Raw genomic sequence first — 72,089 nt, forward strand, 5'->3', positions numbered from 1 at the left:
AAACAAAGCAATCTCACAAAACTGTGTAATTGTGCAAAAGAAATGGTGCTCTATTAGTTCTCATATTCCACCCTGATCCTGAAAGCTTAACCATTTTCATTTATGGCTCTTCTATTTCACGTGGTTTTTGTCAGATTTCAAATCACAGCTGACTTACTGCTGCCTGCATCAATAACAGCGATGATTTCTGTGGAACAGTGTTTCCCAGATCTTTTAAACCTCCCTGAAGTACATTTCATGAAACACTTTTCTGTGTTTATATAACTGATTGGATCATTAAAAAAGGGAGAGAGGATTAAAAAAGACATGAGAAAAAAAACCACTGTTTCTGCGTCTACAGTTGCGATGGTGCTTTAACCAGGAAGCACTCGAGAGCTGTATCAACTGGGCAATCTCCTCTCAACGCATCATAAAAAGTCTTTGGTTAATAATATTGCTTCTATTGGTTTCATGCATGTGAATAACACAGACCATCCGCGGACTGAGAAAGCCCCCAATAAACTAGACAAAAGTAATGAAATGTGTCTATATTAAGATACAGAAACCCAGAGAGGCTAGCACTCAGCTCCCCACTTGTTTTCATACAGTATGAAGTACAAATTAAACTGTACATCTATTTCTAGACATGGAATCCTCTGGATAGTGAGGATTATTAGCTTTGGAAGACATGTCTATATAAAAAATGGTAGTGTGAGAAGAACACTTTGCTGGTGGTGATTAAACTGGAGTACATGTACCCTGGTCCCTGGCAGGATTGCAGCTGTCCCACTGGAGACAATGCTGTCACATCTTCATGCTTCCTGCAACTTATACTAGCTGGGTTAAATCTACCATGGGACATGTTCACAGCCTGTGCCTCAAGCCTGCTTTTGTCAGCTGCAAATGGAGATGCTGTGATTGTAAAACAGGAGAAAACCTTACCAGAACAAATGCGTGTCTGCCCCCACCGTGGGCTGCCACTGCTGCCCCTTTGAAGCTCTCATGCAAGGGGTGGCCGCTACAAAGACAAAGTCGCTGGCCTTTCCTGAATATCAAGATTGTTTGTCAGATTAAATTTTGTTGGCTGAAAAAACCCAAACCAAACTCCAGGGAATAAGCTTTTGCTCTGCAGAAATTTGTCCTTTAACTGCCCTTTTTAAGTGGCAGATTTGGATTACTGCTTCTGTTAGAGGTAACACAGGACTGGAAAGGAGATTTCATGGTTAATTGAGTGCCATTCCCGGCTAATGCAAGCACTGTATTGCATGATCTCCTTCACTGCAGGACTGTATGTTAAAACCAGCTTTCTTGTCCCTCTTCTTCCCATCAAAAACCTAATCTAATTCTCAAGTCTGTATTTTTCAAGCCCAGATAATACAATTTAAAGCATGAATTCATTCTTTCTTGAGTGAACTCTTGATTTTAGCCTAAATAGTGTAGGGTGTAACAGTCACGCCCCTTTTAGCCTTCCTATCTCGAGTTTCTTCCAGACTTTTCACCAAAAATTGGTTCTTCATTCCTTTGATTATCCCTGTAATTCTTCCATGTACCTCTTTCATCTAAAATTTTATTTCTTCAAGTAGCAGGCGTCCTTCCCCACCTCTACAGAAGCAGCTCTTGTTTATGCGTGCTAGGATGGCATTTGATGTTTTCACAACACCCTCATGTTAGTGGCTCATAGACCTCCTACAATCAGCAAGCGGAGACAAGTCTTCCTCCTTCTTAGCCATTTCCAAGGGAGGAACATTCAGACTATAAGAAAATTTATTACTGTTAGTACCAAAGATTGTGATCCTTCAGTTTGTACTTTCAGATTTCTTTCCATTGTATTAAACTAATCTTCAGTGTTATCCATTTCTTTGTGTACTGTAGTGTAGCTGTCATCTGCAATGAAAACGCTTTCCATTTGTGAGTTATGTTACTTTTTCATCAGTGTTTTCCTAGTGTTTATTCCCTGATCACTAGTGACTTTTATGAAGTTATATGAAATGGGGTAAAAGCTGATTCTTGAGGAATCTCATTTGTAATCTCTTTTCAGCCATAAACCTTCTCTTTCAAAAAAGTACACTTTGTATCTGACCTCAGACAGCTTCTTATCCTCACAATTTCCCTGCTAATCCCCATCTCTTCCTGTTTTACTAATAATTCCCTGTGTGTTATCATATGCTTCATTGAAGTTAAGACAGATGAGATCAATCACATCCTTTGTCTAGAAGTAGGTTATCTCGTCAAAGAAATGTATGAGGTTAATCTGGTACAATCTACTTTTGTTAAACCCATGCTGTATTTTATGCCTTTTTCATTTGGCCTCCATGTCTTTAATTATCTTTTTCCTTAAAAGCTGTTCTGAAGCTTTGCATGCCACTGAAGTCAGAATGCAAGCACTGTGGTTACCCACATTCCTTCTTTCCTGCTGGCTAACCCCTTCCTAAATACAGGCACTATATTTTCTAGTCATCTGTCTTATGTTACTTCGTAGATTTATTACAAAGTATTGCTAGACAATCAAGAAATTGCAGTTTGCAGTAAGGTATTTCTGGTTTGAGCCTTACAAGCAAAAAAAAAAAAATTCCCACAGAGGTAAGACTTGCATACACAGAAGTGTAGTGAATAGAGGACCACAAGTAGGAGAGTTTTCATGACACCTTTGTCTGAGAAATGGGGGGGGGGGGGGGGATAGATGGTGGAAGTGGTCCCTGGAAAGTGATTTATACTGGTGCACTGCAGTTATGCCAGATCTCACTTTGTTGTTAACTGTCTAAGTAAGGGGAATTACCTGACTGCTCAACCAAGGATGAAGCTAAACCAAGGTAACCTTCCATCCATGACACTGTGGAGGATGCTCTTCAGCAAGTGATGTTGCTGGCCTGCTGACACTGTTAATTAAAAATTCAGAAGAATATTTAAACTAGAACCCAGAGAAGATCCTGCAGGTATGGAACTATGGGGACAACCCTCAGTGCATCTCCAAAACCACTGTCAACATTGCAAAAAATAGGGAAGGCAGATCAGGTTGGGCAAATATCAGCTGAGAGGAGAATGAGCGATGATATCTCCAAATGTGTGGATGATACAAGGGTTTTGGTTTTTTTGATTAGTCAAAAACTGTGCTTATGATGAGGGATTCGAAAAAGGGCTGCCTACAGTACTAAGCACGTGAAAAGGAGGTAGATAAATGTAGGGTGATGCAATGCAGTTAAGAGAGAAAAAAATCTAAATTGTGCTTATGCAGTGCTGAGCATTTAACTGGTAGTTACAACTGAGGCAAAAGAGTTTGGAGTTGTCCTTGACAGTCCTCTAAAATCACTGTGTGGATGTGCTGACAGCCAAAGCAGCAGCACAATGTTGGATATCATTAGGAATGTACTGAGAGCAAACCAGAACACGCTCTTTTGCTCTTCTTTAAAAACCTTGATTCACCTTTTGAGTAGTTCGTGTGATTCAGGTCTCCACAAATTACGAAGGACATAGTGGATATAGGAAAGGTACTAGGAAGGGCAACTGACTAAGAACGTGAAAAACTGCTTTATGGAGAGAAACTCAAAAGGCTGGGATTTCTCAGGCTGGATTGAGGGCTGAGGGGAATATGATGGTTGGTTGTGATATCACAAATTGATTAAGGTAATGCAAAACCAGGACTAGACCTAGGGGGTCTAGTCTGAGGTCTAGGTCTCTTGACTGCTAACCTAGACCAGACCTTTTCTAGTGCAAGACTTGAACAAGGAGTATGCATTAAAACTAGGACAAACTGGTTTAAAATAGATTAAAAGGACCTTTTTTTTACACCTCAGAGAATTAATTTCTGAATCTCTTGAAAAAAGGAGGCTGTGGAGGCAGATTGCATCAGTAGGCTTAGAAGAGAAATGCACAAAGTCATGGATATTTAATTAGGTCTATAAAATTACGCTAATGAATATAGTCAGGGATGTACCCCCTAAAGTTTTCAGTTCAAGAGTTGTGGAAGCTGCAGGAGTATGAGGAAAATAAACAGCTAAATAGCTGCTTCTCTTGCTGCTATTGGAGAGCACTGGGCTAGGAAGTCTGACACAGCAGCGCTTCCCCTATGCTCTTTGTGTTGCAGATGCCCCTGACAGCATGGGGTGTGGTGCTGTAAGCAGACCCCTGAATGGAAAATGCTGTGTCTCAAAAGGGTTCACAGTCATCTTCCAAGAGGATTCATCCCTGTCCTAGTGGGAACCCCTCCATATTGCCCAGTCCTCTACCAACATATCTTTCTTGACTTGTTCTTAACTAAGATCCTGTATTTGCCTCTTCCTAGAGATTAGAGCTACTCTTTTTCCAGTTTTCCAGCCTGCGTGGGCTATCCCTCTCACTAAGAAGAAAAATAAAACTAAATGTATCTGTACACACACACATACGTGCACACATAAGAAAGGCTAGAAGTGTGTTCATTTAAACTGAATATTTTTGAGTGACTTTGGTTATGTATGAAAGCAGTTATTTATTTGATTGAAATCCTCATTAACTTATAAGCCCTCCTTCTTACTAGTCCCTCACCTTTATAAACTCCATTAGCTTTGTGTGTTTTGGGTAGTGTGGAATGTTTGCAGGGACAGAGAAATTATAGGTTATTTTCCATTTCCTTTCAATTTGTTTTTACCTGAGGGAGAATCTACCATTATGTGGCCAAGTAAGAAAACATACAGATGTGCATGCAAGCTCTTTTCAAGATGCATTGTTTCTTGCTTTTGACTGACCTCACTACCAGCCTTTTCCAGTTAGTTCTTTACAAATATCTGCATATGAATGCAGAGAGCTGATGCAATGGCTGTTACGAGCTCACCAATAGGGGCCTCCAGAGATTTCAGCTTTGCACACTGAAGCATTATTTCTGAAGAGGGCAGTGCTGGGAGGGAACTGGACATCCTGATGCGATTAGATAGCAAGATTGTAGGGTTAGGGACCATATTTGTACTGTTCAAAAGTATTTGGCCTTAGCAGGAGGTGAAGCCTTTAAGGAAAAAGAAAACCAGACTGAACTGAACAAAGAGGGAGAAGGATACCTTTAAATCTGTAACTCAGAGTAAGTGTGAAAACAGAACAGGAATTCTGATAGTCCTAGACGGATAAGATTTGTTAATCTTATTTGTTAATTTGTTAAAGAAAATTGTAAATTTAAATAAAACATTAAACACCAGTTAAGACATTCCCAGTGGTAAAAAGCAGTGGAACACAAATGTACTAAATTGAGTAAGACAGTAAGGGACATTATACTACTCTCAGATGGAACAGCTCAACATCTGCTTTTTCAGGAAGAAGGTGGCCTTTAGTGGAACATCCTGCTGAGATGTGTGCTCCTGCCTAGATGGGAGCTTGTAGCAGTCACTCATCCCCATGCATGCTTCATTAGTAGCCTAACATGCTGAAAGATCAGAGGCAAGAGACAATGCACCCTTCTCTGTAAGACATATTTTAGTCTTTTTAAAGTCAATTATTTCATTAGCCTCAGAGTATGCAAAACTTATGAGGAGAATTGGAAAGAGGAGTGCTTCCAGCTCAGCTGGTGACTGAATCTGCCTTTGCCATCAAAAAACACACAACAAGGTGGCTCTGCTCTGTTTTGCAAGAGGTGACCTGGAACTGAGTGCTTCTCTGTCCTTTATTAGGTGCCCAGGCTAACACAGCCAGCAAAGTACCAAGCACTTCAAATTCAGAGAATTATATTCATAAAAGTATTTGTGGGCTACATAGAGTACCTCTCTTTAAATAAAACACCTATTAAGACACTTTCTTCACCCCTTTGTAGTTACAAAATGTCCGTAACATCTTTAATACAAAGTAAGCAGAACACCTTGTAATTTAAGATCAAAACTTATAGACGAATGAAATGAGTATTTTACAAAAACAACTCCAATCTACCCAGCTTCACTATACTGTTTGGCACCATTACTTCAGCGATGTGTTAAAATGATGAAAGGCTGATAAGATCGGAACATGGTGATTGATACGGAATTCAGTTTATCTGCCTTAGAAGATGTGATGAAGATTTGTATGTGTACAACTTCTGATTTATCTTTGAAATTAGAGGCTTTCCTATGCATATCAGGGTTACACAACAGACTGGTTTGCATGCATCATTCTTAATTTCATTATTGGTCCAGTTGTGTTCTACGTCTGTGTTGAATTAGACTGCAAAACGTGGTGTGACTGTAAGTCTGCAGTAAGATAGATGTGCTCCCTTTGCTTCTGGGAAACAGGCTTCCCATTTCCCTTCTATCACATTGTGAAATTAGTTAGTAGATCCCTGAGTATCCCCTATATATTGCTAAATAATATGGACTTCTAGTATGGATCTGTGCTCGCGTGGTTCCAGGTCAGTATGTCAGTATGTCTTTGATGTGGGGACTTGAAGATGATTAAAAAAAAGACGGGACTGATGTTGTTCTAGGGAATTTTTGTCCTTTTCTTTTGTACTAGGGGCAAGATGATTTTGTGATGGTAATGAAGCAGACAGGAATATGGATAGAGCTGTGTGCACCTCAAAGAAAGAGGTGAGCTGGAGAAAAGTGTTTAATAGTCTCCCAGTGGTCTGTAGTCTTGTGTGAAGCACAAGTGTTGCAGTGGCTTTTTTCAGTCCCTTTGCACCCCTTTCAAATTCTCTCTGCACTCCAACTGATGCACCTTTGAAGAATGAAATTCTAGTTCATAATATCCATACAACTCACGGAAAGCAGTATTTTGCAGGTTAGCACTGGGTCAGGGGAAGGGAAAGGGGATGCACCTAGTTCATAACAGTTTTCCCTGCTGAAGTCATAGGGCTCACTGCCATGGTACTCTCTCCCAGCAGGACAACTCAGTTAGATCTGCGCTGCAAAGCCTGCACCTAGTTCATAACAGTTTTCCCTGCTGAAGTCATAGGGCTCACTGCCATGGTACTCTCTCCCAGCAGGACAACTCAGTTAGATCTGCGCTGCAAAGCCTTGCTCAAACCCTCAGGATTTCAAGGTGGTTTTCCAAGATCTTACGACCTTGCATCTGCAGTTTAATCCATAGAATCAGTTGGCCCTTAATGATGAAATTTCTCTATATTCCAAGTATGGGAAAAGGTACATATGAAGATAGGTCTGCATCAGAGGACAGCACAGTGCAACAGGAACAGATCTGTAGAGTCAGACAGCTGCTCCTGGGTGCCCAAAGTCAGCATTACATGCCTGTTGGTGACATTAACCTCAGTTTGGCTCTAGGCTGCCTGTTGACCCAATGTGCATTCATAGCTAGACCATGCCAGATGCACCTCAGGGATGTATCTTTTGGTTTGGCCTCATCTATGGGGATCCAGTTTGCAACCTAGAGACTTCTGCAATGTGGACTCAAATGCAGGAAAGGGAAGTATTAGGAAAGTATCTTCAAACCAACTTTCAGCTAAAAACTTTCACCGAGGTCCACTTTGAGCAGAAAGCCCAATGCCCATCCCAATCTGCTTTTCTCTTAAGGCTATGCATGCTGTTTGAACTGTGTCCTACAGCCAGAACATTTCAGGAGAAGAAACAGGTAGTGGAGTAGAGGCAAAGAACCAATAATTAAATGATTGTCATAAATAAAACATAAGAATGAGCTACTATATTTAAACCTAGACTATTATTTTTCTTCCTGTTAGGAGTCTGGAATGAACTCTGCCAAAATATTAGGATTTCTGACTGACTTGTTACTCCCCCTCAGCCGTCTTTAAAATGGGTCGAAATGTAAATGCGGTATCTTGTACATGCAACAAAGTCTTCCTCCAGCAGCTGAATCACTGACAGAAGAATCTATTGCCTAGTTACTGCTAAAAGAAGATTATTCTGAACTTTCAGGGTAGAAATATATGCTTTCGGGCACTGAAGACCCTGACTTTGACTCTCAATGTTTATAACACTGCAAGAGGGGAAGTTGCAAAGTCAAATTTTCTGCTGTATAATCTGGTGACACTGTATGGATTGGCACCAGCTGAGGACAGGGGTCACAGGCTGGCATCATGTTTTGGCAGAAGTAGGGGTGTGGAGCTAACTGAGGAAATAAAGAAATTGGGGAGCAGCTGTTGTCACAGTTCATCTACCCGTGCTGCCATTTTGACTTGCACCTCTCTGAGGAACAAACCTTCAGTGATTACAAATTTTGATCAGCCAGGGAGCAAAGTCCTTGGCTACTCATTACACTTACCTTCTGGCATCTTTAAGGAGATAGTCCTGATCATGAGGCTATTGGTAGGGAGCAGAGGAAATACAGGGAGCTGGCTTTGGAGAGCTCAGTATGTTCAGTCATATGCTTCAGCATGGTAAACAAACTGCATAGCAGAAGCTTAATATTCAGTACCTGTCTGCCTCCCAAGCCAAGCACTTCAAGAATTTTAGGGTTTTGGAAAAATGCTTGCAGTTGCAACTTTTTGGAAAGCTGATCTTTGAAGACACTTCTTTGGTGGGTACCAGTTACCACAATGAATTACCTCTGAGTATCATCGAGGGTGTCATTTATACTTTATAGGCATTTATACTTTGCACTGTAGTGTTTACCCAATATTCTGAAGATCTAAATAGCCTTAAGCATATTCTGAAATTTGGGCTTCTGATTTTTAGCCATCGATAACCAAGATCTCTTTTCTTCTGTAACCCACAAGTGACAGGATTTCCTCCTTCCCCTCCTCTCTTTTGGGTCATCTTAGCACATTAGACAGAACCTCTGTCCCATGCAGTCCCTCTAGCACAGTTAGGTGACTTAACTCTCTGTAAAAGCTCTTTTTCAGCAGGCTGAAGATTGATGAGGTCACACCTTTGATTTAGTGAGGACTCTACAGTGCATCTGGGAAACTTGAGGCTAGTATCAATCCTACCTTGCCTTCAAAATTAATTGAAAAAGCACTTCACCAGTAGCTCGATGACTACCTTAGAACACACAGAATAAATTAAATGAGCCTAGTTTTCAGTCTGGATAGTCTCTGCCCATAGCTCCCATAAAATTTATGGACAGTAGTCTCAAAAAAAGGCAGTCTTCCTGAACCAACGTTCACCTGTCCCTCGAAATAATTTTAGCACATCTCTCTCTTGAAGTACACTTCAGTTTGGATGTTTGCTGACACACTGTTGACAGTCGTTCCATATGCAAAGGGCCGTTAACAGCTTTTGACAAAGTATTATTGGAGGGTATGTTAAAAAATTGCTCAGTGGCCAGAAAGCAGTCAGTTTACTTAAGTCTAAGTGAAACATAAACAGACAGTTAGAGACTTCTGGAGATGATAAATAGTCTGTTTGGCTCATTTTAAAAGATTCACTAAGCAGTGGCTTCTTCTCATAAATGGTAACTGCGCTAAAATCCAAAATGTCATCTGAATAAAATATTGTATATGGCCATCCTATTAGGTTAGCTATTGCCTGTAAGGAAGCCACATACCTCTAATGCTCAAGGAGCATTAGAAAATTCCTTTTTTTTTTTTTTAATAAATTATGTTGTATCATGCTCAAAGAAAAATAGTTTAGTGGTTAATATTCTGTCTGTCTAATTCTACAGACGAAATCTGAAGCGAGCATTGAAATGGTCCGCTGGAATTGTAAATAGCGTGCATGTGGGGAAAAGATGGAAAGTTTGTGATAAATGGTACTTCTAAAATATAAGAAAAATAATGTTCTGGGCATAATTGTATTCCATTAGAGTGGATAGGTGCCTGGCAGCAAAGCTGAACAAATGTATATGCACTGAAAAGATAGTATCTTGATGGAAAAGGCTATTGTCATTTAGCTCAATCTGTGTATGTACAGATTTTGCTGGTGAACACAATGGGAGATGCTCAAATTGAAACAAATTAAACTGGTTCACGAGGAATGCATTTAGAGGAGCTGGGAGCAAGATACTTGACTGTCTGGAAGGTACTGGTGCTCCCTTCAGCAAGAACAGCTGAACACATGTTCATAAGACAGCATTATATAAACACCGCTGAATAAAAAAATTATGCTTTGCTATTTTGATATCCACTGGAAAAACATTAAGACAGGGTTGAGAGTGGGGGGGGGGGATAAAGGGTTTTTGTTTTGTTTTGATTTTTTTTTTCAAGGTATTACTTTTCCCGTCTTCCAAAGCATTAGCTAAATCTGATAGTGTTCAACATGCCTAAAAAAGCCAAGCACATGTTGTTTAACATTTGGGTTTTTAAAAATGGAAGCAATCCTTAAAATAGCTAACATGACATGAAATGTCACTGACTGTGGCGTGGGGCTGGCTATTTCGTAACTTGAAACACATACACGGGCAAAGTTGTGACCATGTCTGTACAGGCAAAGTGGGAACCCAGCACTGGAGTAGATTCCTGTATGTGTGCTACATGTGTTACCGAGTTCACTGTAGGAGCAACACACTGTTCTGTGTGATAGGTTACAGGTCTTAGTTGCCACTTCATGTCCAGCCAATCTGTTGACAGCTTTAATGCTGTGATGAAATGCTGTAAAAAAAAGTGTAAGGACTTTACATTGCAGCCCCAAACAAAGGTCATGAGTGCTCAGGCAGGAAGCAAATTGCTAAATATGTTCCCCAACATGTGAGCACATGAAGTGTGAAGCCCTTGTGACTGCTGCACGTGACAAACTGAGGCTACATCTCTCGTAAACCAGGGTTTGCTGTGAGGACCAACACTGCGGGTGCAGCTGCAGGAGCAGTGATGGGCCAGTGATTCCTCTCGGGACAGTGCCAGGTCCTTCAGTCACCACTTTACTTTAAGAAGATGAGTACCAGTGCTCATTTCAATGCTTACAAGTTTAAAGCCAAGTATGTGCTTAATATTGTGTTTAATTAGGGGCTTAAAAGCACAGCTGTCTGCCTGCTTCTTATCTGTGCACACAGAGCATCTTTCTTAGCTGTTTAACTTGTGGAGCCTGTGGCACAGCAGCCTGAACAGCTTGGTGATACTTTTGGGGCTCTTGGAGGGATGTGTACGGCCTCAGACTTACATTCCCCTGGAGCACACAAATACTTACTTGTGTGGAGAAATGTATTGCTCCTTCTCAGGCATCAGTTCTTCAATACTAAGACTCTGTATTCTTGTAAATTGCTTAAGATTTGAATACAAGGGAGTAGAATGCTGAGACCTGGGTTACATTTGCTCGAGGAGGGCCTCTGGGTCTGCCCTGAGTAGGGGAATGGTGTACTCAATAAAATCTGCTGTATTTCCTCTCATGATTATACAGCATATTTCTTCCTCAGAGGCTTTTCTGCTTATGCTTGAAAAATCATTTTGCACAGCTAAAGCACAGCTTGCTGCTGAGCGTTAGTCTCTTTTTGAGTAATTACAAGTTTGCTGGCACCGGACAGTGGAAGACAGAGAGGATCAATTCATAGAACTCTCTACCTACTTTTTCTGAGGTAGACCAGAGGAAGAAGGAAAAAAATAACATCCCAGAGCCCAGGCTTCTGGCAGCAGAAAGCAAGCAGAGTTTAGGCTGAATCAAGTTGTAAATGCTATTGACAAGAAATTTTTGCATCTACCACAGAAACTTAGTATATTGTACAGGGGCTGTGGCTTGGTGACCTCCAGAAGCATGTCCCTTCTTTTCTTCATGAGATGTCCTCAGTTTCCCATTGCCAGCTTCACAGCTGTAAGCTGGGTTCTTTTATATTTCTGGCCAGGAGCTGCAGACAGGCAAAGACCAAATGCTCCCCAGAGCGATGCTGTGACTGTGCTAAGTGCAGAGCCTTGTGCTTCAGTAACATGGAAGTCCAGCTGAATGGCAGGGGCTAGGAATGTGAGGGTCTTGGTACTGCTTAAAAGCAATAGCAAGAGGGAAAGTTCAAAAAGGAAAAAGAAGAGGTGAAGTCACGTGTAGCATAATTTATGCAGAATTCCAAAGAGCTGCCTTTTGGGTTTTTCCCAAAATATTCATGACTCTCCACCCAGGTTTTGTCTTATCGAAATGGCTGGGGAATTGCTCTTTTTGCAAGCAAAATGATTCAGTGTTCATCCTCTAGTATCTCTCATGTGACCTGTCCCACACCAAGAAGACCAAATAACACATATTCAAAGCAAAGGGGTTGCAAATATTTCAAAGACTGGAATAAGTGTGTGGAAATGCCTGTAAATAAGATATACAGTCACAATATTTGGATTGGTTCACAAATTATTTGCAAGCAGGGAAAAAAAAAAAAGGGATGAATATCATCACATAGTTTATTTACAAAATAAATAAATAAATGAAATAAATCATTTGACCGGCTCTGTTTCTCAACATAAGAGCTCAGTGGAAATGAAAGAGGACTCTGTAGTTCTCATTGCTGAATTACAATAATTTTTTGAGCTTGACTGTGAAACGAAAAAGCGAATGCTTAGATGTTGTTTGACCAGCAGCTGATGAATGCAGTCTTTAGAATGTAAATAGGTTTTTTTCCAACAACCAGCAATACGTAAAATGTGAATAGAGTTTATGTGTAACTTGATTAGACTCCTACTTGGTCTCATGAGGTGTGAGGAGACACAATTAAATTAATATACTAATTGGATTGCCCCACCACCTTATAGGTCACATAAGGCCTATTTCATACAGATACCTTTTGGACCAACAAAGACAAGAGAAAAATGATATTTGCTCATTAAGTAGTTGATGGTGATTTGAAAGACCAGACAGGTCTACCAGAAACAGCCAATTTTTCAGTTCCCTGTAAAAATAAACATTTAAAAAACATTTTCTTTTAAAAAAAATAAATCTTTTTATCACAAATATAATTTGAAATAAAGATCAACTATAGACTAAATCTCCTGGAAAGATTTAGACTCTTGATAACTCTCTAGCATGCCTTGTCGAGCAGTTATTGATTGTGAGCATTAGCCAGAGGTATATAAACACTTATAAATATTGTATGCAGAAGACTAGCTGCACTTAGATTGATGATTAATAGGTCTGCCCTTGTTAATCTATGGCATCTCTTTTGCATGAAGCAAGCAATTAGAAACACATTTCCAAATATCACAGACAGACCTTAGATGATACACAGCATAAAATTGAAATCTTGAAGTACCTGCATACAGAAGTCTAAATTAAATATATAGATACAACGCTAGCATTTCCCATTGTAGTTATTTGGAAACTATCGAAGTTCTTAGGCTGAAAATGTAATTTAGTTTTATCTTTACTTTCTGCATGAACCCTAAGGTTTTTTTTTTCTCTTCCTTTTTTCTTTTGTTACATTTTAATATAATTTTTATATATTACCCTGTGTTAAAAATAAGAACAAAATCTATGACACCTGTCTAGCATTTGTAAGCAACAATAAAATTATGAACTAGCTATTATGTGGAACTGATGGGAACAGCATTGATTAGGCAATGAAAGAGGATTAAAGCAGCACTCTTTAAAGGGGTGACACTCATCATCTCATGTCCCCACCAGTGTGGTCTGTGGCACCAGGCAGTTTTCTCCCAGCTCACCCTGAGGGGATCATTTGGGAAGCAAAGGTGCTTCTTCATCTGTAGGGATGCAGTTTTTCACACACATGAGTATGGGGTAGAGGCAGGGATGGAAGGCCCCCAGATGTGAAGGTACTTTGAGAGGGAAGGTTGTACTGGCCAAGGACTCATATGGCTTGGTAAGTAACATGGAGTTAAGAAATGCAGAGTTAAGTAGTGTGGGGCTGATGTTGAGGTATGATTTCCTCTTTCAGAAGCCTTCTTACACATCTTGTTTCCTGCGGCTGCAATGAAGATCAGTGTATTGCTCTCTGTGGGTATGTCAGTCAGCCATCCTCCCACTCTCCAGCTGTCACCTCTTGCTTAATTTTAGTCAGATTTGTCAGATAGGTAAAGACCAAAAAATCCCACAAAATGCATGGTCTAGGGGTGATGTGAAGCATGTGGGACCCTCAGGTTCTCCTGCCAGCCGGTGGCTGATGAGGCTCAGGTGGGACATGTGTGCACTCATCCTCCCATGCTCTCTCGCTGAGGAGACCCATGGGGATATGGGAGAGCTGAAAGCAGCGGCATGGGAGCTCAGGCAGTGCTGAATGAAACAGAGATGCTTGCGCTGGAGGGAATCAGAAGGTGAGGAAGATGATGTGAATACATGTCTAAAGTCAACAAGGCTTCTCTATTCTCCCATGCATAGAGCTTCCTGACTGTATAAGAGAATTATTTGCTATCCTGTGTTACCCTGCATTGTTTTCTTTATTTTTGGAAATAGGTGTTCAGTGTTATTTTTTTTTCATTATTTTAAGTTTCTGTTCACACATCTGTAATTTTGTAAAAGAAATTATGAATGCACTGTGACAGCATGCTCAGATATAGCATTTGGTATTACAGTTTTACCTGAGGGAGAACAATTATTAATGTGCTTTAATTTTTTTTTTTTTAATTAAGGAATTAACCCCTTCATAACTCCCCCAGTGAAGTCTTGGAAGGAAAAAAGTATGTAATTGTGAGTTTCTCCATTTAGTTCATTAGAGAATAATGAAGTGCATGATTAAACCATAATTTTACATGAAACCCCAGTTTTAGAATCCTTTTGAAAGTAAAAAGGAAAAATCTTTTTTTCTGTCCTGACTTTCTCCTGCTGATTCGCAGGCAAGAGGAGGTGTTTTCAGTCTTCATACAGTTTGGTTGTAAAGACTTCGTATTTCTGCATTAACCGCCACAGCATGCTGTCGATAAGGGGTCTTTCTTCGCTTTGTCTTGATACCTTTAAAACACAGGAACATTTGAACTCAGAAAAATCTCCAAACTTGGCTAAAGTTCTGAATTCAGCCTTAGAGTGCAAGATAATTCATGTCCAGTACAAAGTCATATCCTTAATCTATTGTACCTACAAATTGAAAGGGTCACCAAACCGCCAGGAGATCTTCTGTAGCTGCAGTAGGTGCCACGAGTCCTCAATGCAAACAGTAGGCAAAAGTCTGATGTTAGATACAGAGCAAGAGGTTCAAGCTTTCCTCTGAATTTCCTTACTTTTGTTCATCCAAGGTCAGAACCTTAATGTTGTATGAATACATCATGTTTTGTGATTTGATAAAGCAACGTTAGAGGCTAAAGGTCTGCCTGTTGAATGAGTTATTTTTAACGTGTCCTTTAACTTTATGAGACTCTTGAGGATATTTTTATATGAGTAAAGTCATCAGGGATAATGCTGGTCAAGGGATGATAAAACTTAGGGTAGCATTTATCCACCCATTTTAATTTTGCTGGTGTTCACAACTGGTGTATGTAAATTAAACCTTCCATGTATTGTTTAGCAACTACTCAGAGCTTAAGACCTTAAAGAGCCCTGCTTCGCTCAAACCTCATGGTCAGCAAAGTCTGGTGGAAATGTCTGTGTAACATGGCAGCTGGGTCTTTCTAGAGACTCCAAAAGGCAGCATTCCCTCCTTTCTTTTTTTCACTTTCTGTAGCTAGTACTAAAAATCACATCAAGTAACAATTTCCCTTAATTTAACTTAGGATTTAAACCACACCTGATTATTAAGGGCCTCCAGTTAGGCTCTTAAAGACCCAGGGCTGTAACAGGAACCTGGAAATCTTTCCTGGGTTAGTGTACTTTCCTGTTAGTGTTCCTTTCCGTTTGTAAGGTTGTAGATCCATTTATTCTAGTTCTGTCCTACCTTGGGAGCTCAATTCCCAGTTTTAGGTGTCTCCTCATGTAAGAAGACTGCATTCTCTTTATCTCCGTTTTATACTACACCATTGTACTTTATTGCACTATTTATTGCAAGCCTCACCTATTCCTTTTGGTGTAGCTGGAGTGGCAACCTCTTACAGCTGCTGCTACTTGTGCCATTCCTAGTTAAGACTGCACTGATCTCTTGGTTCATTGGCTTATCCTTCTCAGAGAGTTCCTTTTCACAGTTCCCTGTTGAACAGAAGTTGACCTGTGCTCTTTGGTGCCATACTACAATTCATTAGTGCCAAACAGAGATCAGAACCTGAATCTGTAGTTCCTATTCAATGTGTGCTTTGATATTTTGATGTGATTTTCCATGCTCTTGAGGATAATAGGAGTGGTAGGGGGGAAGGGACATAGGTGCTGTCTTTCAACATATGCTGCACTGAAAACTGCTCTACCCTGTTAAACTGTGGACCATGATCATAGATTACTTTCCCAGGCATAACAAGTGGGAGTTTTATATCTGATTTTAGCCATCTAAAAATGAAGCATCACATCAAAGGTAAATGTTTAGACTCTGTCTTTAGTCAACAAAGATCAATTGTTACAGAGAGCAATTAATTCTACTGTCTTAGATAACTATCCTAGAATGACATGAAAATTGTGTATCCTCTCAAAGTACCTAATTTTCTTCACCTACTGGAGAAGGAAGCTAAATAACTAGCTTATTTGTAGAAACTTTTAGAGAGGTTGAATTGGAAATGAGATTGTTTTGTATAGGACAGTTGTTTTCCTATTTAACAAGCATCCATATATGTGCCTGCTTTGCTCCAGTGCATCATGTATTCCCCTGCTGCAATGAAGGACTCAACTGGTTGACTTTGCAAAATACCTTTCTCCATGTCTCTCTTTTCTGAGGGTCAACATCTCAATTTATTGCAGTTTAATTTTTAGATCAGAATATGATGATGATTTTGGTGATTTCTTCTGTAGCTTTGGAAAATGACCTAGCAGTTGCCACTCCTTTTGAAATTGAACTGGAAGAAAAGAAATGGCCAGTGACTTGTAGGCACTGCAGGTTTAAACTCAGCTCCTCAGATTTTTGTCAAAGGTGAAGTGTTTGTGCCATTAGCTATTAAATCTTTTTCAAGTTTGCATGACTTTTATAACCCATGCATTGCAGATGGGAAATCTCATCTTCCTATTTTAGGGAAGTAGGCTGTTTGCCGAGCCCATTTTGACGAAGATATTAAATTGTTTATAGTTGTTTCAGCTTATCTGGACTGTATGTAATCACTTAAAATTTTACACGTGTGGACAAAGTCCCAGTCACCTTCTGTGCTTGAGCGTAGGTCTGCTGTTCAACCTGTGAGATGTAAATCAGTGGTCTCTGGGTTTGACCTCATCGTTTCAGGAGGACTCTGACACTTCCTTGGTTGAAAGCATTTGTGGGAAAATTATTTATACATTCCCAGGCTTACAGGACTTGAGATTTACAGTTTTATGAGAGTATTGTGAGGAGGTCTTTGTGGTAAGTTTCTGAATTCTTTGAGTCATTCATGCTGTTCTGTTTCTGTCAGTTTTACATTCTCTGTGGTGGCTTTAGCAACAAACTTTTTGGACATTCCCAGCATCTACCTGAAGTAAATAAATGTCTTTGCTATATAAACCAAACCTTTTACTAATCAGTTTCTCTGGGTGTTTTCTCCCAGTTGTAATCACCATCTGGTCTCTAATCACGAGCTCAATTACCATGACTGCTAACTGCAATTGCAAGATTAGGTCTTTAGCCTTAAATCAGTCACAAATTCTTCTGGATTTTCACCCTGTGTTTGTTCAAAACTTCTCTCTGAACTATTTCACTTTTATGAGTAGTAACATCCTTCTCAAATTAGCCTCACTTGCCTGAGTTAACTGAAAACTCTTACTTTTTATTTTTCTTTCAGAACTAGCTATTACCATAATTTTTCTTCTAGCTGTTGTCCTTTTGACTGATGCACTCTGCTTGCATGGAGTGTGTGTGTGGGGGGGTGGGTAGTGAATTAATATATTCCTATAACTCGGGAAGATGCTGAAGTGCTTTCTACCAAGTGTGAGCCAAACTCAGAGTAGCCTTATGACACATGGGCCTTCTCTGAGAGCCATGTTGAAGCATAGTCACCCCACAGTCTCCTAGCCTTTTCTCTGACAATTGAATGTAATTTTTCATGGTGCAAGAAGAGGTAATCCTAGCTAGTCAGCTTCACTGTTGCATGCATGATAACCAGATTACTTTTTCTCCTTTAGATAGGTGAAGAAGTGTCATGTTACCAGCAGGTTTTGTTATTAGCTATACTGCATGCATACAAATTTCATACCTTTTACCACCTGGAGAGAGCTGTTTGTATCTGTCCTTTCTTTTCTAATTGGCCTTGGTCTCTTAACCTCCCTTGGCCATCCAGCAAGTAATCAGTGCAATTAGCCTCTGCCTCACTATGCCAATTGCTAATATTGTGCAGTTGATTTCCTCAAAAATACCCGAGGAACCTGCAGAGGGAAAAAATAAAAATCAAAGACCACAGTGACAATGAAGTATAAAACATGGGGCTACAAAGGACAGGACAGGAAATTTGTCACTACATCATCATCCATGTATATGGGTGTAAAATGTAATTCCTTTCTATAAACAATGGAGCAATCTAGCACAGACCAAGCAGAAAACTGAAAGCTTTGCCTATGTTGGGATGGGCTTAAAAACCTAATAAAGGATTTATCATTGCCTTAACAACTTTAAGTGATGTAATAGCACAAAGGTTTCTCCCTTCTTCTCTTTTTAGATTTCTTTGCAATTGCATGTGTTTCATTGGCGTATCTCCTTTCTATGAGACAAAATGCATAGCATGTATAGAGAAACATCACATACATTTGGGAGATAAAGCGCAAGAACGTATTGCTTCCATTCAGTGATTCATGAAACTGAACCCTTACTCTTTGAGGACCTTAGGCACACAAGCTGCAGGAAGGAGCAAGATTTATCATACACTGATGACTGCACAATTGTTTTAATTTTCCTTGAAAGTAATAATTACAGTCAAGACAGCCAAAAAAGCTCTTTCAAGACCCCTTAAGGTGAGTCAAGGTGAAAAAATCCAAAGGGGATTAATTCAGCTGGAGAAGGACTACCACCAACCCCAAAATACCATACAAATTGTCTCAGGAAAGCAATTGGCAAGTGTTCATTTGCTTATTTCATAAGCAACCTGTTCCAGAAATTCTTCAGCAGTATTTATATTTGAAACACTTGTACTACTTTTTGCTTGTTTCCTCTACCTCTCTTTTTTCCATGAAAGTGACAGTATTTTCTTTGTCAAGCTTCAAGAAAAATATCTTAGCATCTGCTGGGAGAAAAGTTATCCCAAGGAGCATCAATTCATTCAAGAGTAGACATAGGCTTTCTATCCTGGGTAGCTGATTTTTTTGTCCTTGTTGCTTATAAAAGTTTAATATAGACTAACAAATTCTGCAATAATTCAGAACAAACCCCAAACAGGTTGCCAAATTTGCACATTAACCCTCATCCTGATCCCTCCTCCAGCTTTGACATCAGGTTGTTGCCTTCTGTTTCTCTACCTTCCTCCTTTTGGGAGACCAGGCAAAATTCCTGTCTTAGATTTCTATTCAGATCTGAATGGAAAGTCAAACACCTTAACTCCTTGTAGGGTGAAATAAACAGTACAGGGGCTACTATGAACTACCCATTCAGAATGGCGTGTGCATTGCTGAGGGTTGTATTTATGTAGCCACTCGTCCAAAGTCTCCAAGAGAATTTACTGGATCGCAAAGAAATAAAGTGCTTGCTTGGCTGTGTCTTCTCATTGATTTGATAGAATGCTTCTGGGGATAGGTGAGGCAGAAGACCAACCAGCTGGCAGAGGGAATAAAACCCTATCACAACACTGCAATCACCCCTCACTCTGGGGTAATATGCCCTGTGGATAGATCTAGAATTTTCTGTTGCTCTCAGGTGCCCTCATTAAGGCCCTGAGGGTATTAGTAAGCCTTAATGACCATAAACAGCCTCACCTGTGCACCGAACCACACCCAGGAGCCCTCTTTAAACCCAGCTCTGTGCCTTTATTCTCTGTTTGGGCTTCGTTGAAGGAACATTGCTCTTCAGCTCTATTCGTGTCTGTGGAGTTTCTTATTCTGGACTTTAGACTGACCGCCTGGCTTGGCTTTGTCTGTCATTACAGGTCAGCTTGGTGATTGTTGGACCTGACGCTGACTTGTGGACGGGATTGCTACCTCATATCGAGCCTGCCTTATTGTTAGGTGATTGCCTTATGATCTAGGCTCCTGAGTGGACTTGGCTGCTGCTGGACCTTCTCTTCTTGGGTACTCTGAAATTGGGCCAAGGCTGGTAGAGGTCTCTCTTCTTGCTGTGGGACCTCTGAGGTGGCCTGATCTGCTTTTGCTTCCCTGAGGTGTATGGAGGTTCCTGCGAGGTTTCCAGGCAGCGCAGAGGACATCTTCCTGAGGGGAGCCTGTGGTGCGGCACCAGAGGGGCCCCCAGCCAGCGAGCGGTGAGTGCTGTGTGTTCCTCCTCACAAACTGCCTCGGCCAGGGAGAACAGCCAGGCTTTTCTGTGGCTTTTTCGTGTATTTGCTGGTCTTGAGCAAAACACTTGGCTGCTGACTTATGAACTAACCCCTCACGCCTGTTTGAGGCACTAAAGTGAAGAGCTGGAGGTAAATGCTGGCTGTCCGAGGAACAAACTATGTCTGTTCTCCAAGTGCTATGAGGTGCTGCTACAGAAGCACCACCACAAGGCAAAGCATGTGGGGCTGGTATGCCCTGTTTTCTGCTATATGTGGGACTTCACTTGGAAGTGGCGTTTAATTGCAATGTTTCAGATCAGGCTTGTGGGGGGAGTCTGGCTGAGGCTGACACAGCTCCCAGTTTGACTGTGAGTTAACCAGCTAATTGGAGAGACATGGGAAGATGTACATCAAAAGAGGATAAGAGGCCTCTAAAACAGGAGGTGGAGAAAGAGCACTCCGTTCAAAATCCATTAACGGGAGCTTCAGCCAACCTCAAGGAGTCATTTCTAATGCAGCTAAAGCAAGGTAAAAGTGCTGAGCCTTATTGCTTTTACTGATAAGACTTTATTCTTTAAAGCAGTATGCTGAACATATTTAAATGCTTCTATGTATATTTGCATATATAACTTGTATTGATGTGTCTCAAATGCATTTGAAAGCTGTTTTGTGTGTCTGTGTGCTCTAGTGTTCCTCAGGGTTGCTACAACTACCAGGTGCTAAAAGCCCTTCAGAATAAGACTTAGCAGTAGCTGCAAGATACTAAAAGCAAACATTCAGATACTAATCAAACTTTCTGTATGTCTCAGTAACTGAACAAATACTATTGTGTGTGCACAGCTACACGATACTGCACTTTCTGGGTTTGGCTTGGAAAAGATGTCTTTGTGTGGTGTTTGTCTCCTCAGGTGAGCTACAGGCCTGCCAGAGCAGACAGAACCTGTGATGCAGGTGTTCTCCATTTTCTTCAGCCTGGTGAGGTTTCTGTTACCTTGCCTCAGGGAAGTGAATGAATCTTTTTGTCTGGGAGGCTATAGCTGTGTCTAACCCTGTTCCTATGCTGGCTGGGGAAGGAGTACCTTATGGAAAGGAAGTGCACCTGTGTGGTGGTAATGATTACGTTGCTGAAGGCTATATAGAGGTGATGCTAGATTTTCTGCATTGAGACCCTTTGTTATATGCTTATCATATAGTTAAAAAGCAAGTGTCCTGATTATTTGTATATGTACAGTTGTTTAAAGTTAGTCCTTGTTACGTTAGGCTCTTTTGTACTTCTGCAGTGGTTCTAGGTAACTTGGACCCTCTGTTGAATTGATTTTTTTAGCACAGGTTCACAGGGTTAGTCATAAAACTGAGTTCTTCATAGGACTGGGGCTCCTGAAATGTTTTTCTGAGTCTTTGTTCCCTCTAGGTGAGCATAACCTGCACACAGCATGGTATTCCCAGCCTCTAGAAATAAGTGCTAAGGGATTAGCCTATCAAGTTACGAGGAGAGAGAGGAAAACAATACCCAACTGCTAGCTATTTCTACATTTGGTTCTAACTGTGCATGTAATTAGAAATTAACAATTTACTGAGCTTCTTCTTTTCACTGCTAAGATGGTCAGAAGCAGATAGCAATTTTCTTGGATTTAGTACTTGTCAGAGACTTTTACACAATTCAGTGTTTGCTCCTTTTTTAATCCATGGAGGGGAGCTGAGCAGTTTCCTTGACATTCAGCTTCTGAGCTGATTTTTTCCTATCAGGAGAAAACCTTTAAATCACTCACAGACTAGTAGAAGATAAACAAACACAGGGTTTAATTTTTATGCTTAACTGTTGCACGTATCACTTGAAAAGTTCATGATCTCACTTTAAGAGACTTGCTCATCTCGGGGCGGGGGGGGGGGGGGGGGGGTGGCCATTTTCCTCCCTGAATGGAGAGGTTCCCTTAGGGTGAAAAGAGGGGGAATTTTAATGGGTTACAGAATGATCTCTCTAAATTCTTGCTTACTTTCAATTTTGGGTATGTAATAGCTACTAGAGTTATTAATCTTAATAACTTGACATTTCTAGGTCTTCAAGATAGAGAGCTGAGTTAGAGTTTTTTGTGAGATGTAATGCTAACTATTGGGTGATTGTTTTTCATAGACATGTCTATGAGTTAGCTGTCAGCATAGTGGCTGCCTAGTTTCTCCCTTAGGGCAACGCAATGAAGTGTAGTATGTTCTAGAAAGTCTATGTGTAGGATGCATGAATTTTGATGGCTGCTGCAGGAGAGGAGTATTTATCGTTACTGTGGAAATGTGTTGCTGGGTTTTATATTTGCTTTAGTTTGGTGTGTTTTCATCTGGAGAAAGCAGATTGTATGGTTGGAATAAGAATTTAGCAAAGCTGGAGAGACAGAAGTGCAAATACTATGTGAAAAAAGCAGAACCTAATGGGTGGTACCTGTTAAATAATCTTCTGTACTGGTGCCAGGTCAGGGCAGTGTAATGGTCGGGTCTTCTATGCATGAGCTTTCTAGGATGTAACATGCTCTATCTGTGCTCTCCTGGCATTATGTTCTACTTTGGCTCTTAAAATCTTAAATGTTTACATGAGTACCTTTTTTGAATTTTTTACCCAGTTATAGTGGACAATTAAATAAAAGCTGTTATCACTCTTCACCAGTCTTGCCTCTCAACACCATTATGTCATCATCACTACTATAAAACTTAATCCTTTTCTTTCATGCCAGCTTCATGTTGGAGGAGTTCCTGTCCCAGAGCCTGTATTGAATTTATGCCAGAGCACAAAACTTCATCTGAACTACTAGTACTAGTCACAGAAACTGAAGTCATGAACACTCCCCAGTGATGCTTAATCAAATCTGCCTCAGGGAAGCTGTGGTAGCAAAATAATGTTTAAGAGGAGAATTTAACAATGATGGCTTCTGAGGTGTATGGATAGCTTTAAGTTTTGGTTACTGTAAAATGAAATAAATCTATGTGCATCAGCCTTTCCATAAGGAGTGTAGTTAGATCCTTGCCTAGTTAACTGAAGTACTTGGGTGCTGAAGCTTAGTTGAGAAATGGGGAGAAGGTTCTTCCTGTGTATCAGATAGTGGCCTTTAACATAAAACTTGCTATTTTAGTATGAATACTGGAGGCAGCAATCTTAAATTTGCTTTCAGATTACATTTATGATCTAAACTCAGTCATTTATTTGTGGAAAGCTGACACTGAGAGAACTTGTGTTTAGACTAGAGTGGATACTTGGGAAACTTTTTAATTCCATTAGAATACCTCTATTTATAAGATGGATTTAGATGGGGAACCTGTCAAACTGCCCCAGAAGTACAAATCAATGGAATATTTTGGTCCTTTTGTGCATATCTTATCACTTTAACATCGCATCTACAATGTATTGACTATAATAGGAGCCCTGGTTATTTATGAATGTATAGCCACATTTCAAGGGGAAAGGTTTGTTATTCCTTTTTTGAAGAAGCAAAGCACTCTGATCTTTGTGTAATTTTGCAAGCAGCCAGATCTTTGGATAAACTGGGGAAAGTCTTTTGTTTGAACTTTCTAGTGCTTAAGTTTTTAATTACGTTTTCCTCTGTAATGCTCAGTATGTTTCTATTGTAATTCTCAATATGTTTTGATAGTGTTCAGGGGAAAAAAGGTAAGGCTGCTGTGGCTAATTTAACACCTGTAAGTTCCTTGCAGATGAGCAAGGAAGGAATGTGTAGCCCTTTGGGGGGGGGACGGACACACGGGACACATAAGTCTTTTTATATAAAAGCAGTAGTTCAAATGCTGTTCAGATAGATTCATTAATTAGGAGTTGCATTTTCCATCTGTGCAATTATAAACAGATTAGTTCATAGCATTTTATGCAGATGAAAAAAGCAAAATAGACCTGTGACCAAAATATCAGGGCAGGATTATTTCCATGCTCTTGTCTTCATGTTTTATTTGGGGGATGGAAGAATTTTATCAAGTCTTCTTTTTTTCCCCCCCCCCCCCCCCCCCCCCCCCCCCCGTCCTGTTTTGCACAAAATGGTGTATGAATTTCAAGTTAGTTGACCAAACTACTTGTTTGTTTTGGTCATGGTCATTCCATTCCATGACAAAAATGGAATCAAGTAGAAACCTGTGCAGAAGCCAGCCTTTTTTTTAATGTTGCAGTTTGAGATTTTTTCTTCTAATGGATTGTGCCTTGAAACTGATTTCAGAATACTTTGAAGAAAGCTTAGATAGTCTTGTTTTAAAGATTTAAAATCTCAAGAGAAGAAAAACTTGGATGTTTAACTCCTGGCATGTGTAGGATGATTTTGCCATGAGGAATAGACTCTACAAGGCTTGGAAGGACTTTATAAGAATTAGCTCTTGGCTCAGGAGTGGTTAAATAATGCTAACCAATAACAGGTTAAATGACGCTGATCTTTCTGCACTGCAAGAATTTCTCTAGACTTAATTTGCTGTAGTTGTAGGTGAAGGATCTGAGCATCAAGAGATGAAAGAGTTTAAAGAAGCATTTGGGTAATGAGCTCAGGAGGTTCTTTAGGGACACAGGACAGTAGTGAGCTGCATAAAGTTGTCTCCATGCCCAAGGTCCCATGTAATTGGTACATCATATTTGATAAATTTGCACATTTTGTATTTTTATGAAACTTTTTTATTTGTGGTTTTTGTTTTAAATCTAAATGGCACTTTGCACAAGATGTCAGGTCCCTGATTCATAATGTTGCTGTTCGAGACTGAAAAGACAGTGGCTGACGTTGTACTGAAGTGAGACCTACTGGAGTTAGTGGTGGTAAACTGCAATAAGATTGTAGCTTTATAATCCTGATTTTTTTTAGGAAAACAGGAGCATAGACCTACTGCAGTAACAACAGGTGCTAGAACAGAGAGCATTCTCAAGGGTTTCCAAAAGAGGTTCCCAAACTTCTTTCTTTCAGACTTGGTGTTGGGAATGAACATGCATTGCCTCAAGATAACCCCCCCCAGTCTCTGGTAACTTTATTGTATTTTTTTTTTTAAATGGAATTTACATATAATTACATTCCTTTGGATGATCCATATATGACTAGTACTTTCTGAAATACTGGTGTTTACTGTGCCTTTACTGCTTTCTTTTCAGTCTTCCTGGTCACATTCATCCTTTGAAAAGAGAAAGTAAATCAACTGATTTCTGAAATAAGGGTATATTGCTTTAAAGCATTATCTCAGTATTCTCTCTTAGAAGTAGCTATCATCTAATAATACTCTAATTTCCTGGCTTTAACTCTGGGCCTTCAGCTGGTTTGCCTTGACTTTCCTGAGCATGCCATGAGTAGATAAGCTCCTAATGTATGTTAGGCTGGGGTTTTGCTGCAAGCATTTTTACATGGATGTTATATAGGCAGAACCACATTCCTCTGCACAGAAAGATTAGCTGTGAGACTGCTCTAGCTGGCAGGTTTGTCATCATGGCACTAGCCCAGCGATCATGCTGGCAGGGTCTGCCACCTTCTTCCTAGGGCTGCTGAGTAAGTGCTTTATACAGCTGTTGGACTGGAGTTGGCATACAAGTCATGGTGAGGATGGGAGTTCAGGTCATCTCTTGGTCCTTTGAGCAGGTGTTAATGCTGATGAAAAGCAAATAAGCTAATTTTTGAGCAGTATTTTCAAAATGGGCATTCCTTAACATTTAAAGTGTTAAAAATCGTGTGGTTAGAGGTGTCATAAAGCACTTTTTTTTTTTTTTAAAGAAAGATTCTCCTAAGTTTTGTGCAGCCTGAATGGCATTTTGAAAAGTCAAGTACAAACTGGAATTCATCAAAATGGGGTATTTTTGGTTGACAACAAAATCTTATCCCTTATTACTTTGATTGCTCTTTTAGTTATCACTTTCAAAAAAAAAACAGGCAAGCTATGTCCGGAATTCTGACCCTGAACAATAAACTTGGTAGTACTGAAGGCAGCATGGAGTGGAAAACTTCCTATCAACACAAGGATTACTCTTCAAGATTATTCTGACAGTTCTACTGCTTGTTAAATGTGGGAAGGGTAGGAAAAGTGGAGAGCTCAGGGTGTGCACATGTGTATGTATGCATGCGTAGCACTATGTGTGACTAAAGTTAGCTTTTTTTATGAGTCTCTGGAAATTTCAGCTCTTATTTTGAACAAAGGATTAGGAAGGTTCATAATTCCTCTGAATTGCTTATCTAAATCATTCACCTAACCTTTTTTAATTAACAAGAGGGTTACACAGTGTCTAAATCAGAAGTCTGAGTCTTATTTCTGCCAATTGCTTGCCTGTGATTTGGGGGTGCTGTGTATTTAATTTTTTTATCTTGCTGTAATACTGTCTTGATTCCCTGGAAGTGTGCCGACTGATCTTGGTAAAGGAAAAGTACTTCATGCCAGATGAGTGCAGGAACAGTTGGTATCGGGCTTCTCTGCACCAAAAAAAAAAGTGATTAAAATGAGATATGCACCTTTTTTTTTCCACATTAAAAGGAACAAAATCATACGCAAATAGAAGTGCAAATTCCTGGACAAATTACATATGCTGTAAAACTTGTCTTCTGTGCTTTAACTTCTGTCCATTGTGATTTTTCAAAGTCAAATTGAACTACTTTACAAAAGCCAAACCTATGCTATTCTATTCTGCGCACTATATGTTTAAGCACCCTCTGTGGCTCATTACCCTGTAGGTTTAATAGTCCTGGAATTAATTGTGGTGGCTTAGGAGAAAAAACTGCCTTTTCCCTGTCCCTGTGCCTGGTGCGGCAGCAGCAGCTCTAAGGTAGTAAAGGGACCTATGTGGGGAGGGTGATGCAAGTGGTGTAGCTTTAGGGGTGCTGGTGTCAGAGACATTACTCCCACTGTCCTGTTAGACTTGTCAACTCAGCTGCTTGTGAGCAGTGCCTGCCTCATTTCAATTAAAATGCAAAGGTTTGGCTAGTCTACTTTCTGTGCAGTTGCGTGGGCAGCCTGCAGAGAAGAGCTTTCCCCATGCTCCTAACATTGAGCTCAATTGTTTTCTAGAGCCATAATTGTTGCCACCACCAGCCTCCCTGGGGACAGACCTTGCAGAGATATTTGCCTATCCTTATACTGCTTAGCCAAGGTAGTGTGTGCTTTGGCTGTGACTGTGTGGCTACCGCTGCAGCATGTGTGCTGGCAATCCCCCATGCCCCTCATGAGTGGGGGACAGCTGGGTGCCCTTGTTGCTATGTGAGGTAATCAATGCCCTGAACTTGGCTTGGGTAGGGCATGGACCCCTGGCCTCCTGTGCAGTGGCTGGGAAAACTGCAAGTTAAATTCTCCTCTTCACCATGGGTGTGAGGTTCGTGTACCTTGGCTGAGGCTCATATGCTTTGAAACAACTTGTTTCAGATAAGTCTGACTCGCTGTAGTTTTTCATTGTTTTGGTTGTGTAAGGTTTTGACAGGCACAATGTAGTACATGCTGCTTCTAAACCTTTGAATGGTTTGATCTTGCTTGTGCCCTAGGTCACTGTTGTAAATGCTCTTGCTTGAACCACAAAAAATTCCCCATTTGCAGCCCTGTTATTCCAGATAGTCCTAAACCCCATTTTCAGTACTAAGGCATTTGCCACTTTCTGCTTTTGCATCTGCAATATATAGCTTTAATGCAAATTACTCAACAGTCCCAATGTGCTCATACTCATTCATTAGTGCCATAAAAACCTTGAGATTTATTTAGTAACTCTTGATATGCAGAATACTTTACTTTCATTTTAAACGGAATTGTGTCGAGGCCCTTCTGAAATTATATGTCTAAAACTTCAAGTTATGAGCTTTAGAACTGTGTTTAAAATAACTTTGTCAAGGCATATTTGAGTTTTTATTGCTGTATTAAACCACTTTTTATTGTGTCATAAAACGCAGAGGCAATATTTACACTTCCAAATATTTTAAATTTGTAGCCAAGGCCTTTAGAAAAGATGTAATATTGGCATCACTTGCTTTGGTGAGGTGCTGTTTCATACAAATGCTGCTGTGTCATCGCCTCATTATCGTGTGGATGTGTTTGCTGGAGTACACATAACATCTTGGTTAATATATCTTCTGTGGGTAGAGAACTTACCTGATAGGCAGCCTTTAATGGAAGGGTTGCTGCTGCAGAGAGGTGCTGCTGGCCTACTTTCTGGGCTGGGGAATTAGAAATCAGGAGAGCAGGAGTCTATTCACTGAGCTGTTGTTGCCCAACCTTGAATATTCTTGAGGAAATTGCTTAACCTCTCCAAGTTACTGTGCCTTTTCTTGTGAGAATACATAACAAGTTGCTTGAAAAGTGTTTGGATACCTGTAGCTGAAAGATTCTAGCAACCCATGCTGTAAATGTGCATACTACCTTTCTGTATGGTTTAATTGTCCTTCGCACCCAAGGAGGATACTTTTTGATCATTGTTTTTTCCATTAGGCATTGCTTATTAAGAATAATCCTAGGTATTACCTAGGTGTAGGTAATCCTTAGTGCACAGGAATCCTTTGTGTGCTAAGGATGACATACTTGTCTTGCTTGAAGGCCTGTGAATTGCTTTGGCAGAAGTACAACTTCACATTTTAAAAATATTTATTCCACATTGCCCTATTAATGTACCTTAGCATTGTTCCTCAGGGACTTGTTCTAGCGCTGATGAGTAGTAGTTATATTTCTGTGCTAGTGCAATTTCTTGCATCAGCTGACTTGCTGACAAATGTACAATTTCTACAGGCATTTGACCTTTAAAAACTGGCCTTGGATCACTTAGCTGCTTCACATTCATCCCAAAATTGCTTTGAGACTTCAATGGGGATGAGCCTAATATTCAGATTTCATTGCGAAGCCTATATGGAAGTAGGATGCAAAGTGCGTATTGCCTACAACTAAATATCAGATACTATAAGCCTCTCTCTCTGTGTTTGCCCATTGTTTTGTTATGCATTATTTTTTTGACCTTGTTGTTCCCAAACAGAAGTACTGCTGCTTTTAGCAGAGTTGTTATCTAGATTGGTTGTTGGACCCAAGCTTGGTCAGGAAGTTTTACCTATGAGTTTGTTTTTGTTGGAAAGCCAAGCTGAGTTTTGAAACATATCAAATCCCTCTCTCTATCTTTTCTAACTTACCTGAGATCATGAAGGTATTTCTGCTGGAGTTGAAACAAAGTGATAATTTTTTGCTTTTGTGCATACCTCAAACTGTGGAAAAAAAACAGTGAAAGTTGCATTTAAATTTTTTTTAATATAAAAGTAAACAAAAATATTTTAATGCTATTGAAGTTCCACTTTCCCCCTATAAACACATTCCTTTGAAATGTGTGGGGGTTTTGACTGTTCTGGGGATAGCTTTGCAGGATTCACATTGCAGAAGTGACCTATTTGAACACAGGTTATCCTGAACGGCTACATTTCAGCTCAGCAGCTCCCCTTGCTTCCCAAAGAGACAAAGAAGTTGGTCATAAGGGGGATTCTCTTTCTAAATAAGAAAAAAAAATAAAACCTCACAACCAAACAACTACCTTCTCTCTCAAGTTCCTAACACAGAAATTAAGGGCTCTTTTATACTAGGATCCTGAATCAGCGAGCCAATTTCAAAGGCTTTATTTGGAGATTACTTGACAGCAGATTGAAGACTTCACATCTGGAGATAAAGCTTTAAGAAGTTCAGGCCATATGTTTGACAAGTGCTTTTTGTGTAAATGAACAGAGTAAGTATCTGACTAAAAGTGGTGGAAAAATTCAGAAAAAAAACCCTCAAAACATGAAAACTAGACACTCTTTTGTAAAGAGCACACTAACATCTGTTACACTGGTATGTTGGAAACAGTCATCTGGAACATCCTCTAGGTTGTCCAACCCTCTGCACAGCTAATATAGTCTTCAGCCAAAGACCATTCTATTCATACATGGGCAGGAGGGTTTTAGAAACGAACAGTGTATCTATGTTGAAGAGCTGGAGTAAATATGCCTTAGAATGTTTGTGAATGTTTCCAGGTTCATACCTGTTGTAGGAGCTTATTAATACCCGAGTCCTCTACAGCACACTGTCACCCACTGGTAGTGGCTCTTAAAAGAAGATGCTCTGGATGCAGATAGTACTTGAGTACTGAGGTAACCATCCGCCCAAGACCTAGAGACCAGGTCTGTGTTCAGAGCTCTTTCAATGTGGCTGCATAGCCTGTAGCAATGGTATGAATGCTTTCTGCTTGCAAGGAAACATTCTACCAGGTTTGCAGAAAACAAATCACTGAATAAGGTTTAAGATTAAAATACGTAATTGTATGAATTCCTAGTACGTGCTTGTGCTCAGGGGAGGTGGAGAGATGTGCGATGTGAGCTAAGTGCCAATGAAAACAGCTGGAATTCCCAACAGCAAATAAGAGCACCTATCTATTCAGGCAGAAGGTGTAAGTAAATAGTAATTCATGGAGATAATTCCATAGATAATTTCTGAATAACAAAATTTATCTTAAGATCATGAGCTGTTCTGTTCCTGCTCCATTCTGGCAGGAGGTGGGAAGGAATTCAATGAGTTACATTATTTATGACTTTTTCATACAGCTCAGCCTCTGTTTCTAATATATATGCTCTGCATTTTTTATAGATGAAGAACTTCCTTCTGCAGGGCTGTGTATTGAACTTTCAAAGCTGCTAAATTTAATTTAGGAATTGGGTGCATGTCTGTGACCTCCCTTCTCACTTCAGTCTCCATTAAAGCATACTTGCTTCATTTTTTTTTTTAATTGCATTGATAGAAGTTTTTCACATAATTGAACAATCTGATGTGCTGAAAGGTGCTAAGACAAGCATGCAGCTAGTGTGGTATGAGCCACATCTAACCCACTTCATCTTGTTTCAGTGGGGATAACAGTTTACCTGGATTTTTCTTTGCAGTGATGTATTAAAACTAGGCACTCGGTCCCACATTAGTGTTTATTGTGGCCTTTCAGAAATTTTTACTATCATAACATCTTTGTCAGCTTATGGTCAGCTCGTATCCCTCATAGTCTATTTCTATTCATAAGTCTAAAGCAGCAACGAAAGTACTGCTGTTTTGATGCTTGCTTGTGAAGTAGCATGTTTTTCTTGGGTTTAAGCAAGTTTTTTTCCAGAGTAAACAACTATATCTCTTTTACATATGATAATGCCAAAGGAATATTTTCATGCTTATATTATCAGCATGTGCATATGTGGACTGAATAAAAGCAGGAATTTGCATGTCAAGTTACTGTTGTGCAGCTATTGCCCTTTTCATGATGCACATGATTATTTTGAAAACATAAGTTCTTTCACAAGTATATCAAAGTTCTCTGCCAGGAAATGGCCACTCTTTTCCCTCTACAATTAAATCAAGCCCACTGGCACCTGTATCCTGATTTATGTTTTACAATATTATCCACATCCATTACATTTATATAGATTACTTCCTTCAGGATGCTTGCCTTCCCACTTTAAATCATACATTTGATTGAATTGTAACTAAAATAGAGTGAATTAAAATGCCTGTGATCAATCAATTGCTTGATTCCCTGAGAGGAATCACTTGCACTTCTCACTTCACTGAGCTTATGGTTTTATCAGCATCTCCTGTTAGTATATTTCAACTGTTTGATATTTTTTGTTACCTTTTGTTGTTGTTGCTGTTTGTTCCTTATTTTTTAGGCCTTTTTTTTTTTCTGATAAGTTGGAACATTTCTATTCTCTTTTTTTTTTCCCCTCCTCAAATTTTTAACTTAAATCTGGCTGTGACAACACAAGCCTCTAAAAGCTGCCAGTCCTACTTGTTAAAACTAATGTGCTTTTAAGAGCCTTCAGGTGCCATTCATTTAAAGTTATGCTTTTTTTGAGATTTTTGTTCCTGTAAGCTTACAAGCTCTTACTAACTTAAGAGAGTGGGTGTGTTGGTTGTTCTTGTTTTCTGATGGTCTCTTAAGCTAAAACTGAGCCTTTAAAAGAAAAGGCAACCAGAGAAACAATGCACTGGACTCCAGCAGAGACAAGGTCAACTTTGAGTTTTGTGGCCATATGCTTCTGGGACCAAGGTATTTCCACTGGGGGTTTAGATGGAAATTATGTGGTTGGCCTCTCTGCTTCAAAAATTGTTTGATACTTTTTATCTTAAATGCTACCTCTCTATAGCTGCGTGACTCCTTAATATCTGAGTTGTTCTCAGTATTAATTCATTCTCGTGTTACTGGAGATGAGGATGAGACATGGGGAAGGTAAATTACTTAACCAAGGTCATACAGGAACGTGGTGGAGGATCTACTGCAACCTAGCCTTATGTTCTTACTGTGTTATCTTCCACTTTCTCTAAATTTTACGCTAATTTTTGTGTAATCCTGCGTCATTGGGGGTGGTTTCTTCAGCCCCAGATTATTTGTGAGTGCAAACAGAGATAAGCTTAGTGATGTAGGAACAAGCTTTGGCTAAATGTGAGCACTTGACGATACCTAAATGTGTATCTATTTCAGTGTGTGAGATTGGATGAAGGTGTCACTTCTGCCTGTGTTTCTCAGTTGTCCTTGTTGGAGAATCTATTTAGAAAAAGTGAACCAGACTCTTGCAAGATGAAACTAAGCAAAGATGCTGTGACCCACCTAGAGTGCTTCAAAAGCTTATGGCTGTTCACTCTGCAGGAACATGCTAGGCACAGCATAAAGTAAAGGTCCTGGAGTTCCTATGGAGTGGAAACTGCCCTCCAGCTGCTTGGCCTTCAGATCTGCCCCTGCTGAGCTGCAGTACTTGTGAATGAAATAAAAGTCAAGTCTGCCAAACCCTATAAAAGGCCTGCTCTAAAGGCACCTTCATTCTGATTTACTAGTATTTCTATAAAGCTTTTTTCAGTGAGACTGGGTTACATGTGCATGTTTCTAATCTTTGTGAGCACTTACGATGAACACCAGATTTTGGTTGGTTTGCACAAGCTCTTCACGCATTTGTTGTTCATAGTGCCTGGAGTTCGTTGATGGTCACTTTTCTTTGTGGTGCCTTTTATTTGGATGCATTTAGAAGTCCTTACCATATGGAGGCAGGGTTAGTGCACTAGAGCACTAGCTTTTCATGACATGGTTTTCTTGGGTCATCAAGCTTATATGTTCTCCCTCTTTATCTTCCCATTTCCACTTGGATAACAGAAACATTCTGAACAAGCAAGTTTTGACTAGAAAGTGTTTGGGGTTCTATGAAAACTTATAAGACTTAGGGTTTTCATATGCTGCCTGGGATCTCTGGCACAAACGTAAATGTGAATAACAACTCCGTTGCAGCGAATGAATTCTTGCTAATAAACAGCCCTGATTTGTTTATATAAGAAAACTCAGCCTTAGAGAATTTTGTTAAAATGCAGGCAACAGGGGGTAAGACTTTCAAAACAAATTTCAGTGCTGTCTGTGCAGGATGCTGCTAGGTACTAGGGAGTCTTAAAATTCCTTCCATTATTTCTCTTCAAATCACTTTTAAATCTTTTAGAAGAGCAATGCTTCCAAACTACAGGGCTGCTGCAGAAAGCAATGAAGTAGTTATTACTGTATTATTATTTGGAGGAAAAAAGGGTTACTTTTATCCCTATCTGATACCATGTATCATTAATTTCTGCCTGAAGAAGAAACCAGACAGTGCCGAGCTCACACTTATCTTTTGTTTTAAGTTAACTTGCTGTCTCTTTATTTCAGTAGTTTAATTTCTCTTGTCCTGGGTTCAGCAGCTTAAACCAGAACACCTCTTCATGCTCTTTCCATAGGGTTCTTTTACTGCCTTCAGTGGGAATGAACAGGACACCCAGAGAACTCTGGAATTCAGAGGAAAAATCTATAAAAGGGTGTAGCTGAACAGCAGCACCAGTGTTTTGCTTGACGGCAGTTGAGGAAATGGTAGGATGCAGAGAACTGGTAGCAGTATAGTACCTTGCGCAAAAGATCCTTTGGGAACTGGTATCTGGGAATGTGACTAGTATGCGAAGTCTCCCTCTCTGAACAACCCTGTATCAGGACAAAGATATGTTAAGCCTACACTTGTGATTACTATGCTCCAATCTTATAATGCTGGGGTTAGAATAACCTGTATACACCAAGTATAAACTTTTGCCAGTATCAATTTTTCACATTACTTTCAAAGTAGGCTGTTAAGTATTTTAAAGCTTCATGCTCTGCCTTGCTCTTGTACTTGCACCTACAGTGGGCGGCAATTCACCAGGTTGATTTATATAAACACTGGGGCTTCTGATGCGTGGAAGGGGAGGTAAAGCAGTACGGTATCTAATGAAACAGGATAACAGGTGGCAACCTCTAGGAACCTTACTTCTGGAGTAAGGCTCTCTTTCATGGGGGGGGGGCGGGGGGAGGAAGTTTTGGGGAAAAAAGAATATAGAGAACTTTGGTCACTGGGAAGGACAATAGTCCTTGGAATACTATCCTGGGTAGAGGTCAGAGAAAAACTTTTGTTTGTTGACTGATTATGAAACCCCTGAAAAGCACTTCAAAATGCGCAGTCTAAACCTACCGGTGCAAGAATCTAATGCCTTGGGGGAGAGCAAGGAGCGCAGATATAAGAGGGGAAAAAAAACAATCCCAACCGTGCACTAAGCCACTGGAAAGGTCTTCTTTGCTTGGAACTTGGTTGATACAATTGCATTTGTATCATTCATTGCTTTCTTTGGAACATTCAGTGCTGACCTGCTTTGCTGCATCAGGGTTTAGTTAAGAGATTTTAGCTTATAGCTAGCTCTAAAACAGTGGGCCCGGTGATAGAATTGAGGATTATTAACAAAAGGACACTACTTGGAGATCTGTACCTTTCAAATGAAATTAGAGCCAACTGCAGCTTTGGAATGGACTGATTTTTTTTTTCTTAAGGTTTGCATGTGTCTCAATACTATGCTTTAAAAATAGTTTGTCACCATATTCAGCACTTGCAGCTGAGCTTGGGGCTGAAACTAAATTTACCGATGAGCAGGGATCCATAATGCTGGTTCCTGAGGCTGGAGGGCAATGCAGCACTTGTTTTCTTGGCCAGAAATCATGTAAATAATCAGCAGGGTCCCCGAAGGTCATCCTCCTTCAAGTGTTGCCTAAAAAGGCTTTTTGCTCTTTTCCTTTACTCTGTTTGAATTGATCTTGTCCAACAGGGTCTGGCTTTGTACACAACTCCTTGCTAAGCTTTCAGTCTGCACTCTGGCTGTGCTAAGTTGTCTCATAGCTGTTGGTATACAAAACTCGTAAGAGATTACTGGTTGGAAAATGCTGATATTTTAGAGCTGTAATCTGAAAACAGACTGCTCCAATGCTGTACTGACTACCATGTCTGTAACAGCCAGTTCAGGCTATACTGTATTGCTCCAGAATTAGGAGCTGTAGTGGCTTGGCAGGACAGAGGGCACAGAGGAAATCTGTGCCTCTCAATTAGTTGGTTGTGGCTGAAGAATCCCTTTCTCTTCCCAGTGTCAAATTACATGGAGAAAAGATGGGCTGCTATGAGTTTGTGCTAGTTAAACCCTCTTCTATGTATTGAAGAATTTTTGAGAGTACTTAAAACACTTCTATGTTCAAGAAACTGAAGTGTGCTCCTCAAAATTTACCTGCTTGTCAAGATCTGGACTTTGGTATCATGCTCTTATGGAAAAAAAACCCTAGGGAACTGGTTCAACTTTAAGTTCTCAGTTTCTTGTATCTTTACAATTTGGTGTGTAAGTGGCTCTGTGACCAACAAAACTAAGGAATCCTTTTTCCTTCCCTTCTTTCCTATTAAGAATAACTTGTGTTTCAGTTTGCCAATGTCTAATGAAGACTCTGGCCTTCCTTTAACAAGATCAGGGCTAAGGTGTCTCTCTTCTACCTACTGATTAGTTTCCTAATGCATATAAGAAATGAACAACTCTTGGATCTCTATTCATTTGTCAATTTTATTGAAATACAGATGACAGTTTTGAATTTGGTCAAAAAGCGAGTTCATAGACAATGTGGTCATACATATGCTTGTGAGGTAAGCTAAAAATCCTGACATTAAGAATTTTTAATATTTGATTGTAGATTAATAAATGTACTAGGCTTCACCTTTCACTTGACAGAACTTTATGTGAAGGGGGAGGAGCAATCTGTGTTCTTAAGGACACCTTTTCAGTTGATTGGGCTATGAAAAGAAGTGACAGCTCTTGTGTATATTTTGAATGGTTGCATCTGGAAAGCTTTGACAGGCAACAGGTAGACATGTGAAATTCAATATATCATATCATTCTACAGCTTGTGTTCCCAGGCCTGGGATGATGAAATAATATGTATGTGTTTATGGTAATGCGATTCCCCTTCTCCCACTCCCCACTTCAAAGAGCAGTATTTCAAGTAACATCTTGCAACTTAAAGCATTGTGTCCCCTCTGGACATGCTCGTTTCTAACTCTGAAACCAGCTAGATAGAGCTAGGTGCAGCTTTGTGTGATCAAAATTGCTTTTCACTTCGTTCAGAGTAGGCTTTCACAGGATGAAGGAGTGCTTGACCTAGTAATACTGGACCAAGCCTTTTTATTTGGGGAAGTAACATGACAACTTTCATATCCACTCAGATTGGACAGGCACTCTTATTCCGAGGTCACATCGCAAAGGCATATACTGAATAAGCTATGTGTTCTTCAATTTATCTACATCAAGAGGACAGAAAAGGGAGCTGACCCTACTACAGCTTCATCCAGTAGCGCTTTCATGCCCACGAACTGCTGCTCTGGTAATGAGACCCTTGTCCTCGGGGATGATGGCTATCAGTGTGATTCTTTTCTAACTGGCTCCAAATGCTTTTTTTGAAAAGATTTAATGGCTTGGTAGACCTGCATCAGGATGTGAACTGTGGGGTGACAGCATTTTACCTTGCTTTGAATACCAGATTTTTCTGAATACCTCAGCTGCTTCCTCTGCATAAACAGATATAGGAGATTTTAGTATATGTGGTGGTTGCAAAAATTAATGTAAAGATGGAAAGCCATGACAATGATACAGACTTTGAAGGAAGCTGAGAACCTAGAAAGATAGTAAGTAAAAAACCGAACAAAACTAAAAAGCCCACAACAAAAACCTGAGAATAGACAGTTTTTATACTGCTACATCTTGGACAGTGCATGGCATTAAGAAAGCTAACACAAAGTACAGAAATATTTCGGTAGTTCTTTTTAAACATGCACATGTGACTTACAACACTCAGCTTCATAAACAGTAAGTCTTGTGTTGAACTGATTCTAAAACTAGTAAAAAAACTACCAAAAGATTAAAATGTCACCTATGGCAACAACCATGTGCAACTTTGTAGTTATATAGGGGCATTCTGCATTTTCGTGTTTTTTATTTGGAAATAGCTGTCTTCAGGGAGCATGGACATAGCAAGCTGAGAGTACTTGTGTTTTTTCCACTGATTTTAGTGGGTTTATTTTTGCTGTGTGCTCTCTAGATGAATGAAAGCTGAAATTCTTGTCTGGGTCCAGAATGGTGTCCTTCTTTTGCATTAACAAATGACAGCCTGATGGAGTGATAAATAATTTATGAACTTGGGATATTGATTTTTCTTCAGTGCTTATAGGAAATTATACTGTGGTGATTTCAAGAAATAATTGGCTCAATTTAATCGCATAAAAAATATAGTCCTTTTTAATTGTGTTCAAATGGAACTTTAATGACCACTGGGTGTGTTACAAAACAGAGCAGAAGAGAGGGTGTCTGCACAGACTGAAGAAAAAGGAGGGTCAAAAATGGTGGGGCTTACAGGTCTAACAAAAAAAAAAAAAGAATTGTTTAGGTTGCAAAAACCCCTTAAGAGTATGGAGTCCAGCCATCAACCTAGCACTGCCAAGTCCACCACTATGCACCACATCTACCTTTTAAATATCTCCAAGGGTAATAACTCGACTGCTTCTCTGGGCAGCCTCTTCCAGTGCTTGACAAACATTTTGGTGAAGAAATTTTTCCGAACCTCCAATCTAAATCTCCCCTGGCACAACTTGACACCATTTCCTTGTCTTATAACTTCTTACCTGGAAGAAGAGACAGACGCCCACCTTGCTACAACATCCTGTTAGGTAGCTGTAGAGAGAAACAAGGTCTCCTGTGAGCTTTCTTTTCTCAAAGCTGAACAACCCCAACTTCCTCTGCTGCTTCTCATAACTTCATGCTTCTCAGACTGCCAGCACGGCTCATATTCAGCTGGCTGTTAACCAGCAGTCCCAGTTCCGCCTTTTCCACCAAGCAGCTCCCCAGCCGTTCTTCCCCAAGCCTGCAACCTTGCATAGGGTTGTGACTCAGGTGCAAGACCAGCACTGAGCCTTGTTGACCCTCTTGCAACTGGCCTCAGCCCGTTAATCCAGCCTGTCCAGATCCCTCTGCAGAGCCTTCCTACCCTGAAGTAGACCAACATTCCTGCCCAATTTGATGTTGTCTGCAGACTTACTGAGGGGATTCCCTCACCCAGATCATTGACAAAAATATTAAACAGACCTGGCCCCAATACTAAGCCCTGGAGAATACCACTTGTGATCAGCCCCCAGCTGGATTTAACTCTGTTCACTGCCATTCCTTGGGCCCACCAGCCAGTTTGTTACCCACTGAAGTATATACTTGTCCAAGCCATGAGCAGCCAGTTCCTCCAGGAGGATGCTGTGGGACATGGTGTCAAAGGCTTTACTAAAGTCTAAGTAGACAACCCCTATAGCTTTTTCCCCCTACACTAAGTGGGTCACCTTGCCAGGGAAGATCAGGTTAGTCAAGTAGGACCTGACTTTCATAAATCTCATAAAGTAGGGCAAAGAAGCAATTTCAGGAATTCCACCAAAAATATGTTGGTTTTTTATTTTTTGAGGGAGAAGCACCCTACTTTGTCAGGGTGAGGTTTCAAGCCGCTCTGGAGCAATAGCTAGATTCCATCTTCAAATTGTAAATGTAAATTACTCCAAAATGTAAAAGGATGAGTGTGGCTTGATCTGGCTTAAACTTTTTTTTTTTCTGAATGAAAATGGGGAAAATCAAACTTATTTGTATCTGCAAAAGAGTATTACTTGACGTGGACGTGAAGCTTACGTAGTATAATGTATTCTGCACACCCATAGCAGGAAAAAAACAAATAGGCACTATTTAACAATGGAAAAGCTGCCAACAATTTCAGCACTAATAATGAGATTGTATTCATAATAACTCATACTGGTAATCCCTGTAATGCTAATGGTAGGCTTAATGTGGCGTATTAAATGGTAAATTGATGCCTGGTGTTAGCTGGAGGCTGAGAGTTGCAGAGCATCTCAAAACATTTTCCCGGGCAACAAACTAGATCCAGGAACTGTGATGCAGGCAAACAAAAAAATGTCTTTACGTGGGATCTTCTACCACCAGCCTGGGTGCCAAAGCAATGCTAGCAAGGCTTCAAACTGAAGTGCTGCCTGCTGGGGGGAGTTAGCTGTATGTGAGTAGCTACACCATCTTAGGGGCAGAGCTAGCTAAGGGGATATACTGGATGTGGGTATTTCCTGCCTACGTGCCATAGGGCATGTCCAGGTCTTCTGAGAAATGTGAAGGACTTCTTGGTGCCCTTTGGACAGCTTACTCCTATGTCAGATTTGTGGTAAATTTGGCCTTAAATAAGCATAGTGACAGCATGCAGACACTGCAAGACCAGTTTTCATAGGTGGTGAGACATTTTAGATGGCTGAAGGGGAGGGTTTTTTCTTTTTCCTGGGACTTTGGAGTTGTCCTCATCCGGTGGCCAGCAGAGAAGCTGTGAAATAAGTTTTGGTTGTTCTGTTCAAAGCATGACGGTGTCACTGCTGCTGTACAAGGAACGTACTGCAGTGGTTTGTGCTGGCTATAATGTCCTGCTTCTAGATGTGATTTCCAGATATGAATCTGCAGATTTCTAGTTCAAAACACTCAGGAATGTTCCTCTTGACTGCTTTATTCAAAACTCACAGTAGGTATTATTAAAAATGCTATAAATATAGAAAGCATGTGCATCTACACTTCAACACCCGTTTTATGACCACTGAATGTTTACTTTATGATTGGGTAATAATAATTTTATTAAATATAACATTATGGGTGTTCTGTTTCAATGCACAGACGTATGCAAATAACTTGCATTAGCATTTTTATGAGTGAGATTTCAATGGCAAGCTTATTAATAAATCCCTTGGTAGCGTTCAGGCTGATAACAGTAGTTCCCTGTACCTTTTTATTTGGGCAGCTAATGAATCCCCCCGCCCCCCCGTTGATGAGAGAGTAGCACAAACAGGACATGGTTGTGGAATGCCTAAAGCTATACTTTCTTGTTAAATTGCTGATTCAAAGCCATTTTGGGCTGGGTGGTCAGCAGTGACCGAAAAACACTTTGTCAGATGCCTTACTGGCCTGCATTAAGTAAGATCTTAATGCGTCCTGCGTTGCACGCACTCAGAAAGGGGCAGAGGTGGAGGAAGCCCATGAGTGTGCTCTGTTCTGCTTTCTTCCTAAACATCTTGTTTTTCCTGGAAGATGATCTTGCTTTTATACACAGGCAGGGTTCATGAGGGCACGTTCTTTGGTGCCATGTGCTGTGTAATACAGGCTGGAGCACAGTGTGTGGGAGAAGTTGATACAATCTGATAATGTGTCTCCAGTAAAAAGGAAAGGACAGCACACTGAGGCATAGCTGTTGGAATGGCAGCTCAAAGCCCAGCCAGCACAAGCTGTGTTGGGGCGGGGGGGGGGGGCGGCAGCGCAGCTGGGAGCACATTGCTAGGGCTGCATTTTGTGCAGTGAGATAGGTGCTTGCTGCCAATGCCAGTGGTGTAGCTGTAGATGGCAGGTGAGAGGTCGGGCACAGTGGTGCAGTGTGGGGGGATGCTCGGTGACTTGTGGCAGGGAGGGAACAGGCAACTGAAAAGAAGATCTGAGATGGAACTCGAGCACTTTGGACCTTGCTCTTTCTTCAGTCTCCTGCTGCCTGCCAGTGTTTTATTAAATATGAATGCTTTTGAGTCTTTGAAAATATATAATGGAAAGGTCATGAGGGGAATATTGCAGCAGATCATCTAAATGTGCTGTAAAAGTCTGAAGCTGCTCAGATGTCTAGGTGAAGCCCTGAATTAGCAAACCCCTCAAAGCTGAGATTCTATTCAATGAAGTGCTTGTGAACACAATTCTCTTACATCAGCAGTACTGAAAAATGCTTGCAAATGCTTTGCATGCCCAACCTCTACATTCCATAATGTTACAGATGCCTACAATATAGCCTGGTAGCTGTTTCTTATTCCAGGCCAGTTTCTTTGCTTTAGAGTATGGATTCTGCATACTGGAGATAAACCAGAGTTTACTGTTCAATGAGAAAATTTTGTTTTTGTGGAGACAGCATTGATCTCCCGGACTGTTACATCATCTGTCACTGTCTAATCACAGAAAATGCGTTGCTTGTACAGCAGAGCCCAAATGAAACCCTTCTAACAAGTTAGGGTGCTATTTCTGCATGTAGAAGTGGGTTTCAGAACAACAGGACATTGGCATTTGGCATGTGACTGATTAAACTTTGAGGAAAAAGACAAGTCTGCTTAACTTGGCTAGGAGGCAGTGGGAAGAAACACCTGAATGGCACAGAATTTTTCTATTTCAGCATTGCGTAAGTGGGACAGATTTGATCACAAACCGGTGGTGGACAGCTGTGAATTAAGAGGCACTATGTTCTTGAGTTCAGCAACTTCTGGGGTTAATATTCTGGACAGAAAGGCCAGAGAGATGATTAGCCATGACCCCTGACCCTTGCTCTCTGTGGAGCAACTGACCAAAAAAAAAAAACCAACCTAAAAATCAGCTGTTTCTTACCAAAAACCAGACTGAGAGTCTGTGTGCCAGACACATAAATGAAGGTCTGCTGTTCCTGCGCCTGCCACTTATGCTCTATCGGTCTGGATACTACCCAGACTGCATATACATGCCCATGCTCTGGCTTGTTTGGGAGTACTTTTCCTTTCTGTCCTTCCACTTTTCAGCTTTGTCTTAAGATTCTACATGTGGCTTTGCTGTTGACTGTTTGAGTGAGTTTAGCCTAACGCAGGGTGACATTTCCCAGAAAATACAGTTGGTTATTGATATCCCAGAACCTATGTGCTTCCTGGCAACTGGCTGGCTGCTACTCCATGGAGATCAAATAGAAAAGGAGAAGGAGAAATGACAGTGTGGAGACTCCTGCTTTCCCACCTCCCCCTGTGCTCCTTCCTCTGCTTGTTGAGAGCCCCTTACAGCCTGAAGGAGTTTCCTGGGCTGATGAAACAAGACTGTCAAGAGTGAAAAAGAGGACATATGCTTTGTGGGAGTCTTCAGAGGTTAGCGCTGCATAGTGAAGCTTGTTATCTACTATTTGACTATTGCTGCATGTGTACTGTAACCTGGGGCCCCTTATATTTATTTAGTTTTTAACACTGCTGCCATTCTGTAGGGGTGAAGAGAAAGATGTCCAAGGTGGATAAAAGATGACGATGTAACCAGGAGATTCAGTTAGACGAGGAGCAGCAGCAGTTAAAGTATCAAGGGATGGAGCTCAGGTATGATAATGACTCTGCATATGCTGTTGCAAATGGCAGTGATGGTTGCAGTTACTGGTAGAGGGGAGTAAATGCTCCTCTCTGCAGGTGGAGAGGTGACTGGGTGTGGTGCTGAGGATGGCACGACTGGGAGGCAGAGATGTGAGGCTTGGGACAGCTGAAGAGGAATGGCATCTAAATGATCTGATCCGCTGGCTCCTAGGGATGAAGGATTTTATGACAAAGCTGGGCAAAGGTCTGGGGAATTTAGTGGATCTTTGTGGAAGGTGCTGGTAGCAGATAGGCTAACAGTAGTAAAGGTGAACTGATGGCATGAGTAAAGCAAAAAAGAAGTGTGTGCAGGGGCACTGGCCACAAGGGTGAGTATGGACTAGAAAAAAACATCCCAGTGATCCCGAGTCAGTCTTTTTGATCCCAAGCTGTGATACAGATAGTCCTTAACTTTTCCTCTATAATGAGCTCTGCCAAGAAGACCAAACATTTGAAAAGCTTATTTTTTTATTTGTTATTACAGTCTAAGCCAGGAAAATTAACATTTTCAAAAAATGGAAACCTTTGACTATGTAAGACAAAACGGGGATAAAAAGGGATTGTGACTAACTCTTCCCTGTCTTGTTATATCCTTCCAGGGAAGGTAAGTGCTTACAGACTCCGGTTCATTCAACCCTACTGCTGGGTGAATTTCAGTAGATGCTGGTCAACCCTGCCTGGTCCCTGGTTCATCAGAGGACAATGGGTTTGTTCATAGCCTCACTCCTGCTGCAGGCAGTACTGAGTTTTGCTCAGGTCATGGGATAACTCTGGAAGGAAGGAACCCCGGGAGATGTCTTGCCCAAAACCGTGTTCAGAGCGGCATCTGCTGCGAGGGTAGGCATGGCAGCTGCTCCGGGCTTAGCCCAAGCTGCCTGGAAAACCTCCAGGGACAGAGCCTGCATGTCCTCACCCCGAAGCCTGCTCCGTTGCCTCCCTGTCCTCAGTGGGAACAAGTTTCGTGCTGTTGTCCCTGTCGCAGGCTGGAGGCTCTGCTCCTGCAGGCAGCACAAACACGCCCTGGCAGGCAGAGCTCTGTGGGTCTCCGTGACAAAGCGCAGCCGGCGCCCCGGGCACCGCATCCCCAAACCCCGAGGAAGCGCCGCTCGCCCCGCGGGACGCTGACGGGACAGCGGCGTGCTTCCGGCGACGGGGTTGGGCCGCTACCCAGGACGGGCGCTCTCGGAGGGCCGGTTAGCTCAGTTGGTTAGAGCGTGGTGCTAATAACGCCAAGGTCGCGGGTTCGATCCCCGTACGGGCCACTATTTTTCGGCTTCCCCCCCTTCCCCCCCCCCCGAGAGAGGGAGGCCGCGTGGCGATAGGCGCGGAAGAGAAAACCGGTCCCGAAGGGGGCCGTGGGTGCGGGCTGCAGGGCCCCACGCAGGAACCCGCTGCTGCAGAGGCTTTGGTTTGCTTTTCATCTCCCCTGAGGCGGAGAACAGAGCCCGACCGGCGCATCGGGAGAGGAGGGAAGGTGTGTGCCGGGGGATGGCAGACGAGAAGCAGAAGTGCGTGCACGGGCGGCTGGTTTAAGGTGGGCTTCGCAGTTGGGGCTTAGAGCTGAGCTGGGGGAAAGCAACCAACCGTGGGAGGCGGGCATCGGGACAAAGGAGCAGCAAGGGCAGAGGGCAGGGGGTCTGCGGGGGAAAGAGCAGTGTGGTCTGGGAGGAGGGAAGTGAAATAGGGGAAAATGCTGTAGAAAAAAAAAGGCCCATGTAGGTAGGAAGTGTGCTCTGGAACATTTTAAATCTTTCCATCGGACATCACCAAATATTTGATGTCTTTTGCCTGGGAGCATCTTGTCATCTTATGCTTCTTTGGTTAATCAGCATTAGGCCTGCAGAAAGCTTGTGGGATTTCAGATGGTCCTCGCTTGTCCTTTGTCATCACAGATAACTAAAATTTCATACCTGGTCTTTAGTTCATTACATTTGTATAACTCTGATGGCTCTCTGCTGTCAGAGGCTGGAACCAGAGGTGCTGATGTGAGTGGGTTTTAGTTGATTTTTTTTTTTTTTTTTTTTTTTGTCCTTTGGAGGAGGAGGAGAAGCAGGCCTCTTGACAGCCTGATTTGTCAGAGAATGTTCTCAACTCCTTATAGGAGATGTCCAGGCTGGATAGATATGCTGCAGTCTGAAATGGAATTTTTATTTATGTATGGTTTGTTCAAAAAAGAAACCCAGGACAAATAGATATTCTAACAGAGTAGAATGAGCAAGAGTGGCTGAGATAGATCCCTGCTCATCCCACTGACCAGTATAATGGTGCTTTGTCTTTAAGAAACTTCTCTTGGAAGCTCAAGACAAGTATTACTTTTGTCCTATCTACCTCTGAACTGAAATAGGATTTCTTGAGAGGAGGGAAACTTTCTGGTGGAAATGTTTTCCTTGTAGAGATTGGTGGTTTCATTACTGGAGCTGCATACAGACAGACCACAGCTTCTTTGGGAAAACATCTTGAGCTAACAGCATTCTATTGATTTCTTTCACAAATCTGCTAATGTGCTCCTTCGTTCTCCAGGCTGGTTGGTTGAGGCTTCTTCCAGCTGCAGTTTGATTCAAAATAAGTGGTAATACTAGAAAAGAAAAAAGGAAGAAAAGCAGGTGACACCCATGTCGAAGCCAGAGTTTTGACATTGCATCTTCCCCACAGTGCCACTAAGGTACAACAAGGGCACATGAAAAGTGTCATTTCAAAGTCACAATGCAATTTTAAAATCATACAGATAAATATTCATGTCATCTGGCATCCAAACTGCTCCCATGACTCCATCAGATATCGAGGGAGAGTAATGTGGCATTGGTTTGATGACCTTCTGTCTTGTGCTCCACTCAATGAGCCTTTTCAATTCCTTAGGGTCCAGTTGTAGTGGTCAGGACTTGACTGTGTGTAATGACATCCATTTTAAATGAAATAAAAGGAGAAACAGCACAGTGTTACTTTTCAGGGAGGAAAAAAAAAATAACAGAGAATAACATTGCTGTGGTTTACGTTTCCCACATTAGGAATCAGAATTTTATTGCAGCTATGTTTTTGTATAGCAGAGTCCTTGCTATAAAGCAAGGCGATGCAATGGCTCCTTGGCCACTTTTTCAGTTCAATTTAAATTGTTTATATTCAGTGTGGTTTTTTTTGGTGGCCAGGATTGTATGGGCATATATTCCCTAAATTTAATTTCAGCAGATGGTTGTCAGGTTGTGAGGGTCAGCCATTGTCCCAAGGGGAGTCATTGCAGAGCCCATTCTTCAACCTCAAGACTAGTTGGAGAATAAAAGAAGATATTACACAAACAAACTGCTACAGTGGAATAATGCTCTCATGAGGATAGTGGAGGAATTTCCATTTTGAGCAGGCTGCAATGGCAGATGCCGGGGCATATTCTGTGGTTATTCTTTGGTGTTTCTTTTAACCTGTGATCTGATTGCTTAACATTGAGGCCAGAAGGGGTGTTGGCTGCTGTGTGCTTAGTGTGGTGTGAACCACAGCTCCCTTTCTCCACAGTGGACAATGATGGCAAGGATGAACTTTCTTATTGCCTGTGACAGTGCTGAACAGTGGCAGCTGAGGAGAAACCTTCTAATTAGTCTAGCCAAACCTTTTCCTTCTGTTACTGTTTTGGATGTTAACTGTTGCATTTTGGAGTTACACAAACCAAGTAAGCTAGTCAGTATCATATTCTTCACTGAACTGACTGTGTTTTCTTGTGATGCCTGGAATGCTACCAGGGAGGGTTTTTTTATTTCAAATATTTGAAGCTAGCCAGAAAATGGATTCACAGTGTATTTAATTTGGTAGATGTGTGTTCTTTCACTAGGAATTTTCTGAAGCATTTTCTTCTATGGCCAATTCAGGTGGTGAATTTTATAATTTCTTATACTGTGTTTTATTACTAGTGCATCTAAGAGTCTTGCCATTTGAGTGCTTTATTCATTCACTTTGCCATTAGGGGTCTTAATTATGGTGAAAACCTGACTGGAAAGGATTCATCTGGTGTATCAACAGAGTAATGCAAAGATACTGTCCAGAAACAGCATTACTGAAATTAAAGGCAGGAAGTGGTAGAAGTATTTTTTTTCTTTAGTTTGTGTTCAACAAATGCTGTAATCGTAGATGAAGCTTAGCCTTTGCTTAAAACTGGTGAGTGTAGGATTTACCTTCCAAACACTAGGAAAAAAGGCAGCTCCGTCAAAAAGCCCAAGTCTGTCAGAACCCTAAACAAAGGTTTTCATTTAATGTTGCTGTAAGCAGAGATGCAGGTGGGAAAGGGATGAGGAAATACCATAGAAACAGACCCAGAAAGGAGCAGCCAGCCAAAAATGTGGCTGAATGGGCACAGACAGCCCCATGCTGCTGAGCCCAAGATTTGGCTAAAAGGAGCTGGGAGCTGTAAGCAAAAGCCCAACAACCAGCCGCCTGTTCTGGTTCTCTAGTATTTCAGAAACAGTTTATTCAGGAAAGAGGATTGCATGAAAGGGATGCTGGCTTCCCGGTGTTTTTGCTTTGCAACTGAAATAACAAGAAGAACCCTGATTTTTTTTTTTTTTTTTTTTCTCCTGCATTTCCCATCAGAATGGGGTAACTATACTTACTGCTGAAGCTGGGGAAATACTGTCTTTAAATTTTTATGTTCTTAGAAAGCCATCACTAAAATGAAGTATAAGCAAATCTGAATAATGTCTTAAAGCCCAAGAAAGTGTGATGGGCTGGAGCTGAACAGGGATCAAGTTTTTGCTCCTGAGGTACTGTATAAAACAGTTAAGTTACTTTGTAAATAAAGTACCTGTCAATTTCTCCCCCAGTTTTGAACCCATGCCTGTCTGTAGAGTTACTATGTTTAAATAACCAAACAGTCTTTTTTTTTTTTATTGTGGAAGAATTCAGCAGCGCCCATTGTACAATGGGCCCTGTGGTGGTCACTGAATTCTCATTTAAGCATGTCCCACATAGAACCAGATGGAAGATAAATATAAAAACTATCTGGCTCCTGGTGTGCATTTGTACTTGTTTTACAAAGAAGAAATAAACTTCTACTAGATCAGCAGGGGAGTAGCTACAGCTATACACCAGTTGTGTGTAAGGCTTCTTTCCTCGTGGCGAGGTGCAACAAGTGTTCAGTTTAATCAGTATCTAGTCGCTGTTTCATAGGAAAAGTAAGCTAGAGATAATACAACCTTTTATGTTCTCTCAAAACTTGAAGTGTGTTGAAAGTTGGTGTGAGTTTTCCTAATTTTTGAGAAACAGACTTTTAAAGACAAATAATATGAATGGCATCCTCAGACTTGAATAGGAAAAATGTTCTACTGCCCCAAGGGAGACAGCAAATGACAGGCCCCTAATATTTGGTATGACCAGGGCTGATCCTGCCTTCTCATGTTCTTCAACAGACAGTATAGTTATTAAACTTTGTCTCTGAAGCTTATCATAGTCACAGCTGGCTAATATCTATCATACCTTTTGGAAGTAAACAATCTGCTTTTCTATTAAATGGTTAAAATGCTTCATAGGAATGCAGACTGAAGCACCTTCTGGCTTGGCTTCCTAATACTTAGGGGTTGGGGGGATTCTGCCTTCTTCTAGTCTTAAATCTAAACCAGAGGGGGAAGAGAAAGTCCTGTGGTCGGTCCTGACATCGACTCCCTGGTGGCAATCAGCAGTTCATATTCCTTGTACATGCTATTATTATTAGTCTTGAAAGCAAAGAGCAAACAGGCTAAACCAGGACAGCACATCTTCTGTATGCCAGGCCACAAGCTTGGCAAAATGTTGTGTCAGACTTCACAGAAAGCAGCTCTTGCACTGAGGTAGGGGGTTGCAACTCATGCTGATGGGGTGTGGGAGTAACTGTTAAGGTGGGTTAGTTTTGAAAAAGGAGCATTTGGCATTCTACCCTTGAAATGCCTCCCAAAATGGCCTTCAACTACAGTTTCTGCCACTTGCACTGTATTGCAGGGAGGTGGTTCAGTCTGCAAAGTGCTGCAGAGGTTTCAGAGAGTCCAAAACTAGGCATAAAAAAGTACATTTCAGTTTCTGTGGCTTTCCTCCTTGGCCTGAGAGGATTCAAATACCTGGTTAGTCCAAAGTCATAAAGACAGGTGTTAGTGTCATATCTTCCCAGTTGTTCTTGAAATCAACTTTCTTTTCAGCTAGAGCAGGTTTTGTGTTTCTTTGGCGTTATGGAGAATTTCCCGGAAGGTCAGGGATAGGACAGGTTGAAAGAGTTAGTTGAAGAAAATACAGTTCAAGGAGTGATTTATCTGACGCATGGAGTGAAAGGCACAGATAACTGTCGCATGCCCAATGCATTTTCACGAGCTTGTGAATACATTCTGTCATCACTTTCAGTAAAAAAAGCTTTTTGGTGGTAAACTCTTTACTCTTGAATTATTGAAACTATTTCTTAATGAGAAAATATTCCAGCATCCCACTTAAGCATGACTTTTCTGGTTTTACCCTTGTATATACAAATGGAAAACCTGAATAAAACCAAAACAAATATAATTCTATATTTTGCCACAAAGTATTTAATTTCAGCAAAACCAAAGCAGTATGGTCTCAGCATCTGACTAAGAATTAAAGGACAAATGAATATAAAACTTCTTAATTCTGTTTTTTACTCCATGCCTACACCTTCAACTCTTTGTGTGTCTTTTTCCCATCTGTACGGAAAGGTAAAATGCATATTCTAATTAAGAAGCACTCTTGAAAATCCAGAGAGAAGTGCTACAAAATCTCTCTCAAAGGAGAGCTGGCTACCTTACTGCATCCTAGCTGTCAATCAACAGCTTCTTGAGCTTATCTGCGCAAATTAAAAAAATTAGCCATTAGAAAATGTTTAAAATATTAATTTATTTCTGCTAGGCAGAAAGCGTGCTGAGACTTCCATATGGTGATGGAACTTTTTAAAGTGGTAACTTCTGCTTAATATTGGTTTTAATGAGGAAATTGGGTTTTTCACCTTTCAAGTGTATATATTTCTGCTCTTCTTCAGTTTTATTCTCCAATAGACTTGAAATTGCCAGCAACGTGAAGGGCAGGCTTGCTTATAAGCAGCTGATGCTCTAAGCAACAGATGTTGAGGTAGCAGATAGAGGTTGTATTTTTGAGGTATACTTTGGTTGGTACACTAATCAAGTTTATTCCTGCTTTTTAAGGAATTAATCTGAGGTACTGTAACTCTGGCCTTTTGTGGGCAACAAGGATAAGAAGAGTTGCTGCCTGCAAAACCTGCATACACATTTTCATCTTATTTTGTCTCCTTTTACGTAGCTATTCTGGGAACAAGCTGCTGAAGCAAGCTGGCTGTTTTGAAGTTAAATTTTTTTTAATGAGGAAAGACTCTGCAGAGATTAATAACTTTTCAGCTCTTGAATTACGTTTCTAGCTCACGTGATGCTTCTTTTTGTTTCCTACCACCCTGCTGATATCATCTAGTCCTAAAAAGCAAAGTTATATGGTGTAAATCATCCATGTAAATGATTCACCAGTTACTTGTGGTCATATCTGGCAATCTTGCTGATGCTGGACAGAATCGTTTTTGGTCTTTGACAGAGGTTGTGACTCTGCAATTTAAAAAAAATGGTACTTCAGTTTTGTCAGAAGTTCAGTGGGACTTGCAAAAGTACAAGGATGAGCTTTGTGCAATGCCAGTATGCCTTCTTGGCCAGTTGTGGTTTTTGACTGCAGTTGTACTTTTATTTCCTCCTCCACAATCAAGGGCAAAACTGGTTGTAGATTTGGGCTGCTGCCTGCCAGTCTGTAAGAAGTCTCAGGGAAATGTAATGATTATAATGATTAGTGAGGGAGGGAAGGTCAGTAGAGGGTGGCAGGAGCCCAGAATAGAATCGGCCGTTCTCACAGTTCTTCCATTCACTGCATATAAAACTCTGGCCGGACCCCAGCACTCGTCTAACGGAAAACATGATGGAAAAATATCTTATTTCTCCCCAGATACTGATTGGAGGTGCTGGCAGTGGTGTCTTAAATGTATTGTTCAGAGAAGTTCTGCTGGCCAGGGTGTTTAGCCAGAAGACTTATGGTCTCCTCACTTGCAATGTTGTACAATGGTCTCCTGCATTTGAGCTGTGCCAAAAAAGCCATAAACCTACCAGGTGATCAGAAATCATTGCCCGTGGCAGGGGAGATGGAACTAGGTGATCTTAAGGTCATTTCCAACCGTAACTGTTCTGATTCTACGTATACACTCAGGGAAGCTCCAGGAAAGCTGATGGAAGAAAAGAAAGGTGTAAAATACCTACCAAGACGAAACTGTTCAGGCTCCCAGGAACTTCTGATGTCACTGTCTACAAGTGAGATGCCAGTCTCCTTACCTACTTGAATTTGCTTCCGACTTTTCTGATGAGACAGCCCTGTCGCAGACTCTATGCTCTAAATTCCCCTTGAAGCCAAAAGTGGCAATAAGTAAAATCTTGGCACTTGAAAAAAGTGGTGCAGTCAGTGGAAATGCACTCCTTTTTTCAGCAGTAGGGAATTGCTGATTTCCTCATGGTAACTTTGGATATTTGGGGTCTTTCCTGTCCTGAGTCAGAGCAAGTTATTGATCTTAAAAGAAATCGCATGTAAACCCCAAATTTGGGTCAGGCCAATCTGTTTTGATTTGTACTGAAAGACTAGTTCAAAATCACTCTGTCCAAATTCCCGAGCTGTTGAGATGCTGGAGTCCCAAATATGAGATGGAAGTTTTATTTACATTATGGGTATTTCAATGAATGTGCATTTTCATATCTATTTTTTTTTTTATTAAGAAATCCCTGGTTGGTGTATTCTCCAGCAGCAGGTAAGCTTGAATGAAAAGACATCTCTGGCTTTTTAGGTTATTGGTACTTATGAAATAGTTAGATGTCAAAGTAGTACAACATTTTGTGTCACATTTAGATGTTGATGGAAACAGCCCTACTGTGCAGCAATATGTTTTTCATCACCTCTAGAATGACTTAAATTCTTTCACAGAAACACTGACTTCCAGACTAATCACTTTAGAATGTTCTTTTGGTGCACTTGAATTACCTGCACATTGTGCAGTTGCTTAGCCTCATCCTATTTCTCACGTCTTGTATCATCTTAAACAATTATTTTCTCTTGGGTTTATGATTTTGAAATACTTGACACCCTGCAGCTTGCACTAACATTCATTTTCAGTCTGAAACACAGGAATCTTCAACCCCTGAATTGTACTTGTCCTCTCTGTTTGCAGTTGCTTTAATATATGTATAGTGCCTCTCCCAGCAAGTGTGCTGTCACTGATTCACTGATACACTGATACCTTGAATTGCTGGACCCTACCTGCGTAGTTAGGTGTACATATTTGACAGCTGCGATCATGGTCTGATCAATGTTGATCTCTCCAGCCTATTAGTCAACTCTGCTAGATACTAGTTCTAATTTTAAAATCCTTTCCTGACTGTGAGGTTCAGGTTATTGATATCGAACTTCATTTGGTGACTTAAGTAGGCACCGATAGCCATGAGCTACAGTACTGCTGAAAACCATAAAAACCAGACTTATCATCCCACACTAAAAGGAACTTCAGCGTGTCTTTCATGCGGAGGAGAATTACTGCTGCTTTCCTTTATAATTAGTGTATGTAACTAGTTATGATATTAAAACTGTCTTGATGTCTAGCCATTCAATTCTACTCACTGGGGGGCTTAATTTTCAGTAATGGTACATTTCTTCTGGGCTCCTAGTGCAGGTAGAAACAGTTTCCTTCTCCTTCAAAGACAAAAATGGTTTACTTCTAGGTTCTCAGGCAGGGTCTACATTGTGGTGCTGTACAGACACTCCTTGCTTTACAAAACCTTTACCATGACATAATTAGAAGTATCTATGAATTAGAGAAGCCTCCAATTCTAATTAGAGGTTGGTGTATGTGGGTGAGCAGTAATGATTTATATTCCCCTTGTTTCTTCTCTTAACACTTGAGTCTGAAATATCTATGGTACCGTGTGCCAATTTTTCTTCTCTTAAACACGTTGCTCTTCAGCCCAAGACTGTCCTCTCTATTTACAGTTGCTGTACGGCATGTATGGTGCTTCTTCTAACACATGTACTACCACCATGGTATATTAAATTGCATGTTAAGAGCCCATTGACTGTTCTGGGGCTATCTTTGTTTCATTGTCCCTTCGAAAAGGCAGTCTACTTACTTTTATTTTGTACTGTGATATTTTGACTTTTCTTGTTTTGCTTCTGAATCTAAATCAGCCTAGTCTCCTAGAATTTCATCTCTCTGGGAATTTTTGTCTGAGCACTTTGCTATTCTGTTGCTTGGTTCTACCAGTTCCATCCTTAAACCTAGGCTTTCCTCAGATGTACAAGTATAATCCTTTATTGTGGAAGATATTTTGGTTTCCAAAGATGAATACATATTTGAATGCCAAATTGTTAACTTTGAATTCTTTGTATTAAACATTTAAACTTTGACCCTGATTCTGTCCAGCTATGCAGGGTTTGTAGCTGTTAACTCCTGTGTAGATCAGCTGTTCTGTTCCTTATCTTCTGTTTTTCCATGTTGAAATGTGTTGCAACTGTTCTGTCTCATTGAAGTGTATCACATACCTAGGGCAGGCTCAAACCTGAGGGACACTGAAGTGGAGAGTCTTGTATTATCAGTCTCCCAAGGCAGTTGCTAGCTGCAGTGTGTTTTGTCTGTGACTGGTTTGCAGTTCTTCCCATCTGACCAGTTCTAAAAGCCTTTGTGCTAGAAATAGCAGAAAAAAGACTTATTTTCTGCTTATAACATCTGAAGAGAGGGAAGAACACTTATGTCTGTGAGGTTTTTAGGAATTCCTCATACACTGTAGGTATAGTTCAAAGGATAATGTTGCCTAAATATTCTAACACAAATTTAAATGAAGAATAAGAACTTTCTTCCAGGCTCTATTTCCATCTCTCTCCCCCCCCCCCCCCCCCCCCCGTAACTGTTGCAGAAAAGTGAATATATAATATCTTTCTTGCTTACATATTTGTTCAAGGAACATTAATGGGACATCCTAAGATCCCTGTTTAGAAGGGGAAGAAAGGGGTAAACAAATTCTGAGAAATCATGTTTTCCCACTCCCCATGTCAGAGCAGCTCCACATTCCAATTCATTCACACCTAAAAGCCAGTGCTCTGCGGTTCTGTGGTTTTCATCAAATGTCCAGACAAGATTAGGTAATCCTCTGCAAACTTGCACTCAGTAGGCTGGCAGAGGTCCAAATGCTAGGAACAGTGATTGCACAAACACAAAGCGTTAGCTTTTTCTTCTCTTTATTTTCTGCCAGACACAACTCAGCAGCATTCCAGATGATACAACTTCTGTTAAGTAAGGGGAAAGGAGTGATGAATGCATTCAGAAGGGAAATCGCAATAAGGTGGCATCAGTTCAGCACAGTCTTCCTCTCTTGTTAATTCTAGCCCAGCCTAGTTCTACTTAGCTGCCTAATTTTGATCGAAGATGATTGAGCCCATCCTGTTTGCTCATAGCCACACCACCTTTTAAAATAAACCCCAAGCCGCTCCAGTGATACAAATGCAACTCGCTGTTAACAGATCAAGCCAAATATGGGGTGCATCCTCACAAAATACATGCTTAAAGTGCTCCAGCAGGTACTGCAATTTACATGGTCACTGAAATGATTGGATTAATTCAAAAGTCTGTTCAGGTTGGAGGGTTGTTGCATCGAGTGGAAGGGTGCCACTGCAGAAGCATCACTGCTTGCTTGTTCAGTTCCCATGGCTCTGCTGTTTCTGCAGGTGGAGAGAAAACACTGGGCTGGATGGAACTTTGGTCTGTGTGCTCTCCTCACAAAGCCTTGTATCAGACTGGGGCATTTGGGCCGTGTGTAGTTTTGGACGAGAGGAAGCAGCAGAGGCAAATGCCTTCTGTGGTCAAAGTCTGTCCTGTTATTTGCTAATTGATTTTTTTTTTTTTCCAATTTATTTTTTTTCAGTGACTTAATAGATCTGTGCTATCCTTTTTCTTTTATGCAACACTTTTATTTTTAGGCTCTTTAGATGGCCATAAACTGGTTTAAGGAAAGCCTTAATTTTTTGCAGATGTTTTCCTTGTCCTATGTATGTGTAAATACATATGCAGGTATGTTTACACATGTATGTATATTTATGTCAACTTCAAAAATGAATTGTTTTTTAACCACTCTGCTATGATGGGAGCAACATCAGGTATGCTTACATATGCTGAAAGGTGGTGAGTTAAAACTTGTGACAACTGGATCCTTGTTTTTTATTAGAAAAGTTATTCTGAACATTCTGGGAATTTCACAATATGCACCATTCAGGCTTTGCATGAGCTACTGCTGGGTTTGCAAAGGCAAGGCAAGTATCTCAAAGGTACCTACCCTAGAAAGCAGATTATTAACGTTTGTAAAGGAAGTAGGGATGAAGAATGCTGAAGTTAATGTAAGAATCAACCTGATAGATGGTCTAGGACAAGCTTTCTGCATTTCTGTGGTTTCACAGTGAATCTGATTGTCTACATGTAACTTCAGGGTGTAGGAACATAGGACTGGAGAAGGCCTGGATAATTAAGTCCATTCTTCTATTGCAGGCAACAGCATCAATTAATCATATCTTAAATGTATTAAAACCACATTTCCTCTGGCTTCACACTATCCAGCAAAGCTGATTTATATTCTCTCGAGTAGCTGAGCTGCATTTGTTGCCTGCCAGTTGCCTGCACTTGAGAGAGAGAGGATTTGTAGCAAGTGATCAAGAAAATCTTCATCATTATTAAAGAATAAAATCACAGTTGGCTAGGGAGAAAAACAAAACACTATAGGAAAGGAAAACAGGTGAGCTGTGTTAATGAGTTGAAAGCGAATACCGAGATCAACACTTCAGAAATCCTCTGATTAAGAGTAGAGGCAGCTTTCAAAGGACAGTTGAGTAAATCAGAGGGACTTCGTTTGTCTAGTCTTTGCATCATGTACTGCAACTTGTATTCAAGTGCTATAAGTGAATTTTAGTGCCTGGCTTTGCATGTTTGCATTTGAGGATTGTACTTTGTTCACAGACTCATTGTTTTAAGAGCTAACAGTAGGAATGTAATGAATTATCGTTTTGCTTGCATTAGACCTTGAATAGAAAAGGTTAAAAGACCTGAGAGGGGGAAAAAAACGTATTTTATAGTTGTGTGATTTACAACAGTAGCCTGTCTCATCCGTATCATCACTATACGATGAAAGAGAAAAATGTGAGAAGCGGCAAGAATAGATCATCATAACAACAGCAACAATGTTCTTTATCATTTTGGACTTGTCACTCTTGGAATGATTAGATGCTTGCCCAATATATAGTAGGTGTGATGTTTCCAAAATGAGTTAATGAAATTGATGTTTTGAAATACAAGCAGAAATTTGAAAATATATTCTAGGAGGGTTTTTTCAGTTTTGACAAATGACTTGAAAGCTATTAGATTTTTCTTATTCCACGTTTTTCTGCTGATGTCAGTAATTTTATTGACCTGACCTTTAGTACATTTCTGTGGCATTTCCTGCTGTAATTGGGTTATGCTGCTTTTCCCATTTACTGGCTGGTTTGGGGATACAAAGATGTTAACAGGCAGGGCATTCCCTCCTCATTGTCCTTTCTACTGCCTTTTTTTGTCCCTGTCTCTTCATATGGCTAAGAGGAGTGCTAATATTCCAAATGGATGAGATATAGTTTTTAAAGTTGAAAATTCAGCTCTGCCTGTTATTAGTTGAATATAAATGTCTTTGATAATGTTGTTTGTTCATTTAGTAACAAATCTTCATCAATGCTGGATACTCTCAGACAGAATCGGGGGTTATGACTGTGTACCTTTTTCACTGTAGCATAACCATGTTCTGTACATAGTCCAGACCCATGTTCCTAAACAGCCTGCATTCTCAGGAGCAATCTTGCCAGATCAAAGTACATTTAGCTTTGTATCCTGTCTCTGATAATGGTCAGGTATGAGTAGCAGAGGGTATGGGAGCAGGCATGGCATTTAGCAGTGTTTTCTCAGAGCACTCTCCCAGAAAGAGCAATTTGTGACACAGGGGCATCATGAACCAAAAGTGGTGATTTGTACTATTAGCACTCTGCAGATGTTTCTTTCATAACTGTGTCCAGTCTCTTTCTGACCAACAGGAATGTACCCACAATGTTCTGTTGCAAAGAGCCCTGTAGCTTAACTTCACATTATCTCAAGAAACACCTTGGGTTTGATACTCCTACCTCTCAGCTTCTCTCAGTGCTGTACACCTACCTGCTTCATAATTCCTTATTTGGAAGCTAGTAATCATTTTGGCTTTATACTTATCCACAGATTTATAGTGTTTTTTTTTTAATTGTACCTGCCCTTAGTTACCTTATTTCCATCTCTGCCATCACTTCAAGCTTTTCTGGGTGAACTCTGACATCATAGAATTATAGAATGTTTAGGGTTGGAAAAGACTTTAAGATCATCTAGTTCTAACCCCCCTGCCATGGGCAGGGATGCCTCAGCCTAGATCATGTCGCCGAAGGCTCTGTCCAACCTGGTCTTGAACGCTGCCAGGGGTGGAGCATTCACTCCTTTGGGCAGCCTGTTCCAGTGCTTCACCACCCTCAAAGTAAAGAACTTCCTCCTTATATTTGACTTGAACTTCCCCTGTTTAAGTTAAAACACATTACCACTTGTCCTATCACTACAGTCCCCGATGAAGTGTCCCTGTCTGGCATCTGTATCAGTCTTAATGATTCCTTTCTGACCCTTTTCCAAAGAGAAGGAAAAACTCAACTCAGCCTGTTAAATACTGTGAGGTTGATGGGGAGAGTAAATCAGGTGTTCCCCCACTCTAAAAGCTTGCGTGGTGTCACTCCTTGATGTTGCGGCAGCAGAATGTGTGGGTACCAAGGCTGGCGCTTGCTCGGCTGAGTGGAATTTTCACTTGTTTTGGAACTGATCTGTTTTTTCCCTCAGAAGAGGTTAGGGCTCTGCCTGTCCTTTGGAGTGAAGAGAGGGCTCAACAGGTATGAAAATCAGGCCATTAATTCCTGGTTACTGGAGCCTCTGAACTTTGCTCTTTGGCGACGTTTCCGTACTCTGTTTTTGTGAAATGCATCTCCTGAAGTTGCTTCTTCGTAGCTGGGTAGAAGTGTTTTCATGAACCGCAGGCAATCAAGATACTTTGGTTTTACCTGTGCAAGAGTTGCTGCTACTTCCTAACAGCTGAACTGAGCATTCAGACGCCTTAGGTATAGAAATGGGACATTAAGAACTAGGTCATGCTTTTCTAAAGAAGAAGGCTACCTTTCTTTGAACTGATCAGTACTGATAATTGGGCAAATATGCTCTCATAAGAGAGAGGCAGGTTAAGGTTATACTTCTTTACCAAGTTGATTTGGTGCAAAAAGGACTCCAAAGAGAAAAAGCTTTCTCCAAATTGCCCTTATTGGTATTCTGTTAAGACAATAAAAGGTGCAGAGCTGTTTATTTAACCACTTTCTTCTCTTTCATGTTTCCCAGGGAACACTGGTAAATGTAGACCTGTACTTGGAAAGGGAAGATAATTGGCTGGCCTTCTTCAGCAGAAAGTGTATAAGAATACCCTTCAAAGATCTGTGTTTGCACTGTGTGCAGCTGTGATTTCAGCTCTGCCCTTGAAACGCAGATTAAGCAATGCTGCCAACTTGTATTCTTCTGTCAAACATTTCACTGCCTTGTGAGTCTGTACACAGCTTACAATGTATGTCTTCTGCCAGGGTTACTGCAGCCTGATGCTTGGTTGTGGTTTGGTTTTGTTTTTTTTTTGTTTCCTGTTGAGCAGAGAATATACTTCAGGTACTTATTTGTCTGCTCCAGAGGTAATGTGATTCCATGTATTTGCTGATTTGAATATTCCAGATTTGTGTTGTCACTGCTGAGGAATTCACTGACTGTAAAATAAAGTTGCTTCTTCATGGGAAGTGTAGGGGAGGGTATCATCCAGCGCAACATCTTCCTGTTTCTTTCCTACAATGCTTTGCATTTTAGGCAGCCACCTTTAGCTTGCTCTTGCTGGCCCCTTTCCATGTAGCTTGCTCTTTCCTTTCCAAACAGTATTTTGGCAATGAAGATGCAGGCATGTCTGCTTACATGTTCTCTCATAACCTATGCACCTGTTGTTGAGATAAGTTCACTGACTTAATATAAATATGCTTGCCTCTTTCTTAGATCTAAGGGTCTGCCTCTTCAGGGCCAGCCAAGCCGGTGGCTGCTACAGAAACAACATTATTTAAAAGCGTTATTTTGTACGCATAATTTGAGGTGTTCTTAAGGAGGTTCTTGGGTATGTTGACATTTTTCACCACCAAAGTACTTGTGGACAGTTGCTCTGAACTTTCTCTACTTTGTCCCTTTCTTTTTTATCCTTGAAGGCTTTAAAATGGGCCAGTAGATCATTCACAAACTCCACAGCTGTGGCATTTACTTTCTCCTGAGCCTCTCTGGCTTGACTTCTGGTTCTGAAGTGGAAGTACAACAGTAGGAACACTTGTCTCTTGAAGGTAGAAGGACCACCATGTTTGGTGTCACACTGCAGGTGCCTGTACCTGTCCAGAGCTCCTGTGGAGTAAAGCATTGGTGTTAGGTGGCAGAAATGATGTGCAATGTCTGAGACATAGGAAATGTTACAGTGTTATCTGTATCTGGAGAAGTCACTTATAAATTGGTGCCTCCACTAGCTTCAGGTCTTCTATTAGTATAAATACGCTATCAAGAAGGACCACGCTGATCTTTTGGTGATATATCCTATGCAGTAGTTCCAGCAGGATGTAAAAAGCCATGTAACAAAACCTGGGAACACCTGCTGAGTTGTGGCTGTAGGTAAAATTCATTTATAGCTTTTATGGATGGAGTTTTCTTTTGGCTGGCAGTAAAATGCTTGTTAACACAGTTTTCTGAGAAAAGCCACTGATTTTAGATCTGTTTCTTTACCTTCTTTTAGCAATGTTAGTTACAATATTATGGTTTTGAGATGTAGTTCTGATGTGTGTTATTTCTGTAGCTTAAGGATGGACTGCTTCTTGGAGGAGAGGCGTGACACTTTTTGTGAAAATTGACTTTTTTTTTTCCTGACTGGAGGAACTGCTAGGGTTTGCTTAGGATTTAAATCTGAGCCAAGTGAGCAAAAATGTCCCTTTTTAATTTGAGAAGGAAACTGGGATATCTCTTACCACTCCCTAACCCCCCAGTTGCTTTCCCCTAAATAAGTATCCTTGTATGTGCCGTACTTGTGCACTATTGGCACCTTGTCAGTCTTTAATAAGAAACTTGGAAAACGTCTGCTGCATATTCTCAGCCAGTAAAAACAATCCTTTAAGAAACAGAATTTATGATGATTGTGTGTGTGTGCTTCTCATCGTTTTTTCCTCCCCTTCCATTTGGCTAATCTGTTTGTTCTGCATTAAAGTATTTTATTTTCTTGTTGAATGCCTTGCACTATACATGTGAGCTATCCCTGTGAAACTGGATGCTGAACTCCATCCTCTCTCACTACTGGTTTCTAAACAGTACTGCATGCAATTTATACCCTTGAGCTGAGGGCATGAGGAGAGTCGGGAAAACAGGCCAAGGTAATTTCACCTTAAAGTGTCTACTGTGAAGAGCAGGACATGGGTGCAGGGAGAGCACTGACAATGTAATTTTGCAGGATTTACTTTGGAGTGCCTCTTGTCTTGTAGGATCAAATTATTGAGGGATGGGGGAGAAATAAGTGCATTGATGCCTTCAGTAGTAAAGTGAGCGTCTGGTCCAGGCTTTGGCTCTCTTGATGACATACTGTTTCTCTAGGACTCAGCCCTGTGTAGCGGTATTATTGTGGCAGTGACATCTCCTCTCCACAGCCCTTAGTTTGTTGAACTTGAGAACTGCAGGGTGTGCAGTTACTTACATGAGTAATGAGCTCCAGCTAAGCAGACCCAGAACAAAGCTTAGAGGAGGGGCACCAGGGGCTAGAAACCAATGTGGTTGCTCAGCAGGGTAGTGATTTTTTTTTTTTTTAAATTGTTTGTAATTTAAACACCTAGTCAGTTTTGTTCTTGATAAACTTGAGTCTTGTGTAGCCTTTCAGCTCTTAGGAGGCTGAATTTTCACCCAGTTTGGATGCAGCCCTCTTCTTCAGGTTGGATTTATTGCAGGACTGACTGGAGGTGTTACATTTATTCAAAGCTGCCTTCTGAATTCCTTCAGGAATTTGTCTAGTGGAAATTAAAATTCTCCTAGCTGTTCTCGAAGAGCCTAGCAAGCAAAGCTTTAGCTTCCTTGTGCCACAGGTCCAGATATAAATATATATATATAATCTGTATGCATACATTTGCTTAATTTATCTCATTACAAAAGTAATATAAACAGCCTATTGTTAACCTGGAAGGTGTTACAACTGGCAGCTGAAGGTGGTAGATTTCTCTATAAAGAGCCTGAAAAAATGACCTTTTAATGACTCCAGAGAAGTAAAAAAAGCTGTTTTCAACAGTTACAAAAACTAGCTGTGGCTAAAGACAGCCTAAGATGCTATGTACCTGTAGCAGGTACATCCAAGTTACAGGCACTGAGGGATGGCCTTGGTGGCAATAACCAGGCTTGGTTTTTTGTTTGCAGGCTCTGTATATAGAAAGATTAAGCAAGAAATTTTTACCTTGACAGAAGCTGAAGTAGAGAGCTTATGAGATGTTTGAGGTTTCTGAGGTAGGAAACTGCCAATTCTTTGCTTCTGCTGTACTTGAAAGATGGGTGGATGTTTTGAGCATGTTGATAGTGGATAAAACACTTTGCAGTTGTTAATTTGTTTTCAGTGACTGAACTGTGTTCTGATGGATGTAAGATCCTGAATATTAGCCAACTATTTGGGCCCAGAGTCACAGACATCAGACTTCTCGGATTATATGGAGACTGATATGTGAAAGTAACATATATGTTTTGGGGCAATTGACGAGAGGGAGGCTTGCAGTCTTTTTGGTGAGTTTGATGAACCCATGCGCATGCCATGCCTCCCCAGGCAGGTGGTGGGCAGAGTGCCAGGGATCCTGTATTCCATCGGGCCCACTGGGTGTCAGAACCTCTGCTGGTGGCATTGCTTTTGCTGTTGCCAGCTTCTCTCTGCTCTCCAGCAGCAAGTATGACAGGGAGCACAGCTGCAGACAGCTGATAGGTGAGCAGGAGGTGTCCTTGACTACGAGCCTTGGTGAGTTCAGTAAGTGCTTTTTCACACGCAAACAAAGCAAGCTCCTGTTTAAACTTTTGCCAGTTGTAACCTTTCTAGTGCTAAACAGCCTATAATGAAGTTGCTTAACGTGGCACAGCATTAAGTTGTCACAACTTTTATTTACATTGATTTTTTGCTGTTTTACATTTGATAATATCTTTTGATTTTTATTTTTTTTTATTTCAAAAGTGTGCAAATCAAGCTTGGAGAAATAGTGAAGCAAAGTTCGACATTTCTAACTTTAATGAAATAAACTGCACTTAGTCAAGTATAGCAGGTCAGATGCCAAAGTGAGAAATAGCAAGGGTTTCTCAAGGATCAGGCAGTAAAGTCTCAGGCAGTAAAGTCTCACTCAGTAATTTAGAGAGAGTGCTGTTGAATAGCTTGAAAGTATGAAGAGAGCCTCCCCTTGCCTTGGGTCAGAAAAAGGAGTGTGACTTCTGGCTCCTGAGACCCCAATTCTCAGTTGCTCTCTTTGAACCAGAATGTAAGGTAACAAGAAAGAAGGATAGCTGCTATCCACCTTTGTATTCTGGGACAACTGAGAGCTTTTAGGTATAATATTAGAGCTTTTAGAAGAGTCATATAAAGGACTTCTAGTAGTACATCAGCAACAAAAGGAAGCCAAAGGAAAACATGGATCTGCTGCTTAATATGGCAAGGGCTCTGGTGACAAAGGACACCAAAAAAGCTGAAGGTACTCGGTGTCACCTTCAGCTTGGTCTTTAATGGTGAGATTTACCTTTCAGGAATCCCAGGTCCCTGAGACCAGAAGAAAAGTCTGTAGCAAGGAATACTTACCCTTGGTGGCAGGGGATCAGGTTAGTGAATGCTTAAATCGGTCATGTGTGAGTCCATGGGTAGGATGCCCCATGCACGCTGAGGGAGCTGAGTGATGTGATAGCATGGCCACTCTTGGTCACCTTTAAAAAGTTGGTGACTTGGAGGTGACTGATTATTGGAAGACAGCAAATATTACACCCTTCAAGAGGGCAAGAAGGCAAGTACAGGCTGGTCAGGTTCACCTCCATCCTTGGAAAGGTAATGGAACAACTAATCCTGGTAACCATTTCTAGACACAAATGACTAAAGGGTAATCGGGAGTAATCAGCAGACCAATCATTAGTAAAGTACCCCAAGTGTTGATATTAGTTCTAACTTTTATCCTCTTCATTAATGATCTGGATGATGGGACAGAGGACTTTGGGACTTGTATCATCTTTGGAAAGAGTGGCTGACATGCCAGAGGGTTGTGTTGTCATTCAGGGGGACCTGCACAGGCTGGAGGACTGGGGGGAGAGGAATGTCAACAAAGGGAAATGCAAAGTCCTGCAGTCAGAGAACCTCTCACACAAGTACCAAAGCTTTCATTCCCATGTGCACACAATCTCACCCAAGGCTGTGCCCGGGTGAAGCTTCTCTTTCTGTTCAGCTGCATACTACTGTTCTTAAATCTGCTGCAATTTGATTGCTGTTTATGAGGTCTCCCAGGCTGTAAATAAGATTAATATGGAGATACACTTACATCTATACGTTTGCCTGACTTAGGTTGAACTTCCTTTAAAAGGGTTAGTGAACCATAATTGCATTCTTCAGTAATCGTGTTAAAACATATTCTTTACATTGATCATTTTAGATGTGCTTCGATTGTTTTTTAATTGGTCACAAAGAAAGTGACTGTGTTTTGGCTGGGTATCTTCAGAGTTGAACACAAAATAATCAAACTCATTTTGTGAAAATGTCAGTATAATTTTTAATTTTCTGGCAAAATGTCTGTAAATTGAACACTTCTACACTTAAACTTCTCAAAATAGGAAATCCCAGTCTGCTGCAAAGCATGTATGGGTCATTGGGGGGCTGCAAAACTAGAAATATCTCAGGAAAGAAAAACATGATCTCTCTAAGTATCAAGACAGTATTTTGCAGGAGATAGGTATTGATCTTGGTTAAATGAATTTAGGTTATACCCTTCTTCTACCCTTGTTCTACCTAATGAAACACATGGAAACTCCATGGGTTCAGGATCAGCAATTTTGTGAGTGGCAATAATTAAACTGCTTTCACTTTTTAAAATTAAAAAATAACATAAAAAAATTCTTAGCTGCTTCCTATCTTGTTGACCTAGTAAAGAAGCTAAATAGTAGATTGACATGGAAATTCGAAGGAGACAAAACCAAATTAAATCCTCATCACTTCTAATTAATTCTTCCTTCTCTCCACCACCGAGTGTTTAACAGCAAAAGAATAATTGCCATGTGATTCCCTGTCCTCCTGTCTACAACATTTCTGGGAATCCTTAGTTAGGTGCAGAGGTAACACAGTCCTCACAAAGAGGAAATGTTGAGTTTGTCAGAATGGAAAGTGAGTTGCTGCTTGATGATTATCACCAAGCTGCTTGGTTCCCCTGCTGCTCTCCTTGTCTCCTAACATACCCCTTTTGTTCTGTTAAAGTGAAATTTAGTGCCATATTTGGAAAAGGAAAGCAAAATAGGACATTGGTTTGGATGTATGAAATACATGCAGTGCCAAAACTGAAGGCATCAAGACTGCAGGAATTTTAAAGTGACACTGTTTTGCAGAAATCCTAAGAGAAGGGTTTTTTATCATCAAAATTTAGTCTCACCTCACATGTAGGACTGCCTGATGATGATTTCACAAACTTGTTTCTACTTTACAGTCATAATTTCTTCTTGGGTTGTTGTAGCTTACACCAACCTTAGGCACCGGTATTTCAATCAGGCAAAATGCACAAGATCTGAGGGCAGGGGCAGGCATCGCAAATGACAGTGTCTGATGTGTCTGGTATCTGATGTGTCTGGTATCTGATGAGGCAGGCTTCTGTTGTAGGCTTGGCTGGTTAGTAGACTTTCTTTCACTATGGGGATCTACCAGGTAAAAATATATCCCCAGGTGCTACCTCTTTTCTTGCAGCCCTGTGCTGCAGCAGCATCTGGACAGCAAAGCAACCCACCAGTTGCACTGGTAGGTACAGCCATGAACTACTGCAAAAGGTCGGGTCACAGGGGAGCATGAGAGTCGTGTTGTGTTCTGCTCTGCTCTTGGCATATAATACTCTACAGGTCTGTATATTTTGTAGTGTCTTACTTTGTTTCCTTTTCCTAAAAGAATGGTAAAAGGTTTAGCAGCTTCTCTGATGGAGTTGTCAAAGCTGTGGAAAAAGGCCCAGAGCAGAGTGGAATTTGAGCTATCTGTACCTGACACTCTCCGCAATGAGTTTGCTTTAGTTTTTGTCCCTTGAAGCTTTTCCTGCATCTGTGATAAGCTGCATTCAAGTTCATGTGGTGTTTCAATATGTACAAACAGGCTACTGCAAGCAGAATTTATTTGCTCTGCATCTGTGCTCCGAGCAGTGATGTATGGCTTACTGTCCACTTTTTGCTTGGAATTGCTGTGTCAGGGTTGGCGTCTCTCTCAGGGATGAAGCAAAATGAAAGTAAGAAATGTGTATTTGGGTGCTTACCCCTACCTCTTGCTGATGCAGCAAAAAGACTTGAGGTTTGCTTGCCATGTGGAACTTTTTCCCCTCTCTCTTCTAATACTGTGCTTCACACATAGCTGAGGGCCTAATGTTGCTGACACAACTGTACTTGTTTAATTTTATCCTATTGACTGTGCCACTTAGTGTGCTTAGTCATCTGCTAAAAATCCTTTTGTTAAGATTGGGAACCAAACACAATACTAAGTATTTGATCCTACCTACTTATGCATGCCTAACATCATTTATGTTTAGCTTGCTGCTATGAAAATAATAGAATATTTATTCAGTTGTTAAGGAGTAGAGTGTTTCTTCTCTCACAATCAGATGATCTTTAGAGGAGGTTCCTTAGAGAGAGGCTGTGGCATTCTCCAGCACTGCTGTCAGGGAAAGGCTGCATGCTGAGGTGGGGCGTGCATTGTTATTTTGACAGGCTAGACTTTTTTGCTTAAAGGAACTGTGGTCAAAGCCTTTGAATTTCTACTTGTCTTTTGATGTCACAGGTGTCTTGCTGTGGACAGCTTGATTTCTGATCATCTTTTAAATGCTAAGTTTCTTAGGTGTTGGGGTGCTCTGCAGCTTGCCTTTTTGTGTTAGGTTTTGTAGGATTTAAATCAACACAGCTGATGTTAACTTGCACGATGCTGTATCACTATAAGAAGTAGTGAGCGCTGAGTCGTGTTCAGATTTCTAGGCCTAACCCGGAAGGTGAATTTCTTTTGTTTCCTTTCTCACTTTCTGGTGGCACTTTGATGTGGTACCTTTCATCTAGGGGTTTCTGCCTTACCAGCTCAATGCTGGGTATTCTGGGCAATTCAACCTGCAGGGTACATTGCTGTACAGATGAACCCAGCGGAAAAAAACTTGGATATGTTTAGCTTACCATATGTTTTCAGAAACCTCTTGTCCTGGAATGAACATTCTTAAAATGAAGCTTACTAGCAGGCTAGCGTCTGTTTATTTAGTTGCCAAGACCTAGAGTGTGCTTAGACAAGAGACAGTAAATGGTGGAGATGAGGGAAAGAGAAAATATAATTAAATGACCTCTGCTTTCCTCCTTAACAGTCATACACCCACATACCCTGAAGAATCATAAGTTTCTTGTTGCTGTATGTTTTTCTTGTTTCTATTAGATTAAACATTTCCTGCAAGGAAAGGTGAACCTCAGGCTGAACTTCAGGTTGAAGTGTAGTTTTTATATCATTGAAAATCTCAGCCAAGTTAATCTGTTTCTGACAATAATGCCAGTGGCAAAGTGAAAAAAAGGAAAAAGAGGGCATTTTATCAGCTTTCTCAGTGGCTCTAATACATCCAGGCCTTGAAGAAGGGACTTGAGAGAGGCCGACTTTTCTGTTAAGATTTCAGCCTCTGCCAGTTCTATGTAATGTTACTGAAGCGCACCTAAGCAAGAGGCATATGGAAAATATATCGCAGCTTTTTCATGCCTCGTCAGTTTATGTTGTAATTGTTGGATGAGTTTGTAAGATATTCTGTGTGTGGGTGTTTTTATTGGTGTTGTTTAACCTCTTTCACTGCTGCCATGTGGGTTGGCTCTTCAGTGTAACAGAGCATCTACATCTGCAATGTAATCACCAAGAGCCGTGGCATCATCACTTTATTTTTTTTCATGCAAGTTTGCGTATAAGCAGAGTATTCATATCCGAAGCTGGGCTGGTCTCCTTATCTCAGAGGAATCGGGTACATCCCTCTGTGCACAGGATAGGAAGTGAGCATCCTTTTTTTATAAGGATTGGTAGGTAAGGTTGCAGATGTGCATAGAGCTAAGTCTCATGGTTTTGTTGGCACCAGCAATTGAAATTCATACAAATGTATTTCATTATATGCAAGAAAGTTGGAAGATATCTCTGGGCTTTAGGAAGATTTTTCCTTTCACTATCTGAGTGTAATCTGTTACAAAACCATGCTGGCTAGGACAGAGTCCTCCCTGTTGGTATTTGGTGTGTATCTGCAGGGCTTTAAGGGGACTGCTCACTGGTGTTCATTTTGGCAGTGGGGATAAGTCTTGCATTTTGTCTAGCAGCAGCAAAATAAGGCACCTGGACACAAAGTGGAAGAATGCAGGCCCTCTCTTTTTAGAGGGAGGGGGGCCAGTCTTCAAGCTGATCACCCAGCAGGGTGCTAAAGCCACCCTGCTGTTGGTGCTAGTTTAGGCCATGGAGCCCACGCTCTCTTACTTCAGAAGAAAGTAGCCTAATTTTAAGGGTTAGCATTTGGAAGGAAAAATGCAAAATGGGGAGCTTGGCACCCTGCTGTGGCTCATCCTTGAGTTTCAGGCAGTTTGTGATCATCTGCCTTTGTTTAGTGATGACAACTCAGAATACTGAAAAGCCCAAGTAAGTGCATCTAAAGCAGGAAGTGAAATAACTCGACTTCTCTTCTGAAAGGGTTCCAGAGCCTAGCAGATACCCTCCAAAAGCCACAATTAGTATGTTCTCTCTAGGTGATGAAGAACAGAGGTTTCAAGTGCAGGATGTGACTTGTGGCTGCCATAGAAATTGAACAGTGTTTGGAGCGTGATATTCTTGTACTACCATAGTGGTCTGGAGCAGGAGGAAAGATGGGGTTGTGGGAACAGGTTGAGCTGTAGGGAAACAAAGGAACTAGAAGTGCTGGAGTTAAGGTGGAACATGCTTAGACTTGGGGGGTAAGCTCAGGGAGGGAATAGATTTCTTTTGGGAAGTGTGGGAGTCTGGTACTCTGCTGTTTTATTTATTTACAGTTCTGAGAATGCTAAAAATGGCCCCTGCAATGCTCCAGGTACTTTTGACATATGTTAGAAATACATGACAGAAGTACCTTTAGTGCAGAAGTACAAATGAATATTTCAAGGAAAATGACAGTAAAATGAATTTAGGGTTGAGAGTTCACATTAATAATGCAGGCTTATCTACAGCACCTTCATTTTTCATCTGTAAAATGGGGATAATGATGCTGACCTGGTTTGTAAATGAGCCCTGAGATCATCTGATGAAAAGCATCACCAACAGGAAGTGGTAGTGGTAGAAACTGGTGTTAGAGATGTGGTATAACTGTTTCAAACTAGAATTTTACAAGTGCTGGGACAGAAATACAAATATTTTTAAGAGTGGAAGTGTTCTCACAAGGTATATGAATACTTCTGCTGAGCAGTGATGCCATATGGTAACCATGCAATTACAAGCAATGTGGGGTTTTTATAGTCATGGATCAAACTGATCTTTTTAAAGAAACATAAATGTTCTTGTCTTGGCTCCTTGTGCCATCTGTCTGTCACTCATCAACTTCACATCACAGGCTGTTTCTTACCACCTTCCTCTTTCACTAATTCCTACTTCTGAGGACCTTTGTCTAGCGATAAACCACTGCTGAACACTTCATTTCTTCAGTGTTTTTGGTTTATGTACATAGGCAGTCTCTGTCATCATTTTGCTGACTGCTTGTTTTAATTCTCTACTGTTCCCTCCATGCAACCTTTTTACTTGTGCTTTGGTATCCTGAGAAAGCCCCTTTGTCCCAGTTTCTTTGCTTGCAATACAGGTCTAAGTTCTGTCATCTGCTTCTCAAATATGTCTGCATCTGGCTCCCCCACCCATCGTTCACCTCTGCGCACAAAGCTCTTTGCCAGCCTGCCCATTGTCTTCCTTACATGGTCAGTCTGTTTTTTGTTGTATCCTAAATTTAGCTTCAGTCTCCTCTCTTGTTCCCAGCACTTTGACCTGAGACCTGTAACTGCCTTCCCTTTCACCCTGCCTCTGCTGCCAGCTGGTTCTTTGCTCTTTCGGTTTCGCAACAAGGAGAAAAATCTATGCAAATTCTGACCAAATAAATTAGAAATTATTAAAAATAAATCACTTTAAAATAAAAATGTTAGACTCTCCAGGTAGTCACTTGTCTAGAAAAAGGCACTGTACTTTATTTTACTACTGTGTTTTACTGACCTTGCTTACGTTGAAAACCAACCAACCAACCATACCCAAACCTTGGCTTCTGATCCTAGCCATACATATTTAATTTTGAGTGTGCAGTATATTCCTTTGGGTGCCAAGATAAGCAAATGAATAAGCATTTCCTAGATCAGAGTATTGGAAGGCAAAAAAACCGAAGTGTGAAGCTGTAGCAGAAGAGGTGCCGATATAAATAGTGGTGGGTTGGTATTCACATGTGTCGTGGTTTAAAACCAGTCAGACAGCTCGTTTGCTCACTTCACCCCCCTTCTTGCTCTCCCCCTACTCCTGAAGGGACAGAGAGGAGAATCTAAAAGAATGCAAGTCCCACGGGTTGAGATAAGAACAGTTTAGTAACTAAGGTATAACACAAATCACTTCTGCTACCACTAATGATAATAATGATAAAGGAAATAACAGGGGAAGAGAATACAACACCTCACCACCAGCCAACTGATAACTCGCTCCCCAAGGCCGACCAAGCACGGACCCATACCTCCTCCAGCCCTGCAGTCCCCCAGCCCTTCCGGCTAACTCCCAGTTACATCCTGTGCATGATGTGCTGTGGTATGGAATACCTCTTTGGTCAGTTTGGGTCAGGTGTCCTGTCTCTGCTTCCTCCCGGCTTCCCCTCCTCCCTGGCAGACCATGAGGCTCACAAAGTCCTTGCCCAAACCAAAACATCACTATCAGCTCTGTTCCCAAGCCAAAAGTCAAAACACTGCACTGCACCAGCTACCAAGGAGGAGAAACATGACTGCTACTGCTGAACCCAGCACAACATGCTTACCTTGATACATTCTCCAAGGTTTCTTTCTTGTGTTTGGTACTGATTTGTAGCATGATTGTAAAGGATGTAAAGAAAACACCCCTTTTCTCCGTTATTTCTGGCTGTTAATTTCTCAGACTGCTAGAACTTCAAATGCTAGAAGCTGTACCAGGGCTGATGGCTTTTATGGTCTCTTTGTATTTGTGTGCCTGAGACCAGAACAGGACTGACCTTACACTAATAGAAAGATGGGTTGGTTGAAAATTCAGCTAGTAATGGAAAACTGCCTTTCACTGTAGCTGCGCAGCAGGCACTCTGTAATAATAAGCCTGTCAGGCTTTCTCCCTTCACGGTGTTACAAATGTTTGCAGACTTTTTAGCAGAGAACATTTTTATAAAGATAAGGAGTAAAGTTAATATGATTTCTGTCTGATATGCAAGTTTGGTAAAATGTTAGGAGTAGCTTTTGTAACTTTGAATCTGTGGGGGTTTGAGGACTGCTACTCTCTGTTTTTTGACGGTGCTGTTTGACAGATTAAGAAACAAAATGCTAAAGTAATCTTGAGTCTGAAAACAAAGATGGAAATAGAGCAGATGTCATTTTGCAAATGGGGAGTAAAAAGGTTTTTGTGTTTGCCAGCATGCACAGTTTAGAATAATTTCAGTGCATCAGGAAATGAGCTTTAAATTATTCTAAAGTGGTTGATAAGTGGGAGCAACACAGTTAAATTTATTAAAGCTTTTTTTTTGTAAATAATTGATATAATGTTGCAGTAAGAGTACATTATACCTCATAAAATGCTACATTATGTAAATAGATGTAGCACACTTTTCCTTCAGCTTGATAATAGATTCTGCAGTCTGACTAGTAATTGTGAAGGAGCTCAGTTTTTTTTTTCTCCAAGAGCCAGGGCTATTTAAACCATAGACAATTGTCAGTAGTGCTGTTTAAATTACCTTCTTCATCCCTTTACAGTGTTCAGATTAATTTAGAAATAAAATAATAATAAAACCCTCATCCCTGGAGGAGAAGATAGGCCAGCCTGCTTACTGTGAGTGGTGGGAGTTAAAAAAGGGAACTTGACATGTCCCCCAGTGCCACCTGAATGTTGTTGAGAGACCTATTGCTCTGGGCAATTTGCTGCTGTTGAACTCCTGTGCTCTTCTATGCCTAATCCAAACACTTGTTTGAATACAGTCTTTATTATCTCTGACTGTGAGGAGTAGTATAGTTGTGGTTTTATTAAGGCAGCAAGATTATTAATGGTAAAACAGACTGTTACTTTCAGATTTTCAAGAAGTCAGGCTTTAGGTAGAGCGGCTCTTAGGAATTCTCGTTTGACAGGGCACACCTCGTACCATGTCTCCGCAAGACCTCTATAATAACTGCAGTGTGAGAATCTCTTTTTGATGTTAGTGCATTGCAAAACTTTTTCACATTTGCTGTTAGGAATGAGACTTGTGGTGAGCCCATTGTCTGCTTGGGCACCTTGTGCCTAAAAACTTTGTTCAGTGGCTTAGGAAAGTTTTACTAAATGTTGAACAAAGGTATGAAGTGTAAGTATAAAACAGCTGTTATGTCTTCTGCTAGTAAATTGTAGTGTGTTGACCCTGGCTGCGTCCTGGGTGCCCACCAAAGCTGCTCTATCACTCCTCAGCTGGTCAGGGGAGACAAAATATACAATGAAAGGCTCATAGGTTCAGATAAGGACAGGGAGAGGTCATTCACCAATTCCTGTCACAGGCAAAAAAGACTTGACTTGGGAAATTAATTTATTTAGGATAATGAGAAATAAAAACTAAACCTTAAAACTTTTTACCCCCACCTCCCTTCTTCTCAGGCTTTCCTTCTTCCCCGCAAGTGGCACAGGGGAATGGAGGTTGCAGTTAGTTTCTCTGCTGCTCCTTTCTCTCCCCACACTCTTCCCCTGCTCCAGTGCAGGGTCCGTCCTATGGGCTGCGGTCCTTCAGGAACAGACTGCTCCTGTGGGGTTACCAGTCCTGTAGCTAACCTGCTCCAGTGTGGGCTCCTC

At 40.9% G+C, this 72,089-nt stretch overlaps 1 long non-coding RNA gene and 1 other non-coding gene across 2 annotated transcripts; one reads left to right on the plus strand and one right to left on the minus strand.

Annotated features, from left to right (window-relative positions):
* Positions 1 to 43,099: 43,099 nt before the first annotated feature.
* LOC134166341 (uncharacterized) lies at positions 43,100 to 43,636 on the minus strand. The gene is made up of 2 exons (XR_009965832.1): positions 43,553 to 43,636; positions 43,100 to 43,409 (listed from the first exon to the last, which is right to left on the minus strand). It is a non-coding gene; the product is annotated as an uncharacterized LOC134166341 (long non-coding RNA).
* Positions 43,637 to 43,827: 191 nt separating this feature from the next.
* On the plus strand, positions 43,828 to 43,901 carry TRNAI-AAU (transfer RNA isoleucine (anticodon AAU)). Its single transcript has one exon. It is a non-coding gene; the product is annotated as a tRNA-Ile (tRNA).
* The last annotated feature ends 28,188 nt before the right edge of the window (positions 43,902 to 72,089 follow it).

This window comes from Pezoporus occidentalis, unplaced genomic scaffold, assembly GCF_034315485.1.
Source record: "Pezoporus occidentalis ecotype Australia unplaced genomic scaffold, CSIRO_AGI_Poc_V1 ctg26, whole genome shotgun sequence".
NCBI classification, from domain to species: Eukaryota; Metazoa; Chordata; class Aves; order Psittaciformes; family Psittacidae; genus Pezoporus; species Pezoporus occidentalis.